The 68869-nt window shown below is 43.1% G+C and overlaps 1 protein-coding gene and 2 long non-coding RNA genes across 3 annotated transcripts; 2 read left to right on the top strand and 1 right to left on the bottom strand.

The window, feature by feature from the left end:
- The first annotated feature begins 15167 nt into the window (after nucleotides 1-15167).
- On the top strand, nucleotides 15168-47347 carry LOC124273886. Its single transcript, XM_046709232.1, has 6 exons — nucleotides 15168-15256; nucleotides 17859-18005; nucleotides 33489-33576; nucleotides 34784-34838; nucleotides 36006-36092; nucleotides 46596-47347. Exons 1-6 carry the CDS (start codon nucleotides 15184-15186, stop codon nucleotides 47205-47207), a joined length of 1062 nt encoding a protein of 353 aa, XP_046565188.1. The 5' UTR covers nucleotides 15168-15183; the 3' UTR covers nucleotides 47208-47347.
- On the bottom strand, nucleotides 33525-49193 carry LOC124273887. Its single transcript, XR_006897765.1, has 3 exons — nucleotides 49027-49193; nucleotides 47035-47048; nucleotides 33525-33540 (listed from the first exon to the last, which is right to left on the bottom strand). It is a non-coding gene; the product is annotated as an uncharacterized LOC124273887 (long non-coding RNA).
- LOC124273888 lies at nucleotides 48938-50846 on the top strand. The gene is made up of 2 exons (XR_006897766.1): nucleotides 48938-49076; nucleotides 49218-50846. It is a non-coding gene; the product is annotated as an uncharacterized LOC124273888 (long non-coding RNA).
- Nucleotides 50847-68869: the final 18023 nt, after the last annotated feature.

The raw sequence follows: 68869 nt of genomic DNA, 5'->3' as shown, positions 1-68869 counted from the left end.
GATCTGTGGGGACTGATATCTAGTGGCACATGGTGGGGCTCAGATCTGTGGGGACTGATACTGATATCGGGTTGCACATGGTGGGCTCCAGATCTGTGGGGACTGATACTGATATCTAGTTGCACATGGTGGGCTCAGATCTGTGGGGACTGATATCTAGTTGCACATGGTGGGCTCAGACCTGGGGACTGATATCTAGTGGCACATGGTGGGCCCAGATCTGTGGGGACTGATATCTAGTGGCACATGGTGGGCTCAGATCTGTGGAAACTGATATCGGGTTGCACATGGTGGGCTCCAGATCTGTGGGGACTGATATCTAGTTGCACATGGTGGGCTCAGATCTGGGGACTGATATCTAGTGGCACATGGTGGGCTCATATCTGTGGGGACTGATATCTAGTGGCACATGGTGGGCTCAGATCTGTGGGGACTGATATCTAGTTGCACATGGTGGGCTCAGATCTGTGGGGACTGATACTGATATCGGGTTGCACATGGTGGGCTCAGATCTGTGGGGACTGATACTGATATCGGGCATTGCATGGTGGGCTCAGATCTGTGGGGACTGATACTGATATCTAGTTGCACATGGTGGGCTCCAGATCTGTGGGGACTGATATCTAGTTGCACATGGTGGGCTCAGACCTGGGGACTGATATCTAGTGGCACATGGTGGGCTCATATCTGTGGGGACTGATATCTAGTGGCACATGGTGGGCTCCAGATCTGTGGGGACTGATATCTAGTTGCACATGGTGGGCTCCAGATCTGGGGACTGCCATCTTGTTGCACATGGTGGGCTCATATCTGTGGGGACTGATATCTAGTGGCACATGGTGGGCTCCAGATCTGTGGGGACTGATATCTAGTGGCACATGGTGGGCTCAGATCTGGGGACTGCTATCTTGTTGCACATGGTGGGCTCAGATCTGTGGGGACTGATATCTAGTGGCACATGGTGGGCTCAGATCTGTGGGGACTGCTACCTAGTTGCACATGGTGGGCTCCAGATCTGTGGGGAATGATATCTAGTTGCACATGGTGGGCTCAGATCTGTGGGGACTGATATCTAGTTGCACATTTTGGCTCAGACCTGGGACTGCTACCTAGTTGCACATGGTGGGCTCAGATCTGTGGGGACTGATATCTAGTGGCACATGGTGGGCTCCAGATCTGTGGGGACTGCTACCTAGTGGCACATGGTGGGCTCAGATCTGTGGGGGACTGATATCTAGTGGCACATGGTGGGCTCAGGTCTGTGGGGACTGATATCTAGTGGCACATGGTGGGCTCAGATCTGTGGGGACTGATATCTAGTGGCACATGGTGGGCTCCAGATCTGTGGGGACTGATATCTAGTGGCACATGGTGGGCTCCAGACCTGGGGACTGATATCTAGTGGCACATGGTGGGCTCAGGTCTGTGGGGACTGATATCTAGTGGCACATGGTGGGCTCCAGATCTGTGGGGACTGATATCTAGTTGCACATGGTGGGCCAGACCTGGGGACTGATATCTAGTGGCACATGGTGGGCCTCAGACCTGGGGACTGATATCTAGTGGCACATGGTGGGAGGCTCAGACCTGGGGACTGATATCTAGTTGCACATGGTGGCCTCAGACCTGGGGACTGATATCTAGTGGCACATGGTGGGCTCAGATCTGTGGGGACTGATATCTAGTGGCACATGGTGGGCTCAGATCTGTGGATGCACATGTAAAACTGAAATCTGAGTCACAAAATAAGTCTAGGATCTCTGTTAGATCAATGGTTTCCTGTAGATGATTGTCTTTTGACACACTAAAATTATGCAACCCATGATAGCTACCTTAACTGGGTTGTGTCCGTGGGGAAAATTCCAAGGCCATTGTGTTGATGATGTCTGATGATGATATGCTGGTACTGTGTTATCCGGCTGACATTTCATTCTATTCCTATAAGAGGATTATGTTCGTCTTCAGCCCCGAACAAGGAGTACCACAATGGTCGGCCTGACTTGCTTCACAGCAATGGCGTGCCATCTGATGGCAGCAGCACCATCTCCAAGCACAACATCGCCATATCCTCCTCCACTGTAGTGTTTAAAGGGACTCAAGTGCAATGTCAGCTACCGTGTAGACGTTGGCGGCCTCCACAGCTGTAGGTCCGTCCATACCAACGGCTGAACGTTCCCAAAGAGGGAGTTGGTAAGAGAACCATGTCGGGTGTCATTGAGTCGACAGTGAGGTCTGTTCCTGTATGTTTACTGTGCATGATTTAGAGAATCTCAAGTTGGTGTTATAAGGCTGCTCTCCATTCCATAGCAGTTTATTCAGTTTATTTATTTGATCAGAATCAAGGGAGTCAGTACAACAAGATTTCAGATTCAGGGATGGAGCTATAGCAATGTATCAGAATTAGGGGTGGAGCTCACGGCAAGGTATCAGAGTTAGGGGTGGAGCTACAGCAAGCGTATCAGAATCAGGGGTGGATCTACAGCAAGGTATCAGAGTTAGGGTGGAGCTACAGCAGGGTATCAGAATTAGGGGGTGGAGCCACGGCAAGGTATCAGAGTTAGGGTTGGAGCTACAGCAAGGTATCAGAGTTAGGGGTGGGCTACGGCACTGAGGTATCAGAGAGTTAGGGGGTGGAGCTACAGCAAAGGTATCAGAGTTAGAGGGTGGAGCTACAGCAAGGTATCAGAGTTAGGCCAAGGGAGCTACTAGTGGAAGGTATCAGAGTTAGGGGTTGGAGCTACAGCAAGGTATCAGGCAGTTATCAGGTGGATCTACAGCAAGGTATCAGAGTTAGGGGGTGGAGCTACAGCAAGGTATCAGAGTTAGGGTTGGAGGCTACAGCAAGGTATCAGAGTTAGGGGGTGGAGCTACAGCAAGGTATCAGAACCAGGGTTGGAGCTACAGCAAATTATCAGGATCCAGGGTTGGAGCTATAGCAATGGAGCATCAGAATTAGGGTTGGAGCTACAGCAAGGTATCAGAATCAGGGGGTGGAGCTATGCAGCAGAGGTATCAGAATTAGGGGTGGAGCTACAGCAAGGTATCACAGTTAGGGTGGAGCTACAGCAAGGTATCAGAATCTAGGGGGTGGTGCTACATCAAGGTATCAGGGTTAGGGGGTGGAGCTACAGCAAGGTATCAGAGTTAGGGGTGGAGCCACAGCAAGGTATCAGAGATTAGGGCCATGGAGCTACAGCAGGTATCCAGCACACAGAGTTAGGGTGGAGCTGCAGCACAGGTATCCAAGTAGGGGGTGGAGCTACAGCAAGGTATCAGAGTTAAGGGCTGGAGCTACATAGCAAGGTATCCGAGTCAGGGTTGGGTATAGCAAGGTATCAGGGATTAGGGTTGGAGCTACAGGCAAGGTATCATCGAGTTAGGCACGGAGCTGGCAAGGGTTTCATAATCAGGGGTGGTGCTATATCATCAGGTATCCAGAAAATGGGGGTGGAGGTGGAGAAGCAGGAAGTAATCCAGAGTTAGGGGTGGAGCTACGACAAGGGTATCAGAGTTAGGGTGGATCTACAGCAAATGGTATCAGAAAGAGTTAGGGGTTGAGCTACAGCAAGGTGGCATCAGAGTCAGGGGTGGTAGCCTACAAAGGTATCAGAATTAGGCGGGGAGCTGGACATTTAGGTATCAGGGAAGGGGTGGAGCCACGGCAAGGTATCAGGAGTTAGGGTTGGAGCCACGGATAAGGTATCAGGAGTTAGGGGGTGGAGCTACATCAAGGTATCAGAGTTAGGGGTGGAGCTACAGCAGAGTTAGGGGTGGAGCTACAGTTTCAGGGAACCAGGAGCTGTATCAAGCGCGTATTCAGGAGTTTGAGGGGTAGAGCTACATGCAAGCGATCAGAGCCGTTAGGGGTGGAGCTACGGTGAAGAAATTATCAGAGCGCCTCAGGGGTGGAGCACACAGCAAAGGTATCAGAATTAGGGGTGGAGCTACAGCAAGGTATCAGGGGTTAGGGTGGAGCTTACAGCAAGGTATCAGAACCAGGGGGAGCTGGATATACAGCAAGGTATCAGGAGTTAGGGGTGGAGCTACAGCAAGGTATCCAGAGTTAGGGCTGGAGCCACAGCAGAGGTGTCATCAGAATTACAGCAAGGTATCCAGGAGTTAGGTGGAGCTACAGCAAGGTATCAGAATTAGGGGTGGAGGTATCACAGCAAGGTATCAGGGGAGCGGGGGTGGAGCTACATCCCAAGGTGTCAGGAATCAGGGTGGAGCTACAGCAAGGTATCAGAGTTAGGGGTGGAGCTCGCATTGCAAAAGGTATCAGAGTTAGGGGTGGAGCTACAGCAAGGTATCAGAATCGGGGTGGGATTGCTATATCAGCATCAGAGTTAGGGGTGGAGCTACAGCAAGGGCATCCAGAGTTAGGGGTGGAGCCACATCAAGGTATCAGAGTTAGGGGTGGAGCTACAGCAAGGTATCAGAGTTAGGGGTGGGCTACAGCAAGGCATCAGAGTCAGTGGAGCTACAGCAAGGTATCAGAGTCAGGGGTGGAGCTACATCAAGGTATCAGAGTTAGGGTTGGAGCTAGCAGCAAGGTATCCAGAGTTAGGGGTGGAGCCACAGCAAGGTATCAGAGTTAGGGGTGGAGCCAGCAAGGTATCAAGAGTTAGGGTTGGAGCTACAGCAAAGGGTATAATCAGGTAGTATCAAGAATTGGAGCGGTTTCGCTGCGGTATCAGAGTTAGGGGGTGGAGCCACAGCAAGGTATCAGAGTTAGGGGTGGAGCTACAGCAGGTATCAGGAGTTAGAGGGTGGAGCCTACAGCAAAGCATCAGAATTAGGGGTGGAGCTACAAGGTATCAGAATCAGGCAGGAGCTACATTTTTAGGTATCAATAGTCGGTGAATTTGGAGCTAGCCGCACGCATCAGCATCAGAGTTGGAGCTATATTGGAGTATCAGAGTTAAGGAGTGGAGCTATGCACCAAGGTATCCAGAGTTAGGGGTGAGGCTACAGCAAGGTATCAGATAGGGGGTGGAGCTTCGTAGCAAGGTATTAGAGTTAGGGGTAGAGCTACGCGCAGGTATCAGAGTTAGGGTTGGAGCTACAGCAGCAAGGTATCAGAATCAGGGTTGTAGCTGGCAGCAAGGTAATCAGAGTTAGGGGTGGAGCTACAGCAAGGTTTCAGAATTCAGGGCTTAGTTTGGGGTGCTACAGGAATTAGGTATCAGAAGCGGGGCGGTAGGGGTGGAGCTACAGCAGGTATCCAGAGTTAGGGGTGGAGCCACAGCAAAGGTATCAGAGTTAGGGGTGGAGCTACAGCAAGGTATCAGAATTAGGGGGAGGAGCATCCAGCAAGGTATCAGAGTTAGGGGTGGAGCTACGGCAGGTATCCAAGAATTAGGGTTAGAGCCAGCAAAAGCATCAGAGTTAGGTGGAGCCTACAGCAAGGTATCAGAGTTAGGGGTGGAGCTACAGCAAGCAGATATCAGAGTTAGGTGGAGCTATGTATCAAGGTATCAGAAGAGTCAGGGGTGGAGCTACAGCAAGACGTATCAGAGTTAGGGTTGGAGCTATATCAAGGTATCAGTTAGGGTGGAGCTACAGCAAGGTATCAGAGTTAGGGGGTGGAGCTACATCAAGGTATCAGAGTTAGGGTGGTGCTACATCAAAGGTATCCAGAGTTAGGGGTGGGAGCCACAGCAAGGTATCAGAGTTAGGGTGGAGCTACAGCAAGGTTTCATAGTCAGGGGTAGTGCAGCATATCCAAGGTATCAGAATTAGGGGTGGAGCTACAGCAAGGTATCAGAGTTAGGGGTGGAGCAGCAAGGTATCAGAGTTAGGGGTGGAGCTACAGCGGGTTTCATAATCAGGGGAGTGGTGCTAAGGCTATCAGAGTTAGGGTGGAGCTACAGCAAGGTATCAGAGTTAGGGGTGGAGCTATTATCATAGTCAGGGTGGAGATACAGCACAGCTAAGTGAGGTATCAGGAGTTAGGGGTGGAGCTACAGCAAGGTATCAGAGTTAGGGGTGGAGCTACAGCAAGGTATCAGAGGTATTAGGGTTGGAGGCTACAGCAAGGTATCAGAGTTAGGGGGTGGAGCTACAGGTATCAGAATCAGGCAGGAGCTACATCAAGGGCATCAGAATTAGGGGTGGAGCTACAGCAAGCGGTATCAAGTTGAGGGTGGAGCTACAGCAGATGTCAGGGTGCAGGGATGGAGCTACAGCAAGGTATCAGAGTTAGGGGTGGGAGCTGGCAGGAATATCAGAGTTAGGGGTGGAGCTATATCAAGGTATCAGAGTTAGGGGTGGAGCTACAGCAAGGTATCAGGTTAGGGGGTGGAGCTATATCAAGGTATCAGAGTTAGGGGTGGGTGGGCTGGCAAGGTATGGGAGTTAGCTACAGCAAGGTATCAGAAGTGGGGGTGGAGCTTCACGGCAAAGGTATCAGAGTTAGGGTTGGAGCTACAGCAAGGTATCAGAGTTAGGGGTGGAGCTATATCAAGGTATCAGAGTTAGGGGTGGAGCTACAGCAAGATATCAGAGAGTTAGGGGGTGGAGCTATATCAAAGGTATCAGAGTTAGGGGTAGAGCTACAGCAAAGGTATCAGAGTTAGGGGTGGAGCTATAGCAAAGGTATCAGAGTTGGGGGTGGAGCTACACAGCAAGGTATCAGAGTTAGGGGTGGAGCTACAGCAAGGTAATCAGAGTTAGGGGGCTACAGCTTGAGGTATCAGCCATAGGGGTGGAGCTACTGCAAGGTATCCAGAGTTAGGGGAGCTACAGTGGCTCATAGTCCAGGGGTGGAGCCATATCAAAAAGGCATCAGAGTTAGGGGTGGAGCTACAGCAAGGTATGCACAGAGTCAGGGGTGGTGCTACATCAAGGTATCAGAATTAGGGGTGGAGCTATACAAGGTATCAGAGTTAGGGGTGGAGCTACAGCAAGGTATCAGAGTTAGGGGTGGGAGCTACAGCTAGGGGTGGAGCTACAAGGTATCAGAAAGTTAGGGGGTGGAGCTACAGCAAGGTATCAGAGTTAGGGTGGAGCTGAGCTATCAGCAAGGTATCAGCAAGGTATGGAGCTACAGCAAGGTATCATTAGGGGGTGGAGCTACAGCAAGGTATCAGAGTTAGGAGTTAGGAGCTACAGCAAGGTATCAGAGTTAAAGGGGTGGGAGCTACAGCAAGGTATCAGAGTTAGGGGTGGAGCTACAGCAAAGGTATCAGAATTAGGGGGTGGAGCTACAGCATCAGGTAGATATATCAGAGTTAGAGGGTGGAGCTACAGCAAGATATCAGAGTTAGGGGGTGGAGCTACAGCAAATAATCCAGTATCAAGAGTTAGGGTGGAGCTACAGCAAGGTATCAGAGTTAGAATATCAAGGTATCAAGTGGAGAGCTACAGCAAGGTATCAGATATCAAGTTAGAATTAGGGTGGAGCTACAGCAAGGATATCAGAGTTAAGAGGTGGAGCCGCAGGTGGAGCTACAGCAAGGTTCAGAGTTAGAGGGGCAGAGCTTTCAAGGTATCCAGAGTTAGGGTGGAGCTACAGGCATCAAGGTATCACAGCAAGGTATCAGAGTAGTGAGGCTTCATAATCCCGGTGGAGCTATCAAGGGGAATTAGGGAGCTACAAGGTATCAGAGTTAGGGGTGGAGCTACAGCAAGGGTATCAGGCAGTTAGGGTTGGAGCCACAGGTATTAGAGTTAGGGGTGGAGCTACAGCAAGGTATCATCAGAGTTAGGGGCAAAGCTATAGCAAGGTATCAGAGTTAGGGTGGAGCTACAGCAAGGTATCAGAGTTAGGGAGCTACGGAGCTATCAGAGTTAGGTATCAGAATATCAGGGGTGGAGCTGGGACAGCAAGGTATCAGGAGTTAGGGAGCCACAGCAAGGCATCAGAGGGGTTGGAGCTACAGCAAGGCATCAGAGTTAGGGGTGGAGCTACAGCAAGGTATCAGAGTTAGGGTTGGAGCTACAGCAAGGTATCAGAGTTAGGGGGAGCTGGCTAGCCAGCAAGGTATCTCAGAATTAGGGTGGAGCTACAGCAAGGTATCAGAGTTAGGTGGAGCTACAGCAAGGTATCAGAATTAGGGGTGGAGCTACAGCAAGGTATCAGAGTTAGGGGGTGGAGCTACAGCAAGGTATCAGAGTCAGGGGTGGAGCTACAGCAAGGTATCAGAGTTAGGGTGGAGCTACAGCAAGGTATCAGAGGGGTGGAGCTAGGGGGGTGGAGCTACAGCAAGGTATCAGAGTTAGGGTTGGAGCTACAGCAAGGTATCAGAGTTAGGGGGTGGAGCTACAGCAAGGTATCAGAGTTAGGGGTGGAGCTACAGCAAGGTATCAAGGTATCAGAAGGGGTGGAGCTACAGCAAGGTAGGGTATCAGAGTATAGGTTAGGTGGAGCTACAGCAAGGTATCAGAGTTAGGGGTGGAGCTACAGCAAGGTATCAGAGTCAGGGGGTGGAGCTACAGCAGGTATCAGAGTTCAGGGGGGTGGAGCTACAGAGCTACAGGTGGTTATGGAGCTACAGGTAGGTTAGGGGGTGGAGCACAGCAAGGTATCAGAGTTAGGGGGTGGAGCCACAGCAAGGTATCAGAGTTGGAGCTACAGCAGGGAATTAGTGGAGCTACAGCAAGGTATCAGAGTTAGAGGTGGAGCCTACAGCAAGGTATCAGAGTTAGGGTGGAGCTAAGGTATCAGAGTTAGGGGTGGAGCTACAGCAAGGTATCAGAGTTAGGGGTGGAGCTACAGCAAGGTATCAGAGTTAGGGGTGGAGCTACAGCAAGGTATCAGAGTTAGGGGTGGAGCTACAGCAAGGTATCAGAGTTAGGGTTGGAGCTACAGCAAGGTATCAGAGTTAGGGGTTGAGCTACAGCAAGGTATCAGAGTTAGGGTTGGAGCTATATCAAGGTATCAGAATTAGGGTTGGAGCTACAGCAAGGTATCAGAGTTAGGGGTGGAGCTACAGCAAGGTTTCATAATCAGGGGTGGTGCTATATCAAGGTATCAGAATTAGGGGGTGGAGCTACGGCAAGGTATCAGAGTTAGGGGTGGAGCTACAGCAAGGTATCAGAGTTAGGGGTGGATCTACAGCAAGGTATCAGAGTTAGGGGTGGAGCTACAGCAAGGTATCAGAGTTAGGGGTGGAGCTACAAGGTATCAGAATCAGGCAGGAGCTACATCAAGGTATCAGAGTTAGGGTGGAGCTACAGCAAGGTATCAGAGTTAGGGGTGGTGCTATATCAAGGTATCAGAATTAGGGGTGGAGCTACAGCAAGGTATCAGAGTTAGGGGTGGAGCTACAGCAAGGTATCAGAGTTAGGGGTGGAGCTACAGCAAGGTATCAGAGTTAGGGGTTGAGCTACAGCAAGGTATCAGAGTTAGGGGTGGAGCTACAAGGTATCCCGAAACAGGCAGGAGCTACAGCAAGGTATCAGAGTTAGGGGTGGAGCTACAGCAAGGTATCAGAGTGGGGGTGGAGCTACAGCAAGGTATCAGAATTAGGGGTGGAGCTACAGCAAGGTATCAGAGTTAGGGGTGGAGCTACAGCAAGGTATCAGAATTAGGGGTGGAGCTACAGCAAGGTATCAGAGTTAGGGGTGGAGCTACAGCAAGGTATCAGAGTTAGGGTTGGAGCTACAGCAAGGTATCAGAGTTAAGGGTGGATCTACAGCAAGGTATCAGAGTTAGGGTTGGAGCTACAGCAAGGTATCAGAGTTAGGGGTGGAGCTACAGCAAGGTATCAGAGTTAGGGGTGGAGCTACAGCAAGGTATCAGAGTTAGGGTTGGAGCTACAGCAAGGTATCAGAGTTAGGGGTGGAGCTACAGCAAGGTTTCAGAATCGGGTGGTGGTGCTACAGTAACATCTCAACACCCCTTGATCTTTTTTAACTTTTCTATGTGGGTTTAATAAGCACCCTGGATTATGCCCTAATAAAAAACTTATACATGCTTATTATTGTGATTCTGAGAACTGATCGTAACTGCCTTGCAGTTGAGCCAGCCACCAACGTTCGTGTACCGTACAACTCATCGTCAGTTTGGGTGGAGTGGAAGTCAGATGTCACGCCTCGACACTGGACTGTTGTATGGTGCCGGGGAGACAATGACATTTGCGAGGTAATTTTGGTCAAATTTTTATCCATAAAGTAATTGATTTGACAGCAGCAGTCATTGAATTCTCTGATCAGTCTCGAAAATCTGTTCACTGTTTCCATGGAAGAGCCAAGTCAGAATTCCTTTACCTGTCATTGGCTAAAAGTATGTTTAAATATTGGTGTCTTGTCTGCTAATATCGAAATCTTTACTTGCATAAACACTTTCCTTTTGCTCTTTACATATTTTTCAAAAATATTTGCGGATAGTGTTAGACCCTGAAGACCAGGGACTTCACACAGCAAGAAAAGAGCTGAGACTATTGTAACATTTGTAATTTTACACAGAATTTTGACAGTTGCAGTTGTAGCTTCTTAAATAATGCATATGTGGCATCTCTTCAGATAATATATATGCCCCTTGATGTAGAAGAGTGTCTCCACTATATGTATGCCTCTATGCCCCTTGATGTAGAAGATTGTCTCCACTATATGTATGCCTCTATGCCCCTTTGATGTAGATGATTGTCTCCACTATATGTATGCCTCTATGCCCCTTTGATGTAGAAGAGTGTCTCCACTATATGTATGCCTCTATGCCCCTTGATGTAGAAGATTGTCTCCACTATATGTATGCCTCTATGCCCCTTTGATGTAGATGATTGTCTGCACTATATGTATGCCTCTATGCCCCTTGATGTAGAAGAGTGTCTCCACTATATGTATGCCTCTATGCCCCTTGATGTAGATGATTGTCTCCACTATATGTATGCCTCTATGCCCCTTGATGTAGAAGATTGTCTCCACTATATGTATGCCTCTATGCCCCTTGCTGTCGATGATTGTCTCCACTATATGTATGCCTCTATGCCCCTTGATGTAGATGATTGTCTCCACTATATGTATGCCTCTATGCCCCTTGATGTAGAAGATTGTCTCCACTATATGTATGCCTCTATGCCCTTGATGTAGATGTAGATGATTGTCTGCACTATATGTATGCCTCTATGCCCCTTGATGTAGAAGAGTGTCTCCACTATATGTATGACACTATGCCCCTTGATGTAGTAGAAGATTGTCTCCACTATATGTATGCCTCTATGCCCCTTGATGTAGAAGACCATATGTATGCCTCTATATGTAGAAGATTGTCTCCACTTGCCTGCCTCTATGCCCCTTGATGTAGAAGAGTATGTCTCCACTACTATATGTATGCCTCTATGCCCCTTTGTAGATGTCTCCACTATATGTATGAAGAGATTGTCTCCACTATATGTATGCCTATATGCCCCTTGATGTAGAAGAGTGTCTCCACCATATGTATGCCTCTATGCCCTTGATTGATGTAGAAGAGTGTCTCCACCCTCTATATGTATGCCTCTATGCCCCTTTGATGTAGAAGATTGTCTCCACTATATTTATGCCTCTATGCCCCTTGATGTAGAAGATTGTCTCCACTATATGTATGCCTCTATGCCCCTTGATGTAGAAGAGTGTCTCCACTATATGTATGCCTCTATGCCCTTTGATGTAGAAGATTGTCTCCACTATATGTATGCCTCTATGCCCCTTGATGATGTAGATGATTGTCTGCACTATATGTATGCCTCTATGCCCCCTTGATGTAGAAGATTGTCTCCACTATATGTATGCCTCTATGCCCCTTGATGTAGAAGAGTGTCTCCACCATATGTATGCCCTCAATGCCCCTTGATGTAGATGATTGTCTCCACTATATGTATGCCTCTATGCCCCTTGATGTAGAAGAGTGTCTCCACCATATGTATGCCTCTATGCCCCTTGATGTAGATGATTGTCTCCACTATATGTATGCCTCAATGCCCCCTTGATGTAGATGATTGTCTCCACTATATGTATGCCTCTATGCCCCTTTGATGTAGATGATTGTCTCCACTATATGTATGCCTCTATGCCCCTTTGATGTAGATGATTGTCTGCACTATATGTATGCCTCTATGCCCCTTGATGTAGAAGATTGTCTCCACGATATGTATGCCTCTATGCCCCTTGATGTAGATGATTGTATCCACTATATGTATGCCTCTATGCTCCTTTGATGTAGAAGAGTGTCTCCACTAAATGTATGCCTCTATGCTCCTTGATGTGTAGATGATTGTCTCCACTATATGTATGCCTCTATGCCCCTTTGATGTAGAAGATTGTCTCCACTAAATGGAAGCCTCTATGCCCCTTTGATGTAAAAGAGTGTCTCCACTATATGTATGCCTATATGCCCCTTGATGTAGAAGAGTGTCTCCACTATATGTATGCCTCTATGCCCTCTTGATGTAGAAGATTGTCCACTCCACTATATGTATGCCTCTATGCCCCTTGATGTAGAAGATTGTCTCCACTATATGTATGCCTCTATGCCCCTTGATGATGTAGAAGAGCCTCTATGTCTCCACCATATGTATGCCTCTATGCCCCTTGATGTAGATGATTGTCTCCACTATATGTATGCCTCAATGCCCCTTTGATGTAGAAGAGTGTCTCCACCATATGTATGCCTCTATGCCCCTTGATGTAGAAGAGTGTCTCCACTATATGTATGCCTCTATGCCCTTGATGTCGATGATTGTCTCCACTATATGTATGCCTCTATGCCCCTTGCTGTGTATGCCTCTATGATTGATCTCCCACTATATGTATGCCTACTATACTGAACAGAAGATGTCAGTATGAATATTTTAGGGAAGTTATCACATAAACCATTCAGTATCCCTTTACGCCTTTGTTCCTGTATGCCTAGGTCTGCCACAATATGTATACTGTGTGTGTATTTGCCATGGACTTTGGATGTGTGTTTGTGTTGCCAGGACGACCTGGACTGGTTGATTATCGATGGCAACCAGAGATCAGTTGTTGTGCCCTTTACAAACCAAGCTGGTATCATCTTTGCTGTTTCCATGACAACAGATGAGGGATTGAGCAGCAAGCTGATGTGGAGTTCCTGTTCCTATAATGTCGGCAAAAGTATGTGTGCCAGGATTGCTGGAACGTTTTCTGAGACTTAACCAATGATGTGTTATAGACAATCAAATATACAAAAGTATATGAAATATACGAAACCGATGTTATTGGCCCTTCACTGTACAAACATATTATATCATCGACTATACCCAACCCATTGACCATGGACTATACCCAACCTATTGACCATGGACTATACCCAACCTATTGACCATGGACTATACCCAACCTATTGACCATGGACTATACCCAACCTATTGACCATGGACTATACCCAACCTATTGACCATGGACTATACCCAACCTATTGACCATGGACTATACCCAACCTATTGACCATGGACTATACTCACACTGTTGACCTTCAACTATACCCAACCTATTGACCATGGACTATACTCACACTGTTGACCTTCAACTATACCCAACCTATTGACCATGGACTACAACTCCCAAACCTGTTGACCATTCAACTATACCTTCAACTATACAACCTATTGACCATGGACTATACTCACACTATTGACCTTCAACTATACCCAACCTATTGACCATAGACTATACTCACACTGTTGACCTTCAGCTATACCCCAACCTATTGACCATGGACTATACTCACACAATTGTTGACCTTCAACTATACTGAAACTATTGACCTTCAACTATACTCAACCCTATTGACCATGGACTATACTCACACTGTTGACCTTCAACTATACTGGAAACTATTGACCTTCAACTGTACTCAACCTATTGACCATGGACTATACTCACACTGTTGACCTTCAACTATACTCAAACTATTGACCATGGACTATACTCAAGGTTTTGACTATCGACTATACGCAAGGTTTTGACCAGAGCTGATCTTCAGCAACCCATGCTTGTCATAAGAGGCTACTGATGGAATCAGTGGTCAGGCTCGATGATTTTGTTGACACATGTCATAGTATCCTGATTGTATAGATTGATGCTCATGATGTCAATCACTAGGTCGTCTGGTTCAGACTATTTACAGACCACTGTCATACAGCTGGAGTATTGTGTAGTGTTACCTGGAGTATTGTGTAGTGGTACCTGGAGTATTGTGTAGTGTTACCTGGAGTATTGTGTAGTGTTACCTGGAGTATTGTGTAGTGTTACCTGGAGTATTGTGTAGTGTTACCTGGAGTATTGTTACTTGGAGTATTGTGTAGTGTTACCTGGAGTATTGTGTAGTGTTACCTGGAGTATTGTGTAGTGCTACCTGGAGTATTGTGTAGTGTTACCTGGAGTATTGTGTAGTGTTACCTGGAGTATTGTGTAGTGCTACCTGGAGTATTGTGTAGTGTTACCTGGAGTATTGTGTAGTGTTACCTGGAGTATTGTGTAGTGTTACCTGGAGTATTGTGTAGTGTTACCTGGAGTATTGTGTAGTGTTACCTGGAGTATTGTGTAGTGTTACCTGGAGTATTGTGTAGTGTTACCTGAGTATTGTGTAGTGTTACCTGGAGTATTGTGTAGTGTTACCTGGAGCATTGTGTACCTGGAGTATTGTGTAGTGTTACCTGGAGTATTGTGTAGTGTTACCTGGAGCATTGTGTAGTGGTACCTGGAGTATTGTGTAGTGTTACCTGGGTATTGTGTAGTGTTACCTGGAGCATTGTGTAGTGTTACCTGAGTATTGTGTAGTGTTACCTGGAGTATTGTGTAGTGCTACCTGGAGTATTGTTACCTGGAGTATTGTGTAGTGTTACCTGGAGTATTGTTACCTGGAGTATTGTGTAGTGTTACCTGAGTATTGTGTAGTGTTACCTGGAGTATTGTGTAGTGCTACCTGGAGTATTGTGTAGTGTTACCTGGGTATTGTGTAGTGTTACCTGAGTATTGTGTAGTGTTACCTGGAGTATTGTGTAGTGTTACCAACAAACAAACATCACAGTTAGATGGGTGTAAATGTTCCAGTGCAGCACTCACTGAACCCTGTGACTGCTTATAGCATCGTTAGTCAGCCCTGTTGATGATGTAGACACAGTGATAGTTCCTTTCTTGATATCTGTACCGTTTAGTCCCAGAGAACAAGCCGAGTGTTCCGATCCAGTCAACACCGAGGCCTGCCCTCGGCCTGACCGTGGATGTGGCTACCCGATGTGTGTCCTGAACAGACCCTCATCACCCACTACGTCATCGAAAGCACTGCATCAACAACTACACCGCTGCAGTGAGTCTATCATCCATACTTAGTACATGTGTGCCGATACAGCAGCACAGTGTTGTATCACGATACGCTGACTATCAATATAGTACCATATATGACTGTCTATAAGACGACCCCATGGATAAGACGACGACCCCCAAACTTGACCCTTAAAATCAGTGTCAAAATGATATGTTTCATGCATAAGTCGCGGTCTGTCGGCAAACACAGACCACAGACAACTGGCAGTTACCAATAATTTTAACTTTGGCCCACATTATTCAAAGAATTCACAATCGTATATATTAGCGCCTACTCACGGATCGAAGCGAAGTGTAGTTGACAGAAAATGCATAATATATTTTGTTTCTCTAAATATCATATGTATTGTAGCAACAAACTGGCTTGCTTATTTTACCCCATTCAACAATCACGAACTGATTACCGCCTCCTTTTCCATTGACTGCTAGTTTACAGTAACATCGGTAAAATGTGTGAATTTAAATGGCTTCCGTATTTTACCCCATTCCATGTGCGTACAAATTCTGCTTACCACGTTCATGAGGGTCCGTATAACCTTAGTGTTGATTATATATATTTTACATAAAAACTGTAATTAAAATTACACAATGCTAGGTTATATTTCTTTGGGTTAAATAATAGTACTCTGTATTATAATTTACTGACGACTGCGTCAGAATTCGTCCCGTTATATTTTTGTGCATGTTTGAACTTGTTCGCTGCTGATTGCTATTTCCGGCTTAAATACACACGGTAATCTTAATCTTAATTTATTATAGAGCAAAAACTGTAATTAAAATGACACAATGCTAGGATATATTTCTTTGGGTTAAATAATAGTATTCTGTATTATATTTTACTGATGACTGCGTCAGAATTCGTCCCGTTATATTATTGTGCATGTTTGAACTTGATCGCCGGGAAACATGTGCACAGCTGATTGCTATTTCCGGTACACACGGTAATCTTAATCCCTGCAAATAATACAATGCCCAGCAAAAACAATTTAGAACTTAAAAGGTAAATAATCTTGTCTAGTGATGTTAATTGCAAATTTGACGTCTCTACTGACAAAGTCGCCTTCTGTTGTTTGTTCACGCTAAGTGATACGATGTTGTTTTCTTACCCTGGAAAAAATTTTGACGAAAAGCGTAACCCATGGATAAGACGCACCCCTTCTACAGACTGCTTTTTTGGTCCTCAAAATTCGGCTTATAGGTACATCAGTTGACCACCTCGATCTGTATCGTACCCGTGAAGGTCCGGGTTAGAATGAACCTTCAGTAACCCATGCTTGTTGTAAGAGGCAACTAACGGGATCGGGTGGTCAGGCTTGCTGGCTTGGTTGATACATGTCATGCTGTGTCAACTGGATTGTCTGGTCCAGACTTGATTATTTACAGACCGCCGCCATATAGCTGGAATAGTGCAGCGTAAATCTAAACTCACTCACTCACTCACCTCTGTATCACAATACACACGTTTCATCATATTCTGATCTAAACAAATATCAAAAGCAGCAGTCTGAGAACCAGTTTATGCTGATTCACTAATACTTCCTGGTGGGCTGCACACAGCAGGCTCTGCACAGTGTCGCCATGCTGATATCTATCTCTCCTACAATCTCCCATCTTTCATGTCGGAAATTTGAATACAAATGATTCAGGGCGGTATTGTACCTGCAAAAAGAGTGAATGTGAACTCATAAAATACAAGCATTGGGACAAGAAATGTTTTAATGTTTGGTCATATTGGTCTGAAGATAAACTTAAGAAAAACTAAAAAGTAAGTGGCAGTCTGTTAGTTTTTTGTTTTTTGCTCTCTTCGTGACTATATCGAGTTAAGTCTTGCCCATTATATTATTTATGAATACAATAGTAAAACATGAATGCAGTAGTTATTTATGAATATGATTATTATACTTTTATACAACAGTTATACATTATTACACTTGTAGTTCATGAATACAATAGTAATAGGACAGTGGGGTAGCCTTGTGGTTAAAGCGTTCGCTTGTCGGTTCGATTCCACACATGGTTACAATGTGTGAAGTCCTTTCCTGGTGTTCCCTGCCATGATATTGCTGGAATATTGCTAAAAGGGGTGTAAAACTAAACACTCACTCACTCAATAGTAATAGATGAATACAATATTATACATGATTACAATAGTAATACCTGAATACAATAGTTACACATGAATACAATATGCATGAATACAATAGAAATCATGAGTACAATAGACATGCTTGAGTATAATAGTACAGCATCACACTACGGTCAACAGTGACTTCAGCTATAGATGTTGCCCCACATCACAGATATGGAATGTTTTTTCTTTGCCCTGAGTCAGTTCCTTGTTGGCTTCACAAGTCGGGATTATAAACGTCATATCCTGGTATTGATGGAATGATATGGATTGAAATGTTTTCAAGCAAAATATTGTTAAATAGAAATGACTTGTGTTAGATTTAAAATTTGATCCCCCAGCTAACGCAATATCCATACTTGGCCGATACAGGACAAGATGATGTCATACGGTAATTAATATGTTGTAAAGCTCTATGCATTGTGATTTGTGATGTAACGTAATTGTCTTGTGACAGCGACCAGTACAGTCCCCAGTGATCGTAGGAGGTTGGTCATCGAGAATCTGAAGGAAGGAATCAACTACAGTGTGAGACTGAAACCTGTAGCGGATGCCGGGGCCGGACCGGCAAGTGACCCTGTGTATGCAGTGCCCCTTGACCCGAGTAAGTAACAGACCTGTGACCATTTGTGTGAGTTGTGAGTGAGTGAGTTTAGTTTTATGCCACACTCAGCAATACTCCAGCTATATGGCGGCAGTCTGTAAATAATCGAGTCTGAACCAGACAATCCAGTGATCAACAGCATGAACATCTTTCTACGCAATTAGGATACGCTTTTTCAATCAAGTCAGCCACCCAATCCCGTTATTCGCCTCTTACGACAAGCATGGGTTACTGAAGAACAATTCTAACCCGGATCTTCACGGGTTTCTGTGAGTTGTGTTAACAGACATGGATGTATGGTCTAACCATTGTTAAATCAAGTGTGAGCATTGGTTGGGTCATACGTCAGTCATACACACTTGTTGTATGCTTCACGGAAGTAATGAGTCTTTAGCTGTGATTTGAATGAGTCCAGGTCGTGGTTAGATCTCAGGTGTTGTGGGAGTTGATTCCACAAGTTTGGTTCGGCAATTTGAAAACAACGGCTGGTGATGCGACTGGTTTTTAGTGCAGGTGGCTGAAGGAGAAACTGGTGGGAGGATCGAAGGGATCTGACAGGTTGATATCTGGTTATCATGCTGGAGAGATACTGAGGGGCTTGATTGTGGAGACACTTGAAGACAAGCAAGACAACTTTGTATTTGATCCGCTGTGGCACTGGCAACCAGTGTAGATTTTGGAGAATTGGTGTGATGTGATCATGTCTCGCTGTTCTTGTTGCGACTCGGGCTGCTGAGTTTTGTACAACTTGTAACTTCCTGATCAGACATGATGGCAAACCTTGCAGGAGTGAGTTACAGTAGTCAATGCATGACAACACACAGGCATGGACCAAGGAGATGGCGGTTCTTTGTTCATGTACTTTCGCATTACCAAGGCAATGTTGCGGATATGAAAATAAGATTTCCTGCAGACAGAGTTTATGTGAGACTCAAGTGGCATGTTTGCATCGAAAATGACACCGAGATTTCGCGACTTGTTTGATTTGGCTGATCTTATGGTTGCCGATGTGGAAATCTGGCAATACAATGTCGTTGACACATAATGTTTGGGCATTATGATAAGAAACTTCGGTTTTGTCTCCATTCAGCTTTAGATAATGGGATGTCATCCATTCTTTTATCTCGTCAATGCATGTTTCCAGCACTGTGAAGGTGACAGAAATGGATGCTTTCACCGACGGTTTGAATGCCATGTATAGCTGAGTGTCGCTCTGCGTATAGATGGAGCGAGAGTCCACGTGATCGCGCGATGTCACCGATTGGTGAAGTGTAGATGGTGATCAGAATGGGCCCCAACACTTAGCCCAGCGGCACACCATACAGCAAATCTGATGAGTCAGTGGTGAAGTGTAGATTGTGAACAGAATGGGCCCCAACACTGAGCCTTGTGGCACACCATACAGCAAATCTGATGAGTCAGTGGTGAAGTGTAGATGGTGAACAGAATGGGTCCCAACACTGAGCCTCCGCCTATGCTACCTCCAGTGGACAGGCGTGCAGTCACATACTATGAGATATTACCCTGGTTGTGGTGCAGGGCGGCATTGTACAGTTGGCCAGCCTGGGGTCACAGTTGTCTGGAGCTCAGCTCGTTAATCCGGATACTGTCCGGGCGGACCATATGCTAGTTTCATACACAGAGCTGGCCAGCTAGCAGTGCTGAGAGAGGTAAGTTAATTATTTATTTGTTCTTGGCCGAAAATTCCAGGTTGTTTTATAGCTTTGTTTGTTTGTTATAGTTTCTCGGTCCCTCCTGAGAATAATATGGTGATATTATTCTATGCACAACCTAATAGTGTAACACTCAGCCTCGCCCCACACTTTTAAAATCATTGGGGAACCAATTATTTAGGCGATGAAATGTCTGCCTAGAGAGGATGTCCCATGCGTTGTGATTTCAGTTCCTGGTTTAATAGTCCAATTCTGTTCACCCAAAATATACGATATATAGTTCCCATTACCAACATAGTATCATGTATAGTCAGAGCTGTGACCTGGGTTATCGGGCTTCGTCGTGGAGGCAACAATTGTAGGCGCAATGCTCATGGACGTTACAATCAACATAACAACACACACATACACTGGTATTGTTGTTTTGTTATACAAGGAGCAGGTCGACAGATTGCCTCCCTTCCAGGATCCGCTGACAGGGGAAGGGTCCCAGCGCTATAATGATGACACAGTTACACACATGCTGAATATTTACACACAAACTGAGTCCGAGGGATTCCAAGACGCAGAACCGCCGATCACTTGGCTCAGTTGTGATTGGCCTACCACAGCTCGTGAGGGCACTGTTACCGATAACAAGCAAAGTAACACACAGTGGAGGAATTTACATTTCAAAAGATAGGTCCATTAGACTTTAGGGCGTTATAGGGCTACCGCAGGCCGCCAGGCCTACTTTCACCAGGGCTGCAAAGCACCTTAGAGTTTTATAACGCTAGATACATCTTCATACACACATTAGGATGCTAGTAATATGTACACACCAAGAATAAGTCCGAAGGTTTTGGAAAGCATGAGAGTCAAGCAACACTTGGCTTATTTCGGTCGGGCCCCTTCTAGCACGCAGGGTCCTTTTTAACATCAGTATCATGTTCATCTCGTAGTAACCTGTGGCTGCCATCCGCTCGTCCCTGGATGGATGTCCTTATTGCCCCGTGGAGAGAGAGGAGTCGAGTCCAGGATAGAGATGACGGGATAACCGGGCGCCATGTAGACCGAACGCCGGGGGTCCTCTGCTTTCTCCCATCCGGTAGGAGTGGCAGAGACGCTACTCGCTGTCTGAAAGTGTTACTCGCACCTTCCGCGGTTGACCGGGTACCATCTCCATATCGGATGTAGCGTCGGGTTGTGTTCTACCACCTACTAGTTTGGCAAGCCAGGTTCGAGAAATTTCTATACATTACTATTCCCCTAGTATTGCTCACGATAATCACTATTACTGCCAGAAAAATATTCCCAATGTGTTACAGGCCCTGTAATCCATCTCATCGACCATAGTGGTATCTATATCCCGTAACTGTTGTACCCACCAGGTGGTTCATAGGAATGTATTTAACGTCCCTTAAGCGGCGCAGGCACTTTAGCCATGAAAAGTCAAATTATTAAAATGTATACGCAAAGGTTCCAGCATTAGTATTTCGAGATATTAGCGCTATTGATTAAATTCTGAAAATTATCATTTACTGCATGGTACGCTTCAATGTGTGATAATAGGGTAATAACGTTAGATGATTATTGGAGGCAGAACATGTTTCATTTAATCTTATTAGGCCTAATGGGGGCTTTTACAGTGAGGGTTCTAGTTTGTCTTACATCTTCCTTACACAATACAACTGTAAATACTGAAACATCTGTACTGGCAATAGCCCATTGACCCTTGGCTATATAGGTTGCCTGTGGCAACAAGGCCTCGAGAGGTCGGACGTCTGTATCACAAAAAATAGTTTTACTTTTTGGCGCATTTTGGGCAAACAAGGCAACAACGCACAATTGACTCAAATTGATGGGGTATACCGGACTTTCTCGATAAAACAATATTTAGACATAGGGTGTGCAAGTATTGCTTTCTGATTCTTTTAGCAGTAAGTACTGGGTAATGCGTTTAGCTTTACTGATGCATCAATGTTGTTTCTAATCTATACTGGGATAACATATTGTGAACTGAATTTGTTGCCCGCTTATTGATCTCTCAAGTTAATAGTGATTGGGACGGGTAGATTGTGAACTCTGTAAATTTCGAAATGTCCATTAATATCCAAAAGGGGTACATTAACAAGGACCAATATTTTGTCGACCGTAAGAAAGAATAGTGCTCCATTTTAAATGTTTATAGTAATCCCAAAGGGCTTCAAGTTAGGCCTCGCCTGGAAGTTTGAATCACAATGGGGTAGATGTGTACTTTAACGCCGCTTCAGAATGGTCAATAATGATGTTGGGGTAATAGTACTTTGGGGACATGTGTCCTAACGATAACATATTTAGTTGTAATTGGATATGCTCTAGATAACCTGTTAGAAGATGAACAGTGTCCCTTATTTCTTGGATTGCTAATTCAATTTGAGATACTGCGGCTGTGGCCCATTCTAAATTTATGATACGATATATTTAACATATGCGCTACATTGCTTATCTCTGTCTGTCCACAGAGCCGTAATTTTCCGAGAATTTCATTTATCTTATTCCTGTTTCCAGCCATTTCTACCCGGAGGTATTTAGAATAGTGAGACTTTCGTCTACTACATGAGATAAGCCTTCTTGGTTATTTGCTAAGTTTTGAACATTTCGCTTTTATGCCAGACAATCGGGCTTCTGAAACCGTTATTCAAATAAAAACTTAAAGCTCTTCCCACAAAAGGTAACACTGATCGCTTGGGTCTGGTCAGTCGCTGATATTAAGTCAAGTAAAATTGTTACCTAATGCTGTCAGGGTATTGTTGAGACTAACTGCATCTAAGGCCTAATTTAGTAAACAAGTGAATTATTTTTGGTGCCTTGACACCCAAATGTTTCTGAATCAAATCACGTGAGAACAAAAGGTCACAGTTCCAATGTCATTACATTTTTCATGAAGGCATAGTATGGTTCTAAGTCAATTACCAAAGTAAGTGTCCACTTTGATCGTAGTCGGTGATATCATTAAGCTTTTGGAAAATCACGCTCTCATACATCATAGTACTGCTGGCTATGCCAACAATAATAGTAGGAGAACACTCATGTTGTGTTCTGCAATGAAGCATAACAACCATATGTAAAATAAACAAACAGACCATATATGATTATGCATGTTAACCTGTCTCCAGTCTTATTACGGTAAGCCCTATAATAATGCTGGCTACGGCTTTCAGAAGGGTCTTGACCTTCAGGTCTCTTTCAGACTCATTAGTCTGAACACTGTTCACCGTGGTTCACGATGTCCATTGGTTCGGCCACTAGGTGGGGCCATGTCAGATTGTTGGCCAGGAGGGTGGTCAGAGGGGTGTCAGAGTTACTATTGTAATTATCTTGCTTACTGTTTCAAATCTTTAGCTAATTCGCTATATGGGATATTATCTTCATCCTCTGAATCTGATCTCTCCCTACGAGAAGCGCTAAGCAATTCGTTTCAAGCGGTCACGTGGTTGTGGGTGGTCTCAGAGCTAGAATCGGATGGGGAAACTACATAAGTGCTTTTCCTTTGGTTCATTTCCATCTTTAGTCTTAGGGGATGCCATTCATCAATGTCAGCTATGCGTAGGTGTTCAGCATGTGCCTTGGTGGTGGTCCCGCCAAGCTGGTTTCGATGATGTACGCTTACTGGTGATGTTTGATCAATGACACGGTAGAATGGTTTCCATCTGTTCTGTAGCTTGCTCCTTTACTGATGAAACCTTATAATATACTGGGTCTCCAACCTTGATGCGATTGGCTTGCTGTTCCTATCTGCATACTTGGCTTTGTCGACGCTTGGCTTCTCTTCATGTTCCTGTGGACCAGAACAAACGACTTGTGTTGTTGTTGTAGGGCCATCTTGTGTTCACTGTCTTCTCCCCTGGTACTTTCGCCTTCGCTGTAATAAATTGTCTAGTGGCAACACCACATCTCGGCTGTACAGGAGGAAGAAAGGTGAACACTTGGTGGATTCCGCTGATGTTGAATCTGATGGCAGCTAGCGCTTGTCTAAGTGAAGATCCCAAGTTGTCAGATTGTCATCTACTTTCTTGGCTAGCACATCATGAAGTGTTCTGGCGGAAACGCTCGGACTCGCTATTGGATTGAAGATGGTAATAGGATGTGGTCACATGATGAATGCCTAGGGCTGTTAGTGTTTCTTTACCACACGGGTTGCAGTTCTCGAGCCGCTTGTCTGTCAGGAGCTGCAGCATCGGACCCATAGCTGGAAAGATTTCCTCGATGAGCAGATGGGCCACCGCTTCCGCAGTCTTGTCCGTACTGGGAATGCTTCTGGCCATCCGGCTGAAGTGGTCCACAAAGCTGATTATGTAACGGTTTCGAGAGCGTGGTGGGGTAAGGACCGCTAAGATCCATGCTGAGCTTGGCAAAGGGTATGGCGGGCGCATCCGCTTCCTGTAGGGGTGGCTTCTGCTTCTTCATGGTGCGTGCTTGGCAAGTGACACATCTGGATACATAGGAGTACAGACCTTTGTATAAGTTCGCCAGTAGTACCGCACCTTGATGGCGCTAAATGTCTTGTCAATGCCCATGTGTCCATTTTCATCATGATATTGCTTGACCACCATTGGCTGCAGATGTTCAGGAATATACAACCTCGGTTAGGCTCGCGTTCGCCCACTTCACTGATGAAGTATAGTAGTCCTGCCTATCAACATGTATCTCTTCAAAGAGGCCTTGTCACCTTGTCCTTGGTTCAGCTGTTCCTTGATCCCTTGAATTGATTGGTCCTTGGCTTGTTCAGTTTTCTGCGTCGAGGGTACCATATGAAGTGGCGGGCTTGTGGTTATCCTTAGACTCTGGAGGCTCACAACTGGCTATAGAAGCTCTTTGAGGGATCCATGGCTTGAATCAATCACGCTGACCTCCAAAGCGCTCTTAGGGTCCGGCCAAGTTCAATCTCTGTCTCTGTCTCTTCTTCAGCTTGCTCTTGTGTCAAGTTGTTTCTGTCCGGGACTGGACTCTGGATAATAGGTCAGCGACGGTGTTGGTTGTCCCAGCTATGTATTCTATCTGACAGTTGTATCCTGCTATGTTCAAGGCCCAGAGCTGCACCTTCCTGTTCTGCATTGGTGACTCCAACAGGTACTTCAGTGGTTTTGTGGTCCGGGTCTTGATGACCGAAGTTGGCATTGTGGAGGTAGTGGTCCAGTTTCTGCAGGGCTTAGTGGATGGCCAACGCTTCCTTCTCAATTGTCAATAACGGCTTTGGGTGTCGGACAGTTTGTGGGACAGGAAGTGGACTGGCTTCTCCTCGGGTGCTTCCATCACAGCCAGGTGAGTTAGAGAGACGGCCAACACAGTTATCGCTGGCATCAGTGTAGAGTACATAGGGTCGGTTGGTGTCGTAGGGTATGTCAGTAATGGTACAGCTGTCAGGCTCTGCTTCAAAACCTAAACGCTTGTTCACACTTGTCAGACCACACAAACCTGGCATACTTCCTTGTGAGTTGAATCATGGGCTCCGGCATCTTGGAGAAGTTGGGAATAAAACGGTAGTAGCTGCACATACCAATGATGAAACTTCTGACCTCCTTCACTGAAGTTGGGGAACTCATCTCTCTCTGGATCGCCTTTGACCTTTGTCTCCATCCGGCTTGATCCCTTGATCGCTGATCACGTAATCCCAGGTACTTGGTCTCCTGTTTGGCAAAGCTACACTTGGACAGTTTTAGTTTCAAGGAATGTTGCTCTGATCCTGTCAAATACCGCCTTGAATATGTTGAATATGTTCACTCCGGGTCTTTGAAAAAATTAGAATGTCATCTAAGTATGCGCTTAGGGTAGCAAATGCTTCCATGTCTTCTAGTACAATGTTCATCAATTCTAATGAAGATCGAGGGGCGCGCGCATTTAAATCAAACGGCATTACAAAGAATTCAAAGAGTCCCCTATGGCACGCCAAAAGCAGTCTTCTCTCATCCTTCTCATCCATCAAAACTTGCCAATATCCTGACTTTAAATCCAGAGTCGGAAGTACCTCGCTTCAGCCCTAATTGAACTAGAATATCGCCGATTAACGGTAGAGGGATGCTCACAGGACGGGTAATCTTATTCAACGCTTCTAAAGTTCACACAGAATCTATTTCCACCATCTTTCTTTTGAATAACTACTATCGGAAAGGAATAGGGAGATCGAGATCTTTGAATGATGCCAGCGTCTAACATTTCATTGATGGCCTTGTCTACAATGGGACGCTTTGGTCAGGGAGTTGGTAGGGTCTCTTTTTGATTGGGGTGGTCGCCGGTGTCTATCTTCATGCGAACCGTATCAGTATGCCCTAAGTCCATGTCATTTGTGGCTAATAAGTCCAAATTGTTGTCAATGAGTTTCTGAATGTCAACCTGATTCTCTGAAGCTAAGTCCATGTCTTCTTGGTTGTCAACGGAATTTTGTCATTATCTAACAAGTCCGCCAGGGCTAACTACATTTTCAGATGCTTGGCTTACTATCTTACCAAGTAGACAGCCTCTTTTAAAGCCTAATATGTCGGTTGGTATTGTTCACTATCATAACAGGGAGGTCTTGTTTCTTGTCAACCTTAACTACGCTATTACTAACCAAAAAAGTCCTGATTCATTACTTACATATCCTCTTTCTAGTGCGGTAAACTGATACTCTTGGCTTGTTCCTACATTATCTCTGTTCTTGACCTTTGCCCTTACTACATACCTACTCTGAGGGCCAAAGGTCACTCTAGCTGCTGCTCTAACAAGTGATGAGATATGGATGTCTTCTTCTAAAGGGATGTAAGTTTTGCCCATTCTCATACTACCTAGGGCTCTGAAATATATCCTAACACCAGCTTCCTATCAACCAATCATGTCCAAGGATAACATTACGATTCATGTTGCTGGCTTACATAAAATTTGTGTTCAAGGGACAGACCTCGGAGTTTAAACTGAATTTTAGCACTTCCGCCTACTATCAATGAATTCCCATTTACCCTTAAGGCTACTTTTTTTTTCTAACTTGACCCCTTTTAATGACTCAAATACTCTTCTATGTATGATCGATACTTCCGCTTGAATCCACTAAACATCTAAACTTCTGCTTTCCTATCTTTATGCTACAAGAATTTGGTCTACCAGCTAGATTGATTGAAAACGCTTCAGGGTCAGTTTCTTCCTCAATGGCTTCGTTGAGGAAGAGGGTCTAGCTTTAAAGAATTCTCCGTTACTAGTGTTTGTGAATCTGACTCTACGCTGAGGTTTGGGACTAGGGATCGGTGCGTGTCCCTCACGGAGTGTTGGACAGTCTGCTCTGATATGACCTTGTAAATTACAGTGCCAACCGCATTGATCTGTCTGGATCTGGAGGGGAGACATAGCTTGTTGGGAGACACCATTTACAATCCTACTGCGACGACATTCCTAAGCTTTATGACCTGGTTTATTACAGTTATGACAATCCAGGTTGTGGCCTGAAATGACTGACATCCATTGCTTCTTCCTGTCTATTGTGATTGTTGCCCCAATGCCTATTTGGTGATACAGAGTCACTACGCCTCTGAGGGGATGGTTCTGTCCTACACGAGAAAGAGGTTCTGTCCCCACCCTGTTTGCCTAGCCTAAGGTCAAACGGGCCCTAAGATTTTGTTCCTGTGTTGCCGGCGTGCTAGCAGGCTGCCAAATTGTTTGGATTTTCTCTCATAATCTTTTCTTTGAGGTAATCATCGCTAACCCGCCAGTAAAAATCCTACCAGTTGCCTTTCTACTGCCGCCCCATTCCCAGCCTGGCCTAATCCTGCATAAGCTTCCTCAGCTAAATTGAGTAGGCGTTCTGCAAACATTTGCACACTTTCTCCTGACATCTGTCTGATAGATCTAAGTAACATGAAAGCATGCTGAGCATCCGTAATTTCAGCTAATCTTTGAGCTAATTCTGTTTGTTTTAATGCTGCCCAAGTGGCTTGATCATGATCATTCATATACCTTTGTATGAAATCAGCTAACGGTCCCTGAACTACTTTGGAAAGCAATTAGTTTGCGTTGGTTATCATTAGCATTAGTCAGAATAGCCCATTTTTCTATTGACCCTAACCCATTGACGGAAGGAGGATGGTTCTCCTTGGAAATTTGGTACAGCACTAGCAATGCCCTGAGCTCCTAACGCTGCTGACAAATTTGAAAGTTGCCCGTGATTTGCCCTGCAATTCCCTGTAAAAATTCTCCTAATTCGGAGCTGCCATTTCAGAGTGGAAGATACAAAACAACCTTAGTTACTCACCGATGCTGCACTAACTCCTGGTCTTCAGATCCTGGTCTCGGCATTCAAATCAAGTGTCTGCTCGTCCCTTCGCGGTAACAGAGTTGCGGGCAGAACAAGAACACAAGCACAGCAAAGGAAGGTGATCAGGTTTTATTCTAGAGCTGCAGGAAGGCGGTGGCAGACAGCAGGGCCTCGAGGGGGAGTCAGGAACATCAGCAGAGCGTGAGCACAGGGCTGGCTGGCTGGCTAGATGCTGCTCCTAGAGGGAGATGTACCCTTGGAGGCGGTCGAGGCTAGTCTGTCTCTTGACCACTGCACAGTGGGTCCTTATAAGCAGATTTCTGTCCAGTCCATCATGCCACCAGTGGACAGGGGAAGGTGCCATTGTCCCTCGTTAAGTCTGAGTTACTGCTGTTTTGAACCGCCTATGCTACCTCCAGTGGACAGGCGAAGCCATTACTATGAGATATTACCCTGGTTGTGGCAGGGCGACATTGTACAGTTGGCCAGCCTGGGGTCAGAAGTTGTCTGGAGCTCAGCTCGTTAATCCGTGATACTGTCCGCGACCATATGCTAGTTTCATACACAGAGCTGACAGCTAGCAGTGCTGAGAGAGGTAAGTTAATTATTTATTTGTTCTTGGCAAAAATTCCAGGTTGTTTTATAGCTTTGTTTGTTTGTTATAGTTTCTCGGTCCCCTGAGAATAATATGGTGATATTATTCTATGCACACCCAATAGTGTAACAGCCTTGGCGCACACCATACAGTAAAATCTGATGAGTCAGTGGTGAAGTGTAGATGGTGGACAGTATGGCCCCAACACTGAGCCCCGCGGCACACCATACAGCAAATCTGATGAGTCAGTGGTGAAGTGTAGATGGTGGACAGAATGGGTCCCAACACTGAGCCTTGCGGCACACCATACAGCAAATCTGATGAGTGAGTCAGTGGTGAAGTGTAGATGGTGAACAGAATGGGTCCCAACACTGAGCCCTGCGGCACACCATACAGTAAATCTGATGAGCTCAGTGGTGACGGTAGATGGTGAACAGAATGGGTCCCAACACTGAGCCTTGCGGCACACCATACAGCAAATCTGATGAGTCAGTGGTGAAGTGTAGATGGTGAACAGAATGGGGTCCCAACACTGAGCCTTGCTGGCACACCATACAGCAAATCTGATGAGTCAGTGGTGAAGTGTAGATGGTGAACAGAATGGGTCCCAACACTGAGCCTTATGCACACACCATACAGTAAATCTGATGAGTCAGTGGTGAAGTGTAGATGGTGAACAGAATGGGTCCCAACACTGAGCCTTATGGCGGCACCACATACAGCAAATCTGATGAGTCCAGTGGTGAAGTGTAGATGGTGAACAGAATGGGCCCCAACACTGAGCCTTGCGGCACACCATACAGCAAATCTGATGAGTCAGTGGTGAAGTGTAGATGGTGAACAGAATGGGCCCCAACACTGAGCCCTGCGGCACACCATACAGCAAATCTGATAAGTCAGTGGTGAAGTGTAGATGGTGAACAGAATGGGCCCCAACACTGAGCCTTGCGGCACACCATACAGCAAATCTGATGACTCGGAGGAATGACCATCAATGACAACACGTTGTCGTCTGTCAGTCATATATGAATCAAACCAACCCAGAGCTTGTCCAGGGATCCCTATTCTGGTTTGCAAGATGTCAAGCAGCATGCGATGATCAATGGTGTCAAATGCAACTGACAGGTCTAAACTGACAAGAACGGCTCCTCCGGTCAAACCCACTGCTTCCAGGATGTCACTTTGAGAAGGGCAGTTTCTGTTCTGTGATATTCACGGTATGCTGATTGCAGTGGTTCAAGATGGCTGTGAATAGTGAGGTGTTCTTGCAGCAACCACACGTTCAAGGACTTTGGACATAAAAGATAAATTAGAGACTGGGCGATAGTTTGACAGAGGTTCCTGATCAAGGCCTGGTTTCTTAAGAAGAGGTGTAATGATGGCTTCTTTGAGTGACACAGGAACACACCCTTCACTGAGCGATGCATTAACTATGTGAGTCATTATAGGGACAATGGTGCTGATGCACTTCTTGATGATTGGATTTTCAGGATCTTAGTCGAAAAGAGTTTGAAAATTGGTCACACAGATTTGCTAGAGATGAGTGTGATGGAAGGGATTTAGTCTTTCGCTTGTAGAGTAGTTTGTTTGCTACTTTGAACACAGCTTTCTGTCCAGATACATTTTCCAAAACACTATTGAAATATTCACGTTTAGAGAATTCCACTAAGGCTGTGACATGAAGTCTATAGGAGTTGTGAATTTCTTTATCAACAGCAAGACCTGTCTTCCGCATCCTTTTCTCCAACTGAAGATGTTTACGTTTTGCTTTTCTAATGTCATCATTGTACCACTCAGCGTTGTTGTGGACAGTTATGGTGCATGTTTTCTCAGGGGCATGTATCTCAACTGCTGCTTGTGCACATTCATTATAAACATCAACAGATTCTGAAGACGATGAATTGCTCAGCTTTGAGTTTATTGAAGAAAAGTGTGAACTGAAATACTCGATATCAATATCTTTCCATTGTCTATAGACCGCCTCCGTGGTGTAGTGGTTAGAGCGTCAGCCCGGAGAGCGGAAGGTCGCGGGTTCGATCCCCAACCACGCCATACCAAAAGACGTTAAAATATGGTACTTGTTGGTCCCTGCCTGGCGCTCGGCATTAATGGGTACAACAAGGACTGGTCGGCTTGGAGTCAGTATAATGTGTCTGAGTGGGGTATTCATGCTTCACTGCGGCATGGTATCTCAGTGGGCTAGCACTATAAAACCAGCTTAAGTCTGGGCTAGTACAAGCAGCCGCACATGCACATACACACGCATGCACATCGTCATATGAGCGAAATATTCTCAAGTACGATGTTAAACCCAAATTCACCTCACCTCACCATTGTCTATAAGTAATTGTTTTACATTCACGTTTAGGTGAAGAAATGTTGATGTTGTAAAGTACAACAAAGTGATCAGATTGTACAGACTGTACTCACGTTCAGCTCGTCATGTCTGGTGATGACTAAGTCCAGAGTATGGCCGCCTGAGTGGTTGGGTCTGTGATGTGTTGGAGCAGGTTGTGGGTGTCTACAAGCTCTAGGAACTTGGCAGCATCCTTGTTCTGAGAATTTTCAACGTGTTAGTTAAAATCTCCACAGAGCACAAGTTTTCCACTTATGGTTGTCAGAGAATTCAGACATTCAGAGAATTCATCAAAGAAGATGTTGGTTCTTCTTGGTGGTCTGTAAACTGTGAGCAGGTTTAAGACTTCCGCATCCAACTTCATCTGTAATCAGATGGTTTCATAGGTAGTATTTGAGTTAGTAACAATAAGATCCGAACATGTGAAGCTGTTTCGATAAACAACTGCTGTTCCTCCCCCCTTTTTTCCTTTCCGTGTGATTTGTGCCAATTTGTAACCATTTGGTGTCAGTTTACTTATTGTAATATGGTCGGAGCCGTGATCTCTTAGCCATGTTTCGGTAAGTGCCAAAATGTCAAGATTATGTTGAAGGATAAGATCGTGGATGTCCTGTGCCTTGTCGTTTGTGGTGACATGTGTCTTGACTGACCTGGCATTCAACATGCACAATCGTAGGTTGGTGTTTTTTAACGTTGGAACATTAGATTTCTGTTGTTCTTTAACATGATGCTTTTTGGTGTTCTTGCCTTCTCGATATCCTCTTCGGGTTCTCTTCACTTTGCAAATACCTAAATGTCTCAGTTCATTTAGTGTTGACAAAGGTATTTTTGTAGAGTATTCATTGTTAAAGAGGAGCGATGGGGAGAGTGTCAATGAAGTCCACAAAACTTGTAAAACTGCCATTAAATAATTCAATGATCAAGACAAAGCTTATGACAATGATTGCATAATTCACTGAGTCCATGGCCCTCTGAGGTGGAGTGAGAAACAAAGGAATTTCTCAGGCTCAGGGTTGTGTTAATCAACTGGCTTGGGTAGTGAACACCATGTAGAGCAAATCTGCAGTGATAATTACACAAAATGTTTGCATAAATCTGCTATTTTAATGAAAAGTATAGCTCCAAATGCTGCCAAATTTGAGGAAACACTTCTTGACATATTCATATATGTTCACAGCAGAACTTGTTGTACTTTACTTGATATCAACAATAGGTTACTTTTCCATCAGAGCTCAAACGAGGTGCAGCCTATCTGGACGCTACTCTCCCTTATCATTTTATGATCATTCCTCAGTAATTTGTTTTAGGAATGGAATTTACTTCAGCAGATGTGTAGTTGTTTGTCGAGTTGAACTTACTGATGTTTTTCTTATGATCTTTTAGATTTTAACGATCATATGACCTTCACCCTTTGACTTAAAGCTATCAGCTATTGTAAACCAAAAGTCACTGTGTTCTTTTATCTGATTGGTTGAAAAACATGATTGAATGGTATTCGATTCCTGGAAATTCGCTGCGTATTAATACGTACAAACATCGCTCACACCATTGTATTGTTACGTCGTCAGCTGTGATGACGTCATTCAAATCATATTGTGACGTAAATTCTGAATGATGTCACAAATGAGCAGTTCCAGATGCTACCATGGGAGACAGCCGAAACGGACGGCTGATGACATTTCACTGCTGTACCCGTACTCGATGTCAATGAGTACAGACACAAAAACGTGTGTGGACCATTTTGGTTTACTTTTGTGTTTACAATGTCGATAAACATCAAGGAGACCATTGTATAAAGCGCACATAAAGTGTCCCCATTGTGTATGTCTGTATGCCAGTGGTTTGCAGATCAATAAAATTATATATAGCCTTAATGTGGAATGTTTAAGTGAAGTACTGCAACAAAGTTTTGCGAACATAATGATAAAGGTAATAGTATAACATGATTTTCATGATCAGTGTTGTTTGCTTCAACAGAATGCACTTCAATGCAGTATGTCATTATTGTTACTGTATGTCAGTGATTCATTCAGATTCAACTCCAACATAAACATGTGTTAACATGAACTATTGCTAAATGAAACAAAAACATGATTTAGGTGGACTATTTGAGCTTAAAATCTCATGTGACCTCCATTAACTAAGATCCTTTACTAGAATGTCATTATGTACAGTCCTAATTTTTTTATAAGATCTGGGCCTTTATGATGAATTGATAACATATGTCCAATTGTGAAACAAGCAAAAATAACAATATAATGTGAAATGGTCACTCAGAGCCAGAGGCTCTACTAAGTCCTAATTAATTCCTCCAAAATGGCACATATGAAACCATTCAAACCCACAAAACAACTTTGGCACCTTTGGATCCACTTATACAGATGCTTCCTCTTGTAAACTGTTACATGAAACCAACAGAAAGAATATATTTGCCACTTTGAGAGCACATTTTGTTGCTATGGAAATCAAGGGCAGGTCATTCAAGGGAGCTAACTCTGGATGGGCCAGCATATTGCAGAATCTGAAGCATATCACGACTGGTATAAACCGGTTTACCAGCGGTGTCTGCCATTACACATAATACAAACATCTTACACAAATTAATTATTTCATGTTTCAGGTTTGTCAACAGGAGAGATTAGTGGTATTGCTGTTGCTTGTGTCTTTGTCTTCTGCGTCATCCTGTCGGGCATGGTGTGTTGTTACAGGTAGGCAGTTACAGATCTAGCTGGTGGCTGGCCGAAAGATATTCAGAATCTATTTGGCAGTCCTAGTTTTAATCCAATGAAAATTGACAGATCATCGTTTTTCTGCTTCTGAGCCTCACACACACCTGACGGTGAAGCTCTCATCATGGGCAATTGCGGTCAATAGCTCTGTTGTCATAGATTCTGTTTGTGTTATCCTACCTGTGTGTTGGACTAGAAGCTATAGATATCAGCACAACTCATCTGTGGAATAATGATCCCAGGGGTGGAAATAACTTTAAAATTGCTAGTGTACTCCGGTACAGTGGCACACGTAAAATCACTTGCCCTGATAATTTTTCCACTATACCGGCCGTTTTCTTGTTGATTTTTTTAAAGAAACAACATAATTAACATTGGAAATCAACTGGACACCGGTACAGTGTGATATACAAATTTGCCAGCCCGACAGAAAAAACCACTGGACTCGGACGTCGGGCAGTGGGTTATTTCCACCCCTGGATCCTATTCATATCAGACATTCTGATGATTTTGAAACTTTTATAACAATGAAAACAGTAAGGCGTTTGATTTTTCTGGTGCTCTGTACCTATACCATCCTCGATAATCTCCAGGGTATACGTTACAATCACTCTCCACTATACCCTGGATGCATCCACGGCTTGGCTGATGATTTTATTACCTCCCTTGGCTGTCTTTTTTTTATCCATTTAGGTGTCTACGCTGGGAAGTTGAGCAAACCAATCACAACTCACTTTCGCTTCTTAAATTATCTAACTGTTTAAACTTGGCAACACAATTGATGCAGAGGTACTCTGAAAGAGGGAGAAGGAGTTCTTTATATATTTTTTGAAAGTTTCAGATCTGTCAATTTGTCTGTATTATTTCCTCAAAAATATGAGTGGCACTGCGAACAAACCTTCGCGACTGTGATCGCTAGCTGATTGGCTACTGTGAGAATGCGGAGCCAGCCGAGGGAGGTAATGAGATCATCGGGCCAAGCCGTGGATGCATCCAGGGTATAGTGGAGAGTGATCGTAACGTATACCCTGGAGATTATCGAGGATGTACCTTTACAGATTTACGTTATTGTATGAATTCACCTTGTTGTTCGCCTGCAGTGCTTTGATCATGTACCATGTATATGGACGCTAGTGCAGTGTGCATGCACATTATCGTATTAATAAGTCAATGCATCATTTTGTAGATATTCCTGCAAAAAGTGGAAGGAGAAAGAGGAGATAACTCTTCCTGCCCTTCCAGTGAGTATTCTTATCAGTTTTAAGACTTTTTAGGAATTTCTATAGTCTGCTTGGGTTCAATTGAGAATGATGAATGCTTAAATATCTCGAAATAGGGATAAGTGCACAAAACAAAAATGTGACACATGGTCCTGAAACCTCTGTACCCAACAGGATCTGAAATCTGACGTTTTATGATCGATTGCAGAAAAAGTGGTTTAAGAAACCATCATGTAAAATTGTGCTATTTTCACGCTTCCCACCGAGAGGTGACAAACGACTGGTTGAACAGCAGCAGCACACATTCAGGTGCAGCTCAGCACAGCCAGGTGAGATGACCCCAGCTGTTCCATCAGCTGTTTGTCACCACCTGGTGTGAAGCGTGAAAATAGCACAATATTACATGATAGTTTCTTAAACAAATTTTTCCGTGATCGATCAAAAAATGTCTGATTTCAGCTCCTGTTGGGTACAGAGGTTTTAGGACCTTGTGTCTTATTTAGGTTTTGTGCACTTCTCTCAATTTCGAGTTATTCAATCATTTGTCGTTCTCATTTGAACCCAAACGAACTATGTGTTACCCAGATCAGCATCATTAGACCTGAATCATAGGGGACACATACTAAGGGTCTACCCATCAGTCAGCAGTATTCCCCACACAATCTGCTTGTGAAACAAGATCCAGGGATATTTTATCAGCTCACTAATAGGAGCTGCTAGATAGATCATAATTGTTCTAAGGAAGGAAAAGGAAAAACTGCGTGAAGATGATGCTATGGTGTCAACTTCTGACATCGGTTGCCATGGACCTATCTCACCTAAATTTCCCTCAGCTTGTCTCTGCTTACCATCAGAATACGTTCTGGTGTCCTTCCCAATGATGTAGCTGGAATATTGCTAAAAGTGGCGTAAAACCAAACTCAGTCAGTCAGTCAGAATACGTTGCTGTAGACATATTCAAATTTTTATTCTTGATGGGTGTTTGTTGTATGGAAATATGACTGGGTGATCAGGAGCGATGACCTGGTTTTCATCAAATCCTAACGAGACATTGATAATGGTACAATCACTTGATTCACCATTGGTTATTTAACCCTTATTTGATCTGGCCAGAATGTCGCTGACAGCGTCCTGAACAGCATTCACTCAGTCTGTATAAACGTAACTACTTCATTTTTTCTGTTACAGAACTTCTCTGCATATTCAGCCACAACTGTCAGGACAATTGCAGTCATGCCGCTGTCAGACACAAAATGTGTAGAGAGACCCAAGCAGGTGAGAACACATTTTCTGTATAGCCCTTTTGTTTGTCTTGGAAACTGCATGCCATCTTGGTAATCTTACTCTGCTTCTACTTACCCTGGATCATCTTACCCTGCTTCAACTTACCCTGGATCTTCTTACCCTGCTTCAACTTACCCTGGATCATCTTACCCTGCTTCAACTCACCCAGGGTGATCTTACTCTGCTTCAATTTACCCAGGGTCATCTTACTCTGTTTCAATTTACCCTGGATCATCTTACCCTGCTTTAATTTACCCTGGGTCATGTAACCCTGCTTTAATTTACCCAGGGTCATCTTACCCTGCTTCAATTTACCGTGGGTCATCTTACCCTGCTTCAATTTACCCTGGGTCATCTAACCCTGCTTTTATTTACCCTGGGTCATCTTACCCTGCTTCGGGTTCGAATCCCCACATGGGTACAATGTGTGAAGCCAATTTCTGGTGTCCCCCGCCGTGATGTTGCTGGAATATTGCTAAAAATGGCGTAAAACAAAACTCAGTCAGTCAGTCAGTCTTAGCTTTAATTTACAACCCTCTTTACCCTGGGTTTAACCCTTTACCCTGGGTCATCTAACCCTGCTTTAATTTACCCTGGGTCATTTACCCTGCTTCAATTTACCTGGGTCATCTTACCCTGCTTCAACTTTACCCTGGGTCATCTTACCCTGCTTTAACTTCCCAGGGTGATCCTACCCTGCTTCAACTGGGTCATCTCTTACCCTGCTTCCCTGGGTCAATTTACCATGGGGCTTTGACTTACCAAGGGTGATCTTACTCTGCTTCAATTTACCCTGGGTCATCTTACCCTGCTTTAATTTACCCGGGGTCATCTTACCCTGCTTTAATTTACCCAGGGTCATCTTACCCTGCTTCAATTTACCCTGGGTCATCTAACCCTGCCTTAATTTACCTTGATCATCTTACCCTGCTTTAATTTACCCGGGGTCATCTTACCCTGCTTTAATTTACCCAGGGTCATCTTACCCTGCTTCAATTTACCCTGGGTCATCTTACCCTGCTTCACTTTACCCTGGGTCAATTAAACATGGGGCTTTGACTTACCCAGGGTGATCTTACCCTGCTTCAATTTACCCTGGGTCATCTTACCCTGCTTTAATTTACCCTGGGTCAATTTACCATGGGGCTTTGACTTACCCAGGGTGATCTTACCCTGCTTTAATTTACCCTGGATTATCTTACCCTGCTATACTTTACCCAGGGTGATCTTACCCTGCTTCAATTTACCCTGGGTCATCTTACCCTGCTTTAATTTACCCTGGGTCAATTTACCATGGGGCTTTGACTTACCCAGGGTGATCTTACCCTGCTTTAATTTACCCTGGATTATCTTACCCTGCTATACTTTACCCAGGGTCATCTTACCCTGCTTCAATTTACCCTGGGTCATCTTACCCTGCCTTAATTTACCTTGATCATCTTACCCTGCTTTAATTTACCCTGCTTCAACTCACCTAGACTCATCTTACCCTGCTTCAACTTACCCTGGGTCATCTTACCCTGCTTCAACTTTCCCTGGGTCATCTTACCCTGCTTCAACTTACCCAGAGTCATCTTACCCTGCTTCGACTTACTCAGGGTCATCTAACCCTGCTTCAACTCACCCAGGGTCATCTTACCCTGCTTAAATTTACCCTGGGTTGTCTTACTCTGCTTCAATTTACCCAGGGTCATCTTACTCTGCTTCAACTCACCCAGCGTCATCTTACCCTGCTTCACTTTACCCTGGGTGATCTTACCCTGCTTCACGTTACCCTGGGTGATCTTACCCAGCTTCAATTTACCCTGGGTCATCTTACCCTGTTTTTACTTACCCAAGGTCATCTTACTCTGCTTCAACTTACCCAGGGTCATCTTACCCTGCTTTAATTTACCCTGGGTCATCTTATCCTGCTTCAACTCACCCAGGGTCATCTTACCCTGCTTCAACTCACCCAGGGTCATCTTACTCTGCTTCAACTTACCCTGGGTCATCTTTCTCTGCTTCAATTTACCCAGGGTCATCTTACTCTGCTTCAACTTACCCTGGGTCATCTTACCCTGCTTCAATTTACCCAGGGTCATCTTACTCTGCTTCAATTTACCCTGGGTCATATTATCCTGCTTCAACTCACCCTGGGTCATCTTACCCTGCTTCAACTCACCCAGGGTCATCTTACTTTGCTTTAACTTACCCTGGGTCATCATACCCTGCTTCAACTCACCCAGGGTCATCTTACCCTGCTTCAACTCACCCAGGGTCATCTTACTCTGCTTCAACTTACCCTGGGTCATCTTTCTCTGCTTCAATTTACCCAGGGTCATCTTACTCTGCTTCAACTTACCCTGGGTCATCTTACCCTGCTTCAATTTACCCAGGGTCATCTTACTCTGCTTCAATTTACCCTGGGTCATCTTATCCTGCTTCAACTCACCCTGGGTCATCTTACCCTGCTTCAACCCACCCAGGGTCATCTTACTTTGCTTCAACTTACCATGGGTCATCATACCCTGCTTCAACTTACCCAGGGTCATCTTACCCTGCTTCAATTTACCCTGGGTGATCTTACCCTGCTTCAATTTACCCTGGGTGATCTTAACCCGCTTCAATTTACCCTGGGTCATCTCACCCTGCTTCAACTTACCCAGGGTCATCTTACCCTGCTTCAATTTACCCTGGGTCATCTTACCCTCATTCAACTCACCCAGGGTCATCTTACTCTGCTTCAACTCACCCAGGGTGATCTTACCCTGCTTCAACTCACCCAGGGTCATCTTACTCTGCTTCAACTTTCCTTGGGTCGTCTTACCCTGCTTCAACTTACCCAGGGTCATCTTACCCTGCTTCAACTCTCCCAGGGTCATCTTACTCTGCTTCAACTTACCCTGGATCATCATACTCTGCTTCAACTTACCCTGGGTACCCTGGGTCATCTTACTCTGCTACTTCAATCATCTTTCTCTGCTTCAACTTACCCTGGGTCATCTTACTCTACTTCAATTTACCCTGGGTCATCTGACCCTGCTTCAACTCACCCAGGGTCATCTTACTCTGCTTCAATTTACCCTGGTGTATCTTACCCTGCTTTAACTTACCCTGGGTCATCTTACCCAGCTTGAACTTACCCTGGGTTATCTTACTCTGCTTCAACTCGCCCTGGGTCATGTTACCCTGCTTCAACTTACCCTGAGTGATCTTACCCTGCTTCAACTCACCCAGGGTGATCTTACACTGCTTTAATTTACCCTGGGTCATCTTTCGCTGCTTCACTTTACCCTGGGTGATCTCTGAAATGTATCTGTATGCTGCTCCACTACTACAGTCAAACACTTGTTGGTCTGTGATATGTATCTGTATCCTGCTCCACTACTACAGTCAAACACTTGTTGGTCTGTGATTTGTGTCTGTATCCTGCTCCATTACTACAGTCAAACACTTGTTGGTCTGTGATATGTATCTGTGTCCTGCTCCACTACTACAGTCAAACACTTGTTGGTCTGTGATATGTATCTGTATCCTGCTCCACTACTACAGTCAAACACATGTTGGTCTGTGATATGTATCTGTGTCCTGCTCCACTACTACAGTCAAACACATGTTGGTCTGTGATATGTGTCTGTATCCTGCTCCACTACTACAGTAAAAAACACATGTTGGTCTGTGATATGTATCTGTATCCTGCTCCACTACTACAGTAAAACACATGTTGGTCTGTGATATGTATCTGTATCCTGCTCCACTACTACAGTCAAACACATGTTGGTCTGTGATATGTATCTGTATCCTGCTCCACTACTACAGTCAAACACATGTTGGTCTGTGATATGTATCTGTATCCTGCTCCACTACTACAGTCAAACACTTGTTGGTCTGTGATATGTATCTGTATCCTGCTCCACTACTACAGTCAAACACTTGTTGGTCTGTGATATGTAGCTGTATCCTGCTCCACTACTACAGTAAAAAACACATGTTGGTCTGTGATATGTATCTGTATCCTGCTCCACTACTACAGTCAAACACTTGTTGGTCTGTGATATGTATCTGTATCCTGCTCCACTACTACAGTCAAACACTTGTTGGTCTGTGATATGTATCTGTATCCTGCTCCACTACTACAGTCAAACACTTGTTGGTCTGTGATATGTATCTGTATCCTGCTCCACTACTACAGTCAAACACATGTTGGTCTGTGATATGTATCTGTATCCTGCTCCACTACTACAGTCAAACACATGTTGGTCTGTGATATGTATCTGTATCCTGCTCCACTACTACAGTCAAACACTTGTTGGTCTGTGATATGTATCTGTATCCTGCTCCACTACTACAGTCAAACACATGTTGGTCTGTGATATGTATCTGTATCCTGCTCCACTACTACAGTCAAACACATGTTGGTCTGTGATATGTATCTGTATCCTGCTCCACTACTACAGTCAAACAGATGTTGGTCTGTGATATGTAGCTGTATCCTGCTCCACTACTACAGTCAAACACATGTTGGTCTGTGATATGTATCTGTATCCTGCTCCACTACTACAGTCAAACATATGTTGGTCTGTGATATGTATCTGTATCCTGCTCCACTACTACAGTCAAACACATGTTGGTCTGTGATATGTAGCTGTATCCTGCTCCACTACTACAGTCAAACACATGTTGGTCTGTGATATGTATCTGTATCCTGCTCCACTACTACAGTCAAACACATGTTGGTCTGTGATATGTATCTGTATCCTGCTCCACTACTACAGTCAAACACATGTTGGTCTGTGATATGTATCTGTATCCTGCTCCACTACTACAGTCAAACACTTGTTGGTCTGTGATATGTGTCTGTATCCTGCTCCACTACTACAGTCAAACACTTGTTGGTCTGTGATATGTATCTGTATCCTGCTCCACTACTACAGTCAAACACATGTTGGTCTGTGATATGTATCTGTATCCTGCTCCACTACTACAGTAAAAAACACATGTTGGTCTGTGATATGTATCTGTATCCTGCTCCACTACTACAGTCAAACACATGTTGGTCTGTGATATGTATCTGTATCCTGCTCCACTACTACAGTCAAACACATGTTGGTCTGTGATATGTATCTGTATCCTGCTCCACTACTACAGTCAAACACATGTTGGTCTGTGATATGTGTCTGTATCCTGCTCCACTACTACAGTCAAAAACACTTGTTGGTCTGTGATATGTATCTGTATCCTGCTCCACTACTACAGTCAAACACATGTTGGTCTGTGATATGTATCTGTATCCTGCTCCACTACTACAGTCAAACACATGTTGGTCTGTGATATGTATCTGTATCCTGCTCCACTACTACAGTCAAACACATGTTGGTCTGTGATATGTATCTGTATCCTGCTCCACTACTACAGTCAAACACTTGTTGGTCTGTGATATGTATCTGTATCCTGCTCCACTACTACAGTCAAACACATGTTGGTCTGTGATATGTATCTGTATCCTGCTCCACTACTACAGTCAAACACATGTTGGTCTGTGATATGTATCTGTATCCTGCTCCACTACTACAGTCAAACACATGTTGGTCTGTGATATGTAGCTGTATCCTGCTCCACTACTACAGTCAAACACATGTTGGTCTGTGATATGTAGCTGTATCCTGCTCCACTACTACAGTCAAACACATGTTGGTCTGTGATATGTATCTGTATCCTGCTCCACTACTACAGTCAAACACTTGTTGGTCTGTGATATGTATCTGTATCCTGCTCCACTACTACAGTAAAAAACACATGTTGGTCTGTGATATGTAGCTGTATCCTGCTCCACTACTACAGTCAAACACATGTTGGTCTGTGATATGTATCTGTATCCTGCTCCACTACTACAGTCAAACACTTGTTGGTCTGTGATATGTATCTGTATCCTGCTCCACTACTACAGTCAAACACATGTTGGTCTGTGATATGTATCTGTATCCTGCTCCACTACTACAGTCAAACACATGTTGGTCTGTGATATGTATCTGTATCCTGCTCCACTACTACAGTCAAACACATGTTGGTCTGTGATATGTATCTGTATCCTGCTCCACTACTACAGTCAAACACATGTTGGTCTGTGATATGTATCTGTATCCTGCTCCACTACTACAGTCAAAACACTTGTTGGTCTGTGATATATGTATCTGTATCCTGCTCCACTACTACAGTCAAACACTTGTTGGTCTGTGATATGTATCTGTATCCTGCTCCACTACTACAGTCAAACACATGTTGGTCTGTGATATGTATCTGTATCCTGCTCCACTACTACAGTCAAACACATGTTGGTCTGTGATATGTATCTGTATCCTGCTCCACTACTACAGTCAAACACATGTTGGTCTGTGATATGTATCTGTATCCTGCTCCACTACTACAGTCAAACACTTGTTGGTCTGTGATATGTATCTGTATCCTGCTCCACTACTACAGTCAAACACATGTTGGTCTGTGATATGTATCTGTATCCTGCTCCACTACTACAGTCAAACACATGTTGGTCTGTGATATGTATCTGTATCCTGCTCCACTACTACAGTCAAACACTTGTTGGTCTGTGATATGTATCTGTATCCTGCTCCACTACTACAGTCAAACACATGTTGGTCTGTGATATGTATCTGTATCCTGCTCCACTACTACAGTCAAACACATGTTGGTCTGTGATATGTATCTGTATCCTGCTCCACTACTACAGTCAAACACATGTTGGTCTGTGATATGTATCTGTATCCTGCTCCACTACTACAGTCAAACACTTGTTGGTCTGTGATATGTATCTGTATCCTGCTCCACTACTACAGTCAAACACACATGTTGGTCTGTGATATGTATCTGTATCCTGCTCCACTACTATCCTGCTCCACTACTACAGTCAAACACATGTTGGTCTGTGATATGTATCTGTATCCTGCTCCACTACTACAGTCAAAAACACTTGTTGGTCTGTGATATGTAGCTGTATCCTGCTCCACTACTACAGTCAAAAACACTTGTTGGTCTGTGATATGTATCTGTATCCTGCTCCACTACTACAGTCAAACACATGTTGGTCTGTGATATGTATCTGTATCCTGCTCCACTACTACAGTCAAACACATGTTGGTCTGTGATATGTATCTGTATCCTGCTCCACTACTACAGTCAAACACATGTTGGTCTGTGATATGTATCTGTATCCTGCTCCACTACTACAGTCAAACACATGTTGGTCTGTGATATGTATCTGTATCCTGCTCCACTACTACAGTCAAAACACATGTTGGTCTGTGATATGTATCTGTATCCTGCTCCACTACTACAGTCAAACACTTGTTGGTCTGTGATATGTATCTGTATCCTGCTCCACTACTACAGTCAAACACTTGTTGGTCTGTGATATGTATCTGTATCCTGCTCCACTACTACAGTCAAACACTTGTTGGTCTGTGATATGTATCTGTATCCTGCTCCACTACTACAGTCAAACACTTGTTGGTCTGTGATATGTATCTGTATCCTGCTCCACTACTACAGTCAAACACATGTTGGTCTGTGATATGTATCTGTATCCTGCTCCACTACTACAGTCAAACACATGTTGGTCTGTGATATGTATCTGTATCCTGCTCCACTACTACAGTCAAACACATGTTGGTCTGTGATATGTATCTGTATCCTGCTCCACTACTACAGTCAAACACATGTTGGTCTGTGATATGTATCTGTATCCTGCTCCACTACTACAGTCAAACACATGTTGGTCTGTGATATGATATGTATCTGTATCCTGCTCCACTACTACAGTCAAACACATGTTGGTCTGTGATATGTATCTGTATCCTGCTCCACTACTACAGTCAAACACATGTTGGTCTGTGATATGTATCTGTATCCTGCTCCACTACTACAGTCAAACACATGTTGGTCTGTGATATGTATCTGTATCCTGCTCCACTACTACAGTAAAAACACATGTTGGTCTGTGATATGTATCTGTATCCTGCTCCACTACTACAGTCAAACACTTGTTGGTCTGTGATATGTATCTGTATCCTGCTCCACTACTACAGTCAAACACATGTTGGTCTGTGATATGTATCTGTATCCTGCTCCACTACTACAGTCAAACACATGTTGGTCTGTGATATGTATCTGTATCCTGCTCCACTACTACAGTCAAACACATGTTGGTCTGTGATATGTATCTGTATCCTGCTCCACTACTACAGTCAAACACATGTTGGTCTGTGATATGTGTATCTGTATCCTGCTCCACTACTACAGTCAAACACATGTTGGTCTGTGATATGTATCTGTATCCTGCTCCACTACTACAGTCAAACACTTGTTGGTCTGTGATATGTATCTGTATCCTGCTCCACTACTACAGTCAAACACATGTTGGTCTGTGATATGTATCTGTATCCTGCTCCACTACTACAGTCAAACACTTGTTGGTCTGTGATATGTATCTGTATCCTGCTCCACTACTACAGTCAAACACATGTTGGTCTGTGATATGTATCTGTATCCTGCTCCACTACTACAGTCAAACACATGTTGGTCTGTGATATGTATCTGTATCCTGCTCCACTACTACAGTCAAACACTATGTTGGTCTGTGATATGTATCTGTATCCTGCTCCACTACTACAGTCAAACACATGTTGGTCTGTGATATGTATCTGTATCCTGCTCCACTACTACAGTCAAACACTTGTTGGTCTGTGATATGTATCTGTATCCTGCTCCACTACTACAGTCAAACACATGTTGGTCTGTGATATGTATCTGTATCCTGCTCCACTACTACAGTAAAACACATGTTGGTCTGTGATATGTATCTGTATCCTGCTCCACTACTACAGTCAAACACATGTTGGTCTGTGATATGTATCTGTATCCTGCTCCACTACTACAGTCAAACACATGTTGGTCTGTGATATGTATCTGTATCCTGCTCCACTACTACAGTCAAACACTTGTTGGTCTGTGATATGTATCTGTATCCTGCTCCACTACTACAGTAAAACACTTGTTGGTCTGTGATATGTATCTGTATCCTGCTCCACTACTACAGTCAAACACTTGTTGGTCTGTGATATGTATCTGTATCCTGCTCCACTACTACAGTCAAACACTTGTTGGTCTGTGATATGTATCTGTATCCTGCTCCACTACTACAGTCAAACACTTGTTGGTCTGTGATATGTATCTGTATCCTGCTCCACTACTACAGTCAAACACTTGTTGGTCTGTGATATGTATCTGTATCCTGCTCCACTACTACAGTCAAACACTTGTTGGTCTGTGATATGTATCTGTATCCTGCTCCACTACTACAGTCAAACACATGTTGGTCTGTGATATGTATCTGTATCCTGCTCCACTACTACAGTCAAACACTTGTTGGTCTGTGATATGTATCTGTATCCTGCTCCACTACTACAGTCAAACACATGTTGGTCTGTGATATGTAGCTGTATCCTGCTCCACTACTACAGTCAAACACATGTTGGTCTGTGATATGTATCTGTATCCTGCTCCACTACTACAGTCAAACAGATGTTGGTCTGTGATATGTAGCTGTATCCTGCTCCACTACTACAGTCAAACACTTGTTGGTCTGTGATATGTATCTGTATCCTGCTCCACTACTACAGTCAAACACATGTTGGTCTGTGATATGTATCTGTATCCTGCTCCACTACTACAGTCAAACACATGTTGGTCTGTGATATGCAGCTGTATCCTGCTCCACTACTACAGTCAAACACATGTTGGTCTGTGATATGTATCTGTATCCTGCTCCACTACTACAGTAAAAACACATGTTGGTCTGTGATATGTGTCTGTATCCTGCTCCACTACTACAGTCAAACACTTGTTGGTCTGTGATATGTATCTGTATCCTGCTCCACTACTACAGTCAAACACATGTTGGTCTGTGATATGTATCTGTATCCTGCTCCACTACTACAGTCAAACACTTGTTGGTCTGTGATATGTATCTGTATCCTGCTCCACTACTACAGTCAAACACTTGTTGGTCTGTGATATGTATCTGTATCCTGCTCCACTACTACAGTCAAACACATGTTGGTCTCTGATATGTGTCTGTATCCTGCTCCACTACTACATTCAAACAGATGTTGGTCTGTGATATGTAGCTGTATCCTGCTCCACTGCTACAATTTACAGTGAAACATTTGTGGGTCTCTGATATTTAGCTGCCAAATAGCGCTCAGAGCTAGTATTGATTGCTTTTGTATATTCTAAAGCAGTTCCTAACAGGAAACATAAAGGAGTTGAGTTAGTGTATAATTCTATCATGATAATAGTGTCCATGGCAGGGCAGATTTAATTCTTCCTTCTGTTTCATAATGTGGCTTTTCATCCATTGTTTTGATTATAGTAGTCGTGTCTTATCTGATATGGTCTGAAAACAAGTTTTAATTAATCTGTTTTTTGTTTTCTGTTTAGACCCACTTACTCACTGATCGACAGCTGAGTGGGGACAGTGGGCGTGGCAGTCTGACCGAAGGTGACCCGAGTCCAGCCCCTCTCTCCCCCTCCAGTCAGTCCCCGCTCAAGTTTGAACCTGTGGAGGAGAAGGAGGAGGAGGCTAAACAAGGGTTGGGGCCAGAACTAAGAAGTGGCAGCAGCCTTCCTCGGGACTACACGAAGGTGGCCGACACAAGCGGTGGTGGACCTCCATCCATCAACTGCCTTCATGTGGAGTGTCCTCCTCACAATCCCTGGAACGATTCTGATGACTCTGTGGACGAGGAGAGTTTCAGCAACAAGGGTTATGATGAGTATGTTATCGCAGCTAACAAGGATGGGGATGGGGAGGAGGAAAAGGGTGTTAATCCAGGTTTTGTTCTGGATGCAGAAGGGGAAAAGTCTGAGTCTGATGCACCTTGTCAGGAGGACCTGTATCTTGGGGAGGAACATTGTCATGGTGTTCCTCTCACAGAAGTTGCATCACGCATCAATGAAGTGCAAGTGACAGGTGACCTCAGTACGGAAATGTCTGATATGGACAATTTCTCCGAGGGTTTGGAAGTTCCAGATGTAGAGCACCAATGGTAGTCACTAGCAGGAAGAAACAGTGCAGGTGAAGATGTCAGCACCCTGAAATCACAACCAGAAAAGCCTCACATGTCTCAACAAGGAGAAACCTCAAATATGGATGACAGTCATCTGAGAAGACAGCGAGAGCCCCTTCCATGATACTACAAAGAGAAATGATTCATATATGGATGACAGTCATCTAAGAACACAACCAGGCGTCCCATATACGTTTTGCCAAGAATCCAGAAATCCCCTAACGCAATCAGACACAGTGGAACCAAAGATTTCCATTCCAGTAAGCAAGGACAAGATGACCAGTATGAGTGAATTAGAGGAGGGTCTTGGGTCTTGGGTCTTGCAGCAGTTCTTACTCTTCTGACATCTCCAGGAGTTAGCTGACATGACTAGATTGTACCCAGGAAACCATCAGTTGTTTGACTCAACTCCTCATCAGACACTAGGTCTCCTCAGTTGTCTTGGTTACTGTATGTTTTTGCTGTTCTGCAGCATCAGCTGTAATGATGTCTGGATGTACTCCACTTTCGTCTTGTAGCCATGGTCCTTGAAGCAGGACACTTCCACCTTTGTGGAGCTGCGGTGCTGAGATTATTTACACAAGTGCTTCACACAGCTCTTCGGAGACAACAGACAACAGGCCAGAACAAGTGGTCAGATTGAGTGACTTATTTGACGGATGCCATCATATCTACTTGTGAAGATCTATGACCATGATGTCTGTCACTGGAATGTTTGATCTAGAGTTAATTATTACGGACCGTCAAAATATGGCGTGAATATTGCTGTGTATACCGGTATATGTATATATTACTATTTCATCACTAGGTCGTCACCATAGTTGTGTGAATGAATTACAAGTACGACCATGGTGATCACTAAAGTGTTATTAATAGTCATAATGCATTATTGCCATTCACTGAATTATCATGTATCATTTGAATTATTCTAAACATTCCCTGAAGTATGTCAACTATCACTGAAGTATTGTCAACTATCACTGAAGTATGTCAACTATCACTGATCAACTATCACTGAAGTATTGAAGTATTGTCAACTATCACTGAAGTATGTCAACTATCACTGAAGTATGTCAACTATCACTGAAGTATTGTCAACTATCACTGAAGTATGTCAACTATCACTGAAGTATTGTCAACTATCACTGAAGTATTGTCAACTATCACTGATCAACTATCACAGAAGTATTGAAGTATTGTCAACTATCACTGAAGTATTGTCAACTATCACTGAAGTATTGTCAACTATCACTGATCAACTATCACTGAAGTATTGTCAACTATCACTGAAGTATTGTCAACTATCACTGATAACTATCACTGAAGTATTGTCAACTATTGTGAAGTATAATTCTTTGTCATTTAAACAAAAACATTGTGCCATTAAACTGTGAGATAGCTTGCTGGGTCTAGACAGTTAATCCTCATATATAGTCCTAGGCCAAATGCTAGAAAAGTCCTTATCTGTTAAGATCTCTCATCAACAGTAAAAGTGTTGTCCAGTAATTAGTATGATAAGTCCCAGCACTAGCCACAGAATGTATCAGGTTACTAAAAAACAACAAGGTTTACCCTAGTGTTGAAACAAGTCCCAGCACTAGCCACAGAATGTATCAGGTTACTTAAAAACAACAAGGTTTACCCTAGTGTTGAAACAAGTCCCAGCACTAGCCACAGAATGTATCAGGTTACTTAAAAATGTATCAACCAGGTTTACTCCTAGTGTTGAAACAAGTCCCAGCACTAGCCACAGAATGTATCAGGTTACTAAAAAACAACAAGGTTTACCCTAGTGTTGAAACAAGTCCCAGCACTAGCCACAGAATGTATCAGGCTACTAAAAAACAACAAGGTTTACCCTAGTGTTGAAACAAGTCCCAGCACTAGCCACAGAATGTATCAGGTTACTAAAAAACAACAAGGTTTACCCTAGTGTTGAAACAAGTCCCAGCACTAGCCACAGAATGTATCAGGTTACTTAAAAAACAACAAGGTTTACCCTAGTGTTGAAACTGTGTTCACATGTTCATAGAACAATTAAGTGAGTATCAACCACTTTTAATGGATGGTGACAATTACTAGTGTTCAACAGGGTCAAGATGTGCAGTATGGTGATAACGCTGGGTTTATCATATTACCTGATGTCTCTACATTTGGCATAGGGGCATGTACCTGCTGATGAAATGTTATCATTTAGTGTTTTATGTCCTGTATTTTTGTAATTCTACACTTAATCTGCCTCAATGGTAAATAGGACATTTTTCCTGTGGAGGACATGTATGCCTTTTTTCTTGGTTCCACTGACCCTGCAGGTTTGATTAACGTGGGGATATGGTGTGAAGCTGATATCCCCTCTCTGACTTTGCTATGAGCAATGTAAACTCACTCACTCACTTGTCAGTATTCATAATATATTTACATTGGTAACAGATTGATAAACAATTGAATGGTCACTGTAGTCATGGTAACCTGTATTGATCGCTGCTCATGGTATCACTCACTGGTTTGTCTGATGCAAGTATTTACTGGATAATTCAGAGTGTGGTGCTGAATAACAAACATTTCATCTGTATGCTTGAACTGCCTACATTTTACTCAGAGGCATTTTTTGACAAAGGCCAGACACTTTTGATTAGTATATTTTTTTATTAAAAAATTGTTTTTTAAAGTTTTTCATATCTTTAAGCTTTGTTCCTTGGAGATGCTGCACTATCACATGTTTTTTTCAACCTAAGGCTCCGCTCATTGTTTCAAACATTCCATCAGATTTCAATTAAAATATTTTTACTCACAATGATATCACCAATATATTTTGCATCATTTTCAGTGAGCAATATGTTACAGAAGTGATACAGTTTGACTGTTATATGATGCTTTTCTGTGAAAAACACTTTGAAAACTGTTGTACATTTTTGTATACAAGTTGTATGTTCTATTGATTTACAATCGTGTGATATACGTGTTATAATTGTTTTGTTAATTTTTGTTGATGATTATGTTAATGTCCACAGTCTTGGTGATGGACAAACTGTTTTCACTATTTTGTATCAAACCATAATGTGTGTAAATAATAATAATTTCAATCGGTGTTTTGTGGCTCAATGGTAAGATAAAATATCAAGAAAGAAGAAAAGGTATATTTCTGAAAGTTTCTTTCATGACATTTTTCATATACATGTAGAAATTGGGGCTGTCGTCTTGGTTAAACCCCCTACATGAGCACAATGTGTGAAGCCCATTTGTGGTGTCCCCCGCCATGATGTTGCTAAAAACAGCATAAAACCATACTCACTCACTCTTGGTTAAACCGTGTGAACGTCATATCACTGTATATCATATATATTTACTCTAAAAAACAATAAAAGGAGTTTGTTCACCATTAAAAATATCATGTAATCATGTACATTTGTGTAGACCCTGAATGTGCTTGCGTGCGTGTACTTTAGTATGTTCTACACTGTCATAACCCTTGCCATCTTTATAGTGTCTTCCATTTTTCACTTTTTCCAGTTTACAAATCATTCATTGTATTTCATACACCCATGAGATATATATGGAAATAACTAACATCACACATTCATTGACTGAAATAGTTGTTTGAAAATAAAAAGGTGATCGACTATTGTTGGTTTTGTCTTATATTTTTCTGTGGCTGTTTGAGGAATTTATTTCAGGCATTGTGTTGCTTTGAGATGCATCACAGACAAATGCAGGTGTGGATTAATGGTTAAGACTCGGCTATGTGACAGGGCGGAAGGCCAGGGCTACATGCTCACCATGGAACTCTGTTCCTTTGTGTTATTAATAATATGGAAAAGTGTGAAAAATTAGTTATACACATAAACTAGTGATTTATTCAAGTACAACCTATCTACAACAAGATACAACATTTCCAAAATGTACCGGATCCTGACACACTCGGACAGTACGTCTTCGTATTTAGATTTCGAAGCGCACGTTAAATGTCTAAATGATCATCGCGAACGCCACAAGTCGAGTCTGCTCCGTTTCACCTTATTGTCTTGTGTGTTTAGCTACCTGGGCCTAGATTTTCGAAGCTCTCTTAGAGCTAAGATGATTGTAAGTACCATACATTAACATAACTTACAACCGTCTTAGTTCTAAGAGAGCTTCGAAAATCTAGGCCCAGGTAGCTAAACACACAAGACAATAAGGTGAAACGGAGCAGACTCGACTTGTGGCGTTCGCGATGATCATTTGGACATATTACGTGCGCTTTCGGACACGATGCGAGTTAATATGCCTTTGTTATCGTTTATATCCTCTGTGCATTTAGACGGGACCAATTGTAATTTTAGTGCTGACTTCTACCAGTGTTGCTGGCTAATAGACGTAACGTACGCTGTGAAACTTCATCTTATATTTTCTTACGGAAAACCTGCTTTGTTTAATTGTTATAGAGTTATTCAATCCTTAAACTTTGCTGTATCTCCGTCAGTGGGCCTCAGTGAAATCTGCCTGGTCATGGTTTTCCCAGCATCAAGTGTTGGAACACCAGTAACGCCTTTTTTAACAATTACGATTTGATTTGTTTGATAGTTACGCCAGCCAAGGCCACGTATAGGTTACTTAAGTTGGGTGAGTGGTGGAGTGAGGTAGGTAGGTGAGTGGACAGACACACAGTGAGTTAGAAGTGAGAGTTAGGTGGGTGGAGTGAGTGGGTGGGTGGGTGGGTGAGTGACAAAGAGGAGTAAGGTAGGTAGGTGGAGTGGACAGACACAGAGTGAGTGAGTGGAGGTAGGTAGGTGGAGTGGACAGACACAGTGAGTGAGTGAGGTAGGTAGGTGAGTGGACAGACAGAGTGAGTGAGTGAGGTAGGTAGGTTAGTGGACAGACACAAGAGTGAGTGAGCTAGGTGAGTGGACAGGTGAGTGGACAGACAGACAGTGAGGAGTGAGGTAGGTAGGTGAGTGGACAGACACAGTGAGTGAGGTAGGTAGGTGAGTGGACAGACAGTGAGTGAGTGAGGTAGGTAGGTGGTGGACACAGACACAGAGTGGTAGGTGAGTGGTTAGTGGAGTGGACATACACAGGAGTGAGTGGAGTGAGACACAGAGTGAGGTGAGTGGACAGGTGAGTGAGGAGTGAGGAGTGAGGAGTAGGTAGGTTAGTGGACAGACACAAAGAGTGAGTGAGTGAAGTAGGTAGGTGAGTGGACAGACAGTGAGGAGGTAGGAGGTAGGTGGAGTGGACAGAGTGAGTGGGAGGGTAGGAGGTGAGTGGACAGTGAGAGTGAGTGAGTTATATAGGTTACTTTTTAGGTTACTTAAACCAGAAACCATACTCCGGTTTAACCTTGAGCTGTATGGAGTGAGTGAGTGATTAATGCTCAACGCCGCATTAGCCATTTTGAAGCTATAAGGGCAGCATTTTTGTTTTCTGTGTTGCTCATCGCCCGACCGACCCTTCTAAGTTTACCCTTCTAAGTATACATACAACTTCGTGCCCAGCCCCCTCTAATACACAAAATAATATCCCACCAAAAGGTTGAAAATTCTTCATTCAATAGCAACTAAAACTTACAAAGCACATTGTTTCACTCGAGTGAGTTGGCGGTTTTATATTTTCATATAACAAAGGAATTCTATCAAGGAACAACAAACAATCCAATAATTATTTTTCTTTTAATGCCTTACAAGCTGCTAAAATAGGAATTAATATAATGATAAAAACAAAAAACAAACAAAACCCCACGAAAAGTATAAAAACCGTGGTTGTGAAAAACATATTAATGCAGACAGAGTCAAAGAGATACCATGACACAAGTTAATACTAAGTAACATGGAATTAAGAACTACGAGTAATATTTACATAATGATCAGCATAATGAATAGCACCAGAAGCGGTAATGGGAATGCCGTATATGAAAATACAATACCAGTCATTTCTTTTTTTCAGGACTGTATTCAAATCCCATGGGACCTTGAGTGTCACGCGGCAAGAGACGTGTGTTTTTATACGACCTAGATTCGTTTGACAATGCAAATCTCGGTTACGACAATCGTAATTCATATATGTTGACGCGAAACAGGAATCAGTGTGATCTCGCTCAGGTCTCTCGTTTGAACCACACACCGGTGTATGTTTTCCCTTTTTTAATAACATCATGAACTCTTGATGAAGACTAGATTCTGAACACATTCATCTCAAAGGTCACATCTTGATAATACATCGTGACAGATGCTTCAGTCACGATTATCTTCCTACCGTCTGTGTAGGTCACGTATACATCGTACACAACAGGGAGGCCGAAGTGAGACCTGAACGTACAAATACCTCGACTACAATCTGACATCCCAAGTGTACTGAACTGTGGGACATTACATGCTTCAGTCAATAGGGACATGACCTGGCTTATAATCGATGGACAACAGAAATTCAAATTCTTACAGACATCACATCATTCATCATAGCACGGAAGACATTGGTCATGCTTAAGCTGCGTGAGTATATCGTAACTGTAATGAAAGTGCTTCACAGCGTAACCGTGCGTAAGGAAGGTGAAGTTGTAGTTGGTTGACGATGGTGGACGCCGTTGCAGCTGTACGATCAAAGTTTAGTAGAGTAACATTCATATCCCAGACTCTCATACCCCTTCGTTAATTCGTCAGTTGTGAACACCCCTGGAGGGGCTAGGTTCTGCTGATCCATTTCGTTCAAAGGAAGTTCTTCTCCTGTTTCCTCTTCCCCCTTCAGATCTTCCTCGTCTGTTTTTGCCGCTGCCACATAGGCAGACAGAATGTCGTAATCACTGGCCGAGTTTGGCTCGTCCCCTAGTTCACAACTCGTCTCATCCCAGACTTTGCTGCTTCCGCCGCTCTCATCCTCATCTGGGGCAGCTGTCCGCTCGCTGCTTCCGCCATTCCGGTCGCTGAGTCCACCTTTCCGCTCCCCGATTCCGGTCTTCCGCTCGCCGTGTCCGTCGTTCTGCTCACCGGTTCCAATACTCTCTTCCACCTCAGCCAATGTCGTCTGCTCGCTGACGGTCGCTGACAGTGTATATTCGGGAGGTGTAGATTCTGGAGATCTGAGTCGGGTATAATCCGACGCCGTTGGAACCAGGGCCTGATATTGTGGAGCATTCCGGGCCATGGCGTCAGGGGTCAGACTTCCTCGTCCGCTGTCGATGCTCTGGCGATGATTTGCTTCCTGAGCTATGGTCTCCTACAAGGAGATGTATAGATTGTGTTATGGGATAAATCGTTATGATGATGATGATGATGATGATGATGATGATGATGGTTGTAACCATGATCATTGTTGCCCAACGTTATTGTGTTATGGTACCACGCTCAACAATATTTCAGCTATACGTCGGCCTGTAAACAATCGAGTTATATCATGAGCACATGCGGCACGATAACACCCGATCATAAAATTTACATCCATTAACATTACAACCAGTATGGGGTTGCTGGGATTCTGTACTTCGTAGTTGAAGACTGGGTGTTGCTTTACTCCGCTCGTAGCATTATTCTAGCAACATTACGGCGGAGGACAGCAAGAATGGGTTTCATATTGGGCCAGTATTATTGGCAGTGGAACCAGGGTCTTCTACGAGAAGAGAAGAAGTAACCATTATACTTTCCTGCCGGTTTATCCTTGCAGCTCGCATACATCTTTCCGAGATAAACATCGCTTCACTGTTACTGTGGACGTTTGTTTCAGTTCTACAACTTTAGGAGTGCAAACTCGGCGATGGAAAATGGCGACGCCATGTTTGTCCGTGAACACTACACGTGAGACATTTTAAATTTGCATAATTATACCCCACTGAATGCTATCTCGATGAGAAACCTACCCACTATGCTAAACAATACTATTCTAGTGAATGTCAGCAACTCTTGAATTCATAAACGACACCTCGCTATACTAGTGAGTAAAACTACATTGTTATGTAAAACTTCTGACGACTTTCAAACACCGTGAGTAAAATAATACATCAGATAACATTAGGACATCGTGACTAAAACTACTTTGTTATACACATATCAAAAACTGAAAGTATTTTTTAATATAAGTGGAAAACTATAATGGAAAATGAATTGTTAATATGAAATGATTTCCTGAAATTCCAAAATGAAAGATCCCCTTCCTTTGTGGGTGATATCAAACCAACAGATAATCCAACGAACATATATGAACTACGGTTTTATGTTCCAGAAGATATGCGTTTTCAAAAGGTACATTGTATTCCTGTGAACTGAGAGAGTGAGTGAGGGGTCCGTGGGTGCAGTAGTTGCACAGTGTTATCATGTAACGATAATCTTCACAAGCAATACAACACAGATTCGAACCCTAATGATTGTGTCCGGTCAACTTCTCAATAAAAGTCACCCAGTGCGTCAAAAGATATTCGGTATTGTAGGATCGGTATTGTGAACAACCAGTGAAATACAAACCCCATCCCCCTAAGTTTGCAAACAATTTTAAATGGCCAATAAAAGTCACACTGATTTGTTTGTAGTGCAATCAAAAAAGTAAAAATAAATATACATCAATATGGCTGGCTGGATAAATGGACCCTACAACGTTTTGGCTTAACAATTCTTCGGAGGCAGGACTAAACATCATACAAGGCCTTCTAACATCTTCATACATCATATTGGCTTAACAATATCTTCATACATCATACTGTCTTAACAATATCTTCATACATCATACTGTCTTAACAATATCTTCATACATCATACTGTCTTAACAATATCTTCATACATCATACTGTCTTAACAATATCTTCATACATCATACTGTCTTAACAATATCTTCATACATCATACTGTCTTAACAATATCTTCATTACATCATACTGTCTTAACAATATCTTCATACATCACATCATCATTCATCTGTCTTAACAATATCTTCATTCATCATACTGTCTTAACAATATCTTCATACATCATACTGTCTTAACAATATCTTCATTCTTCATATCTTCATACATCATACTGTCTTAACAATAACAATATCTTCATGTCTTAACAATATCATCATACTGTCTTAACAATATCTTCATCATCATAACAATATCTTCATTCATCATACTGTCTTAACAATATCTTCATACATCATACTGTCTTAACAATATCTTCATTCATCATACTGTCTAACAATATCTTCATACATCATACTGTCTTAACAATATCTTCATTCATCATACTGTCTTAACAATATCATACATCATACTGTCTTAACAATATCTTCATTCATACATATTCATGTCTTAACAATATCTTCATACATCATACTGTCTTAACAATATCTTCATTCATCATACTGTCTTAACAATATCTTCATACATCATACTGTCTTAACAATATCTTCATACATCATACTGTCTTAACAATATCTTCATACATCATACTGTCTTAATACATCATACTGTTCATTCATCATACTGTCTTAACAATATCTTCATTCATCATACTGTCTTAACAATATCTTCATACATCATACTGTCTTAACAATATCTTCATTCATCATACTGTCTTAACAATATCTTCATACATCATACTGTCTTAACAATATCTTCATTCATACAGTCTTAACAATATCTTCATACATCATACTGTCTTAATATCTTCATTCATCATACTGTCTTAACAATATCTTCATACATCATACTGTCTAAATATCTTCATTCATCATACTGTCTTAACAATATCTTCATACATCATACTGTCTTAACAATATCTTCATTCATCACCAAGATAAAAGGGCTCTAACAGCATCAATGTTTCGTGGCAGGACTTAAGACTCCTTACAACACATTCGTTTGTCGCTGACGTAAATGGCCCAAACAACAGCATCCGATGATGATGATGGGATCTGGTGGGGATCTGGATGGGGATCTGGTGGTCACGGTAAAGTTTGAACATAAATAGTACATATTTGGAAGACCCCCCAAATGTGACAAACTCATAGACGCATGGCACAGAAAACAGCGGAGGACGTTGCTTGACGTCTATTGAAATGTGACGTTACTTCTTGAAGGTCACGTACTTTGGGACTTGGTTTTGGGACTGGTCTCTCTGGGGCAGATGGAGTGATGGTGGGAGGGTCGGCGTCACCCTACACAAGGGAAGGAAAACGTTATATATAAACTGCCGGGAAAAAGAGTGTATACACCCAGGTGTGATGGAGGCAATAAAACGACACAAACAAGAAAGGCTTATTCCATAGTGGTGTGTTTGATAAAGGTACCACAGCTGTAGTTTACGTGCACTGTTTTACATGTTGATGATTGGGTGGACTTTACATTTAACGTTTTACGTGTTGATGATTGGGTGGACTTTACGTGCACTGTTTTACATGTTGATGATTGAGTGGACTATACGTGCACTGTTGTCCGTGTTGATGATTGGGTGGACTTTATGTGAACTGTTTTACATGTTGATGATTGGGTGGACTTTACGTGCACTGTTTTATGTGTTGATGATTGGGTGGACTTTATGTGAACTGTTTTACATGTTGATGATTGGGTGGACTTTACGTGCACTGTTTTACATGTTGATGATTGGGTGGACTATACGTGAACTGTTTTATATGTTGATGATTGGGTGGACTTTACGTGAACTGTTTTACGTGTTGATGATTGGGTGGACTTTATGTGAACTCTTTTACGTGTTGATGATTGGGTGGACTTTACGTGAACTGTTTTACATGTTGATGATTGGGTGGACTTTACATGCACTGTTTTACATGTTGATGATTGGGTGGACTTTACGTGCACTGTTTTATGTGTTGATGATTGGGTGACTTTACGTGCACTGTTTTACATGTTGATGATTGGGTGGACTTTACATTTAACGTTTTACGTGTTGATGAATGGGTGAACTTTACCAGCACTGTTTTTCGTGTTGATGATTGGGTGGACTTTATGTGAACTGTTTTACGTGTTGATGATTGGGTGAACTTTACGTCCACTGTTTTACATGTTGATGATTGGGTGGACTTTACATTTAACATTTTACGTGTTGATGATTGGGTGAACTTTACGAGCACTGTTTTTCGTGTTGATGATTGGGTGGACTTTATGTGAACTGTTTTACGTGTTGATGATTGGGTGAACTTTACGTGCACTGTTTTACATGTTGATGATTGGTGAACTTTACATGAACTGTTTTACGTGTTGATGAATGGGTGAACTTTACGAGCACTGTTTTTCGTGTTGATGATTGGGTGAACTTTACATGAACTGTTTTACGTGTTGATGATTGGGTGAACTTTACGTGCACTGTTTTACGTGTTGATGATTGGGTGTACTTTATGTGAACTGTTTTTCGTGTTGATGATTGGGTGAACTTTACATGAACTGTTTTTCGTGTTGATGAATGGGTGAACTTTACGTGCACTGTTTTACGTGTTGATTGGGTGTACTTTATGTGAACTGTTTTACATGTTGATGATTGGGTGAACTTTACATGCACTGTTTTACGTGTTGATGAATGGGTGAACTTTACGTGAACTGTTTTATGTGTTGATGATTGGGTGGACTTTACGTGCACTGTTTTACGTGTTGATGATTGGGTGGACTTTACATGCACTGTTTTGCATGTTGATGATTGGGTAGTCAGATTTAATTTTCAAATGCATACTATGTTTTATCTGAAGTTTAGATGAAGTCGTGAAAGAAAGAAAGAGTGAGTGAGTGGTTTAACACAACTTTGAACCTTACAGTTACACCACTGCGAGTCAGCAGAGTGAGTGAGTGAGTTTAGTTTCACGTCGCTTTCAGCAATATTCCAGCAATATCACGACGGGGCACACGAGAAATAGGCTTCACACATTGTACCCATGTGGGGAATCGAACCTGGGCCTTTACCACTAGGCTACCTCACCACCCCAGCTGAACGTATACTGTAGTAGACAGTTACAACAGGTGTAACCTTCACAGTAGGGCGCTGACATTACAACAATCATGATTTAGCATTACAAACAACGGTCAACAATTTAAGGCACACTGTACAGACATTTGTGACAATGGTAAATGTAGAGTGCCATATATTTTTAATTCACATTTTAATGTGTCAAGAATATGTGACATATAGGTCGGTGTCACCGTGTTACATGGTTTGTTAGTAACTATTCTAGCTCGAGTACATGCGTTAATAGCTAAAGGCAAATACAGTTAAATATTATATGCTTTTGACCGGTTAAACAATCCGGTTTTAAGGTTATTGTGTGAAAATAAAAGTTGTCCGTATTTTGTGGGAGTTAACTTTCTTGTCTAAACTTTCAATAGAGTTGAATTATATTTTCGATCATATTTGAAATAAGCATAAGCTGTTATTTGTGGGAATAAACGTCCACCTACAAAGCAAACAGTAAACAGTGATTTCAATGTGGCCGACATTACGAAATTCAGACAAGTATAGGTGTTTTGATTCAGATCAGAAACAGGCGACTTTAGGGACCGTACATAGAACAATGATGTTTTAAGTGAGGGGTCACCCATTTTGTTCTGGGGAGGTAGGGGGATCAGCAATTTTGTACATAGATATATTAAAAAATATGCTTAAACATTCGGGTGGTGGGGTTCATTGGTTTTGTACATGACATGCAGGGGTGGTTGGGGACACTTACTTTGTGCATAAAGTTTAGGGGGTCATTCACATTGTACATGCTAGTCCATATATCAGCCATAAATTATGAACGGTCCCTTAGGGATAAAAAGCTCCTGATTATTGCAAGAGGTGAGGTGAAAGTGGGTTTAACGTCGTGCTTGAGAATATTTCGCTCATATGACGACGTGCATGCGTGTGTATGTGTATGTGCGGCTGCTTGTACTAGCCCAGACTTAAGCTGGTTTTATAGTGCTAGCCCACTGAGATACCATGCCGCAGTGAAGCATGAATACCCCACTCAGACACATTATACTGACTCCGAGCCGACCAGTCCTTGTTGTAACCATTAATGCCGAGCGCCAGGCAGGGACCAACAAGTACCATATTTTAACGTCTTTTGGTATGACGGTCGGGGATCGAACCCGCGACCTTCCGCTCTCCGGGCTGACGCTCTAACCACTACACCACGGAGGCGTCCCTTATTGAAAGAGCGACGTATCGATGTATATTCTTACACCGTTATCAAGCAAGTTGTTATCCAGTATCGTGCTTCGTTATTTACTCACCAACTTCCAGACTACCACCAAACAACCAAGAAACCTAATCACGTTCACTATAAGCGACGCAAGAAAAATCAGTGCTGGATAAAAATGATATGCAATAATAGTCAATCAAGCAGATGCTTTTATCATGAAGTATTAATATAAAAAGCTGTTGAAAATACAGCAATTATTATTGAAGTGTACAATTAGCTGCTTTTCATGTACTGTTCCCTGTGTTCTATGCTAGCAAGCTTCTGTTACATACATAGCGGATCTCGGACAGTTCTAGCATCGTGATGTCTTCCGACTCCTTCCACTTCTGGTACAGAGACCTGCAACAAGGGGCAATGGTACTGTCACCAACACAAGGCCGCACAGGGAGTGATGATAACGATATCGCAGCGTGTTATCACTATGGGATGAAGTTTCCAAGTAACGCAGACCTGCACGTTCACCACACTGCAAAACCCACCTTCTGACCACCAACTCTATTCCAGTTTGATTCCAATGGTACTCAATATCACCGAAGTACTCATACATTGTGTTGCTGTTTTTGTTTTTGTTTATTTATTTTAAAGAAATAAACCTCCTTGATACAATTACAAGAAGGAGAAAAACATATTTGTTAAAGCCATATACTGATGTAATTATTACCAGATGTTCACCTTATATTTCTAATTATATTTCTAAAAAGGGTTTAAAAATCACAAATGGGATTTGTCTTATGGAATATGCAAATAAATTTTATAACAATAAACAGCTACATTAAATCCCAAAGCAGAAACTCAAATAAGGCTTTCAAATATTTCTCAAACTGAACATTCGTGTAACCTTGCTGTCATACCCCAAGTGGAATTTTAAATGAATTCGATGACAAATATATGAATGACCAAAAATAGTTAGACTGAAACATTCCCAGAGATGTGAAATATATGCCCAATGTTAAAGATTAAAGTTGATTAGTTACATACAGATATAATATTATTGTTTTGAAACTCGTAGCGATTTATAATTACATTCCTAAAACTGTTAGAAGCGCACGTACAATCACCACAACAAGTCCAACAAGATTGTCAGAAATACACTCAGTTGGACCAGTGAGAGCCGTTATGTATACAAACGCACGTTCGTGTATTTGAATTTCTCACCGTCAATCTCATGATTCTTGTAAAAAACTTCACATTAAACAGCACAATTCTGTTAGCTACGTTCTTAGTACTTTCAATATGACGATAATCTTTTTTCATGATTTTTAAACAATAACATAATGCTATAAACGATTTAAGTAGTCGGGAGCAAAGTACCGCAACCATTACACACGTTCTGATTGGTTTGTCGTATTTTCGCACATAACAAGCATCGATAGGGGGACGAGTCTTCTTGGAGGTTACGGAAAGAGGCGAGTGGTGACGAATGTCCTAAAATCTTCAAGAGGGACAAGACCCTCTGTTCGTCTTGTCCCGGAATAACCCGAGTGTGTCACGAATGGATGGAGTCATTCGTCACCACTCGCCCCTTTCCGTAACTCGCTATTCGGCTTGTCCCGGAATAACACGAGTTGGTCACGAATGGGATTGAGGTTTTGATGTGGGTAGCGGAATATGCCGAGAGGACCCGAGTTGTCTTACGGGACACAACTTTGCCAGCGAGATTCACACGGCTTTCCCTAACGCCTAGACACACATTAGGTCAGATACATAACGCGAATGTGAACGCTGTGTATCTTAGCTAGACGCACATGGGCAACAAAACATATACCTGCAGCACCGCCTACTGATGTAGACGATAACCATTAGACACAGGAAGCAGGCGAAGACGATGAGGATAACGATACCCGCTGCCAGTCCTGTCGGGTGAAGAATGCAATAAACGTTAAAGTATCGCTCTTCTAAATTTGTTTTGAACATTTTGTTTTATAATTTCCAAATTATTTGTATATTGTTGCTGAAGATGATGGAGAATGGATCTCTTTAGCGATCAATTAAAACAACTGGTCAACAATATGCCATCCGATACCTGTCTTCATATACCAATTGCGTAGATCGATGCTCATGCTGTTGATCACTGGATTGTCTGGTCCAGACTTTTATTTACAGACCGCCGCCATATTGCTGGAATATTGCTGAGTGCGGCGTTTAACAACATCCAACCAGTATGACGGAGGCTGCTTTGTCTATCTACATAGAGCTCACTGAGTCATGGATCTATATATTGTCGTGCATAGGAGGGTCTTCAAATGGAAGTATCCAAAGATTTGGAATAGTCTAACCCCATGCGACAGCGAGTGACTGTTAGGACTGTTAGACTGGTGGAGCATATCTCACTTGTATCAATGGGGACGCCGAACTTGGGGTCACTGTACGGTCCGATCCGACCCGTGTCGGACGTCTGGCGCAACCTCACAGTGTAGTTGACATCTTTCTGAAGATTCGCAATCACGTGATGGTTCATCTCACTGGAGATGTTCACACTCCCTGGAATGTATGAAAGATAAACATACTCGAAGACGCATTTAAACCTCGGAAACTCACGATCATCTGGTTCGTCCTTCTGGTTCCATTTATCCGTAGTTCGACATAATAGTTCGAGTCAATATGTATGTACTGGACCACACTGCAGGTGAAGATTGTTACACCATGAAACAATGACACATGAGCGGCCATTTAGCCAATAAAGACAGGGTTCGCTATATAACGTTTACTTCATTGTTAGTTTTGTAAGATAATTTAATCAAGTGGTTGTACTGTACTCTACTAACGAAAGAGAATCCTAATGTAAGGTATTTACTGTCAGCATGACACAATGTCAGTCTATGACTACCTTGATTAACGTCAATGACATTAACGACGTTACGTACCGCATACAGAGACGTTCATGACGCAGTGCTCAATGTAGATGAAGGTTATGAAACCCTTCCTGGAACATCTGTCCAGCTTCCAGCGGACTGTGAGAGCCAGGTCGGACTTACTTTCAACAAAAAAGCTTGTCCTGTTTGGCTTGGCAGGGACTGAAGTCAAACAGGTTTCACATACACACGTATAGTCACACGAAATAGGTAGGATTGTTAAAGTGGCTAGATGACAAATGGTTTGATGTTGTTTAGCGCCGCATTAATTAATACTCAAGCTGTATGATTGCTGAAGGGAAAGATGTGAATGGGCGACCAGTGGTTAATGTTATGAGAAACGCCCCACGGGTTACGGTGACAGGATCCAGGTCACCTGACCATCCAATCCACAAAATCACCTTGTACGCCCGCAGTATGTTGCTGGGAACAACAAAGGATCCCTAGTGGTACAAAAGATCACAATGTATTTGTCCTGATGTTTACATACAGAAAAGAAACAATTGTTTCCGCCCTTAGGAGAAAAAATAACAAATTGAATGCAAAATACATCAGGTTCGACGTTGTGTTTCCATACATGTAACTCCCTCTATGGTGATGAGACTGTGTATCCCACACGTACCGGCACTAGCGTTGTACCCACAGCCACTCATCGAGAGTCCGCTGCTTCCTTTCCCTGTTTCCATGGATACACCAAAACGAGTGACTGCAGGTTTGCTTTTCATGGAGAGTTGTGCAGATCTCTGTTCGCCATCGACAGTGATCCATTGAACGTCATTCTGTAAAAGATACAACTGGTAGATTTCTAAAATAGATTACTATATATATATTCATCAAATCCAGCAACGACAGAAAAATGATTAATCCCACGTGTAAGATGCACACGGGAGACAACTCTTTAACTCCAAGTGCTGTAGATTATCGAGAAACCTCATCCGTAATTTCACCCAAGGATAATTAACCCAAGAACTAAAATGCTTATATGGACAGGCCTTTCGATGGTTTGAGGGTAAAGTCGACACGTTTTCGGCAAAAGTAATATTTTGTGCCTTCCGTATTGAAAACTATCTCTCTCAGGATTAAAGAAAACCAACTATATTTGCTGGACATAAACCTAAGAAATCATTTGTATGAGCCCTGTAGAGTCCAGCAAGGTCCACCGTATAGATGGACGGACGAACGGAGTCATGACTTACCATCGAATAGTAATGAAAGCGTGAGCATATCGTGAGTGTTGGGTTGTCCAAACAATAGGCCCGGGATAGTGCCCGGATTAGCGAGGTTTCCGACAAGCGGGGGGTTTACCTGGCATGCCTTGTTCGTTGGTCCCCACTGGCACCAGAACACTGTCCAGAGGTCAGGCTGGTCAGCTGATGTGGATGTCCAGTACACGTTCACCTCTGTACCGTTCCAGGCACTGTGCACATCTGTTGGGGGACGGACTGCAGACACAATTGTAGAATTCAGTATTTGGTACACACCCTAACGCGCGCGCGCACACACACACATACATACATACATACATATGCTGAGTGCATACACACAAACAGTATTTGTGCTTGAGGTTTAAGCATAAACATAACATTTCGAGAGAACATATTTGAATATTTGTATTCATTCATGATCCCGATATAAACCACGTTTCAGAAATATCTTATCCGACATTAAGTCTTAAGATCCTGTCACGTCTAAGGGACGTTACTCAATTGCAGGGCTAATCCTGGATGCTGTTGCACAAAGCAATCCTAGAGTTAAGGTTGTCGTAACTCTCATACGTGAACGCTGATTTAAGGCAGTCATAGCCTTATGGCTATTTCGTACCACGCTGCACTCTAATCACGTGGAGAGTCAGGATGCCTGATTAAGAAGGTTCTGCTATACACACCGTCTCCGAGTTTGGGTAAGCGCTGAGGGAACGTTGGTGAAGCTCCGGCTCTGTTGGATGTTGTCACCGAGATGGAGTAGTCAACGTTGCAGTTTAGGTCGTCAAGTAAAACTGTTGCAGTCGTCGCTGGACAGACTATGACTTTGCCTGTGGTGTTACATTGCGTCATCTTGTCGCTCATCCTGTAGCTCGTCACCCCCAGAGCCTTGTTCTTACTGTCGAGGAGCATTATCGTGTAGTTCATCAACGTTCCATACTGGAACTCTTTAGGCGGTGGCTGTAAAGAGTTTCAGGAGCTGTGATCAGTGTTCATTTAACTGTTTTACCCATGTATCCATAGGAAGAATCGAACCCCTCGACATGACACACGATTGCTTAACTTACCTGGCTACCCAAATGATTCAAACATCCCCGGGACAAGGTGAAGTTTATAACCTCAATAAAATACCCCTAAATAGTGGAAAATGCACGTACCTTTATGAAAACAGAGACATTCCTCTCCCCGTCGACGCAGTCGTGCGCAAGGAAAGTGCTGCTTGCTGCCGCTGGTGCTACGTGGGGACAAATCATTACTAAAATAACATATAGTCTTTTTGCAGTGAAAACGTACCGATGAATTTCACTTTAAACAGAAAAGTAAATCAATAGCGATTTGAAACTATGATAGTTTGTTAAACAACTTTTATCCTCAGCTGAATATAATTCTGAGATTAAAATGTTCAATTGGCAATGTCAAATCATGAGGATTCGCAATCTTAATTTTACTTTATTTGATTTACTTTTTTGTTTAAAGCGACATTCATCGGTACGTGTTCACTGCAAACAGACTGTAGTTAAATACAAAAGCATAGAGGTGATACACTATCCCAATGGTCATTAGGTCCCGTTTGTGTTAAAATGATCCAAATGATAAGCTTGAGGCACTGGAGAACGCATGAAATTCACTGGACATCTAAAAAGAGATATTGTACAAGTGTCTTAAATCCGCGACAAAAAGATATTCTGTTTCTATACAAAAAGCCTCATGGAATGTTAAACAGCGCCTATCTCTGGATCCAGTCACTGAAGCGTCAAGTCACTCACCTTCTTCTTCAGTGGAGGTAGAAACTGTCCTCGGCTCACTCCGGCAACCGTGCCGAGCTGTGGCGGACATGGCCGAGACAATGAAGTCGTACTTCGTGTTTGGTCTCAGATTGGTGATAGCTGCTTGATTCTCAGACGTCTTCAGTGTCCTGTTCTGTGATAGAAAGAGGTGTTGAGGTACTAGCGAGATGACCATTGAATTAATGTCTTGTACAGAAATGAATAACACAGTGAAATGTTGTATAACAAAACTGTTTTACAGGATCTTACTGGGGAATTACAGGCAAAGTTGATTGATGCCATCAGGCACCATTATATGGTCTCTGACGCTATTAATGATTCATTTTGATATATTTGATATACAGAATACCCAGTGGAGATCCTGTTAGAATGTGTCTTTAGCAATCCATTGTCTTTAGCGAGCCAAAACATTGATTACGCAACAGTCTCTTTTACTGCTGACTGGGTTCCGTCCTATAGCGCAACTTATTACAATAACCAGCCCAGAATTTTTAGACCAATTCATTCAACTGGATACATATTTATCAGTATTATTTGATACATCTAAGCACTTGTACATATATTGCAACACAACGCTCCTTCTAATCCTTGCAAACACGTCGTGCAGCGTGCTATGTTGTACAGCGTGTTCTGACAAACGGAATTATGGAAATCGTGGAAATCTCAAAACGAGGCTCTGCCGCTAGAAAAGTTGGGCGATCTGGTACGAACTTGATATTATATCAATCACACTGCGTTACAAACCTACACTAAATAAGTGCAAAGAACACATAACAGATGTAACCAGTGAGCCAGATGCCTTGTGAATCATTTTACGACCTGTTCAAACAGGTCAGTCTGTGACGTCTTAGTTAAGGTCATGCTGCCTAAACCTCGCCATAACATATAGAAATACGATGTTATTAAAGTTTAAAATTAAAAATCATTCGTAAATACCATTTTCTTATGAAACAAGAAATTGGAATTCAGTGTAACCATAGTTGTTTGTGTAGTCTCGTTTCACTTTCACACGAGAAAATTCAGATCGGCTGAAGTAGGTCATTGTCTGAATAGGTTAATAAGACTTCGTTTCGGTTTGAGAGGCAACTATCGGGGTCGCGTTGTTAGGCTCGGTGACTTGGATGTCACACTGTCAAGGTTACAACGACATCGACGCTCACGAATTCTTGTCTCGATATTCGAGCGTCGTTATATTGCTGAGGGCAATGACAAACTAAATCAGCGTATACAGAATACACGTGAAAACACGTGGTGGACAGCGACACTCACGTTGATTCTCAGCTGAATGAAGGTAGCGATCATCGGATGGTCAGCCAAGTACTTGCCTGATGACGTGTCATTATGGTCCATCAGTCTTAATGTTTGCATTGACTGAATTGTCAGGGACGATGGTGTAGCCAAGTGGTTAAAACGGTCGCTCGTCACGCTGAAGACCCGGGTTCGATTCCTCACATAGGTAACAAATGTGTGACGCCCATTTCTGGTGTCCCCCGCTGTGATATTGCTGGAATATTGCTAAAGCAGGCGTAAAACTAAACTCACTCCCTGTTTTGTCAGGTATATACATACATTATACTTCATTGGAAACAAGTTAGTAACAGACATAAACTTACAGATGTAGCCGACTGCGTGATGACTGTGAAGGTCAGATCCTTACTGGGGTCATGTTGCCACTTCAGGGTCACGTTACGACTGGTGACCTTGACAAGTTCCAAGGTCGTCACTGGCGCTGGTTGGACTACAACACACAAAACAACGTATCGGTCGCATACGTTGTTTAAGAATCAAACTAACGTTTGACGCACTCGAATGCCATGTGACATAATAGTAACATAGTGTATTAAACATTTATACATTCGAATAATCATTGATCCTGTGCTTGGAATAAACAGATATTCAGCAAACGGTTTGCACAGTCCAAGCACGTTGGATTGGAGTCATTCAGTGTCGGTTTTATGCTCTGCTATCACCGGTTATTTTGTACACATAAATCTTACAAATAAGTTACAATGAGTTACAAATAGCCGAGTTACAAAGAAAACATATCTCAGACTGAGGTCCACATGGGACGTAAGACCCCTGAACTGCCGTGATTTAGCTGGAGGACTGTTCAAAGCAGCCCTAAACCCTAATTACTCACTCACTAACCTTCATTACAGAATGACGATATATTACTTAGAAAACCGAGAATGGAATCGTACTGTGAACCCGAATCCTGGAATCACGTTGTTATACGTACCATAATCTTCTGGATCAGCCGTGAAGGTCATGGACAACGTGTCACTGATTTTTGTGTTGGTCACAGTGATGATGAAGGTTAGATTCCCCGTCGACGTGTAGGGGGTGATGAAACACGACGTCGTGGTGCTCACGCTGCAGCTGTGCCATCTGAAAACCCATTTTCATAAAACTAGAAATCAAAGGTCTATATTTGCGAAAATGACAACACATCAACATTGATATATATCTCAATCTTGAATTATGATATAATTATAATAACTTATAATACAATATGTAACTAAAAATGAACTTTTTTGAAGAGTATATATATTGGAGTCAATCAATGTTGAAGTGATCATAATGAATGTTTGTACAGAAATCGCTCTTGAAAGATGATTGGTGTATGACGTGATATTTGCATGTTGACGATTTTCATTTTCAACCCCAAAAAACCGGCTA

This window comes from Haliotis rubra, unplaced genomic scaffold (assembly GCF_003918875.1).
Source record: "Haliotis rubra isolate DU_JTF1 unplaced genomic scaffold, ASM391887v1 Scf1852, whole genome shotgun sequence".
Classification (NCBI taxonomy): domain Eukaryota; kingdom Metazoa; phylum Mollusca; class Gastropoda; order Lepetellida; family Haliotidae; genus Haliotis; species Haliotis rubra.
Note: the sequence above shows the minus strand (reverse complement) of the source record. Positions and strands in the feature narration are given on the sequence as shown.

Excerpts from the sequence above, each read along its gene's own strand:
- LOC124273886 (XM_046709232.1), top strand. The coding sequence starts at position 15,184 with ATGTGTGTCCTGAACAGACCCTCATCACCCACTACGTCATCGAAAGCA. Across the intron at positions 15,257-17,858 it reads TCAACAACTACACCGCTGCA|CGACCAGTACAGTCCCCAGT; the intron begins GTGAGTCTATCA and ends GTCTTGTGACAG. Across the intron at positions 33,577-34,783 it reads GGCATGGTGTGTTGTTACAG|ATATTCCTGCAAAAAGTGGA; the intron begins GTAGGCAGTTAC and ends ATCATTTTGTAG.